General features: G+C 39.0%; 3 protein-coding genes across 3 annotated transcripts; 1 reads left to right on the top strand and 2 right to left on the bottom strand.

The window, feature by feature from the left end:
* Positions 1-41,454: 41,454 nt before the first annotated feature.
* On the top strand, positions 41,455-45,968 carry LOC104235877 (sulfite reductase 1 [ferredoxin], chloroplastic). Its single transcript, XM_009789708.2, has 8 exons — positions 41,455-41,761; positions 42,525-43,304; positions 43,390-43,686; positions 43,804-44,001; positions 44,665-44,799; positions 44,885-45,001; positions 45,126-45,284; positions 45,439-45,968. Exons 1-8 carry the CDS (start codon positions 41,576-41,578, stop codon positions 45,646-45,648), a joined length of 2,082 nt encoding a protein of 693 aa, XP_009788010.1. The 5' UTR covers positions 41,455-41,575; the 3' UTR covers positions 45,649-45,968.
* Positions 45,969-46,542: 574 nt separating this feature from the next.
* On the bottom strand, positions 46,543-46,860 carry LOC104235869 (photosystem II 5 kDa protein, chloroplastic-like). The gene has a single exon (XM_070162126.1). It carries the CDS (start codon positions 46,858-46,860, stop codon positions 46,543-46,545), a length of 318 nt encoding a protein of 105 aa, XP_070018227.1.
* An 886-nt stretch (positions 46,861-47,746) lies between these two features.
* LOC104235861 (photosystem II 5 kDa protein, chloroplastic) lies at positions 47,747-48,064 on the bottom strand. The gene has a single exon (XM_009789694.2). It carries the CDS (start codon positions 48,062-48,064, stop codon positions 47,747-47,749), a length of 318 nt encoding a protein of 105 aa, XP_009787996.1.
* Positions 48,065-72,089: the final 24,025 nt, after the last annotated feature.

Genomic DNA, 72,089 nt, shown 5'->3' with positions numbered 1-72,089 from the left:
GATGTTTGGGGACCCTATAAAGTATGTACTTACAATGGCTTTAAATACTGTTACACCCCTTAAGTTTAACAATCTTGATACCGTTATATATATATTTGATATGGTATTTTGAGTGGAACATTTTTTGTAAAGAAAAAAAATGGTTTGAAAAATATAATTTCATATAGTTATTAATATTACTACTTTCGAATATGTTTTTGTGATGACACTTGTTTTAAAAGTAAATTCTGTATTCCAAGGCCTTAAAAACCTCTTTCGGTATCACCTCCATTTGTGTGCGCAGTCCGGGCTCGTAGCCGGAAAGTCAATATGTAAAAATCTGCGGAAAATAATAAATTTTGCCTTTAAAATGAGTTTAAGTTTACTCCGGTCAACATTTTGGGTAAACGGACCCGTGATTTGACTATCCCGGAGGGTCCATAGGAAAATATAGGATTTAGGCGTGTGTCCGAAATCGAATTCCGAGGTCCCAAGCCCGAGAAATGAATTTTTGAAAGAAATTGTTTTGCTGAATTAATTATGAAGTAAAGCAAAGAATTTGTATTTGAAACCCTTGGTATCGGGCCCGTATTTTAGTTCTGGATCCCGGTACAGGTTTTATATATGATTTGAGTCGAACTTGTGAAATTTGGTAAAAACGGACTTGAAATGACGTGAATCGGACCTTATTTGAGAAAAATTGGAAAATTGAAGTTCTTAAGAAATTCCATGATTTTGATACTAAATTCATAGTTGTTGATGTTATTTGAGTGATTTGAATACACGAACAAGTCTGTATGATGTTTTTAGGTTGGTGTGCATGTTTGGTTTGGATCCCGAGGGCTCGGGTGAGTTTTGGATAGGCCACAGAGTGAAAATTTTACTTAGGAATTTGCTGGTATGTTGAAGGCCTGTAGGCTTCGCATTGCGAAGGCACAATGCGAGAAGTGACCTGGGCTGCCTTATTCGCAAATGCGACATCGCAAATGCGAAGGCACAGTCGCAAATGCGAAGAGGCCTGGTTTTCCTCAGGGTTCGCACATGTTCGCAAATGTGAAACCATATTCGCAAATGCGAAGGTAACAGACTTTTGGGTTCGCAATTGCGGCATCTGCAACCTGCAATTTTATAACTTAGCCGAAAATCTTTCATTTTTAACACTCTTTCAAGACCAAAACACTCTTGGACGATTTTTCAAAGACAACTCTTCTTCCAAATCGATTGTAAGTCAATTTTAACTCGTTTTCTTCAATCATTAACATCTTTTCACGTAATTTAAACTCAAAATCAATGATTTTCATGGGCGAAATCAGGTATTTTAGGTAGAACCTAGGTTTTTCAAAAATTGGGGATTTGGACCTCGATTTGGGGTCCGATTTCAAAACAAATAATATATTTGAGTTTGTGGGGGAATGGGTAATCGGGTTTTGGTTCGAACCTTGGGTTTTGACATGTGGACCCGGGGCCGATTTTTGGCTTTTTGGGTAAAACTTTAGAAAACTCATTTTCATGCATTAGAATTGATTCATCTAGCATTTATTGATGTAATTAAGTAACTTGTGGCTAGATATGAGTGAATTGGTGGTGGAATCAAGAGGTAAAGCGACAGTAGAGACTTGAATTGTGTTCGTGGCATCAAGGTAAGTATTTGGTCTAACCTTAGCTTGAGAGATTAAGAGTCGAGTCCTATTTTCTATGTGGTATTTGTCGAGTACGACGTATAGGCATGGTGACGAGTATCTATATGTTAGTGTCAATCATGCCTATGAGTCTTATATTGTAGTTATTATGACTTTGTTGTATAACTCAAGCTTTGGTGACGATTTTTATTGTTGGGCAATGTTTGTGGACGTAATTGTGACGTTTGAATATTGAGGAGCGTTGGCTCAAGTTGTATAATAAAATGTGAAAGTATAAGTGGTAATTGACCCCTTTTAGAGCGTTGGCTCAAGTTGTGAAGTGGGTTGAGAAGTAAAAGTGAAAAAGAGAAGGGAATCACTATATTATCTCCCTTACCGGGAATTTGTTGCTTTTAATGTTATCTCTCTAGCCAGGATGTTGGTGCTTCTTATAATATTGTTCCCTTGCCGGGACTTGATTATTGAACTATTGTTCCCTTGCCGGGATTCTTATTGTAATTTCATTTATTCCCTTGCCCTATTATTTGTGATTGTTATTTGGGTAAGGAAGAGTGTTAAAGCACGAAGGGTGATGCCGTGTATTGTTTTGGTGAGAGAGTGTTAAAGCACGAAGGGTGATACCGTGTGTGATTTGCGAGGAAAGAGTGTAAAGCACGAAGGGTAATGTCGTGCCGTACGATGTACCATTTCGTACCGATTATATTGATTATATGGTGAGGATGAGAGCAAAAGTACGAAGGGTGATGCCGTGCACATTTTCGTTACTTGATTGCTTTGGTGAGGACGAGAGTAAAAGCACGAAGGGTGATGCCGTGCACTTATTGATTTCTGATTCTTTGTTGATATTTGAGATATGTTGTTTCTTTCAATTACCTATTGTCTTTCTATTCTAAATTGATAGTTCCCCCGCACCATGTTACCCCTCCCATACTTAACTGTATATTATTGTTCTTCTTTTCCGCTGTATATAGTTAAATTACACAGGTTTATTTGGTAGTTTAGTCCTAGCCTCGTTACTACTTCGCTGAGGTTAGGCTAGCCACTTACCAGCACATGGGGTCGGTTGTGCTGATAATACACTCTGCACTATGTGCAGATCCCGGAGCATCAACTTTTGGACTGTATATTGGGTGACTGCCTTCAGTCCACGCGGAGATCTAAGGTAGTCCTGCAGGCGTCCGCAGGCCCTGGCATCTCCCTTTATCCCTTTAATCCTGTTTCATTTACTTAGTTCAAAAATAGTATATCTTTTATCTTTCAGACTTTGTATGTAGTATTCTTAGATCGTTTGTGAAACTGTGACACCAGTTATGGGTGGTCGAGGCTCAAACAGTTGTAGTAGATACATATTTCAGATAGTTTACTGTATTTCTTCCGCTTATTGTAATTTCCGTTGTCTACACGTTATTGCTTTTATAATTGTTAAAGAATATAAAATTGGTAAAAAGGAAATTTGTTCAAACAGTCCGCTTGCCTAGCTTACATTAGTAGGCGCCATCACGACTCCCGAGGGTAGGAAATCCGGGTCGTGACAAGTTGGTATCAGAGCTCTAGGTTACATGGGTCTCACAGTTCACAGACAAGCTTAGTAGAGTCTGAGGGATCGGTACGGAGACGTCTGTATTTATCCCCCAGAGGGTACAGAGTTAAGAAAAGCTTCACATTTATTCTTTCTTGTCGTGCGGTCTGGTTTCTCAAAGCTTCACATTTATTCTTTCTTGTCGTGCGGTCTGGTTTCTCAAAGCTTCACATTTATTCTTTCTTGTTGTGCGGTTTGGTTTCTCAAAGCTAATTGAATTTCTACTTTGTTCTTTCGCAGATGGCAAGAACACGCACTTCCTCATTCACTAACCAGCAGCCCGAGCCCCCAGCAGTAGCTCCCACGAGGGGCAGAGGGCGAGGCCGAGGTAGGGGCAAAGCTCAGCCCAGAGCAGCAGCACCAGCGGCGAAGCCTCATGTTGACTTTGATGATGAGGTTCCAGCCCACACAGTCCCGGTAGGCCCAGCTCAGGTCCCAAAGAGGTTTATTGCTACCCCGGTACTCCAGGATACTCTAGTCCGTCTAGTGGGCCTTATGGAGAATGTCACCCGGGCAAGCTTGTTTCCTGTAGCACCAGCCGTTTCTCAGGCTGGAGGAGTAGCCTAGACTCTTGTTACTCGCACTCCGGAGCAGGTAGCTCCCCAGTTCCAGACTCCAACAGTTCAGCCTGTTGGAGCAGTTCAGCCGGGTGTGGTAGCTCAGACCGGTGATGGATCAGCTATGTTTGCCGATGCTTTGTGGAGGTTGGATAGGTTCACCAAGCTCTTTACTACTACTTTCAGTGGTGCATCTTCTGAGGATCCCCAAGATTATCTCGACAATTGTCATGAAGTTCTCAGGAACATGGGGATAGTGGAGACTAATGGGGTCGATTTTGCTACTTTTCACTGTTTTGGATCCGCCAAGACTTGGTGGAGAGATTATCGCTTGGCTAGACCAGCCGGATCACCAGCTTTGACTTGGGAGCAGTTTACTCAACTACTTATAGAAAAATTTCTCCCCATCACTTAGAGAGAGATCTATCGGAGGCAGTTTGAGCGTCTCCAGCAGGGTTCTATGACTGTTACTCAGTATGAGACCAGATTCATCGACTTGGCTCGCCATGCTCTTATCATACTTCCCACTGAGAGAGATAGAGGGTGAGGAGGTTCATTGAGGGACTTATCTAGCCTATTCGGCTTCAGATGGACAAAGAGACAAGGAGTGAGATTTTTTTCCAGAAGGCGCCCAATGTGGCCAGGAGAGTTGAGATAGTTCTATCGCTGGGAGGTGGTCAGGGGGATGACAAAAGGCCTCGTGGTTCAGGCCGATTTAGTGGTACATCGTCTGGAGGCAGAGATTTGTATGGTAGAGGCCATCCTCCTAGGTCTTTTCAGTCAGCACTTCAGGTTTCTCACGACTCTTCAGGTGGTTGTGGTCCCCATATGCAGTATTTTGATCAGTAGTCCTACAGTGCACCACCAACTCCTGTCAGTGCACTGCCACTTCAGCGTTTTCGGGGTGGTCATTCAGGTCGTCAGGTCAGCAGTCTCAGTAGCCGAGGGCTTGTTACACTTGTGGTGATATGGGTCACATTGCTAGGTTTTGCCCTCGAGCACCAAATAGCTCTCAGCATCAGGGTTCTCGTGCCATGGTTCAGGCACCGAGTGTTCCACAGCCCGCCCAGCCAGCTAGAGTTGGGGGTAGAGGTGCTAGAGGTGGAGGTAGAGGTATTAGAGGTGGAGATCAGGTCGCTAGAGGTGGAGGTCAGCCAGTAGTAGGCCGTCCCAGAGATGTAGTTCAAGGTGATGGGGCTCAGCCCCGATGTTATGCTCTTCCAACCATACCCGAGGTTGAGGCTTCTGATGCATTCATCACATGTACTGTTCTGGTTTGTAGCAGAGATGCTTCAGTTTTATTTGATCTGGGATCTACATACTCCTATGTGTCATCTTATTTTGCACCGTAGCTGGTCATGCCTAGTGATTCTATGAGTGCTCTTATTTATGTATCTATACCGTGGGTGATTCTATTTTGGTAGATCGAGTCCATCATTCATGTATAGTTGTGATTGGGGGTCTTAAGACTCGTGTAGATTTGCTTCTTCTAGACATGGTTAATTTCGATGTCATATTGAGGATGGACTGGTTATCACCTTATCACGCTATCTTGGACTGTCATGCCAAGACTATGACCTTAGCCTTGCCGGGTTTACCTCGTTTAGAGTGTAGAGGGACTCCTGGTTATTCTACCCATAGTGTTATATCATATATGAAAGCTCAGTGTATGGTCGAGAAGGGGTATTTGGCCTATTTGGCCTATGTTCGTGATTCTAGTGCTGAAGTTCCTTCTATTGATTCTATGCCCATTGTTCGTGAGTTTCCTGAGGTATTCCCTTCAAACCTACCGGGTATATCGCCCGACAGAGATATTGACTTTTGCATTGATTTGGCTCCGGGCACTCATCCCATTTCTATCCTACCGTATCGTATGGCCTCGCCTGAGTTGAAAGAGTTAAAGGAGCAGTTGCAAGACTTGCTTGAGAAAGGTTTCATTAGACCGAGTTTTTTTGCCTTGGGGTACACTAGTGTTGTTTGTTAAGAAGATGATGGATCGATGAGGATGTGTATTGATTACCGGTAGTTGAACAAGGTTACAATCAAGAATAAGTATCCATTACTGAGGATTGATGATTTGTTTGATCAGCTTCAAGGTACCAAGGTATTTTCAAAGATTAACTTGAGATCTGGCTACCATCAGTTGAAGATTAGGGCATCCGATGTCTCTAAAACAGCTTTCCACACTCGGTACGGGCATTATGAGTTCTTGGTGATGTCATTCGAGTTGACAAATGCCCCAACAACTTTTATGGATTTGATGAACCGAGTGTTCAGACCTTACTTGGATTCGTTCGTAATAGTCTTCATTGATGATATTTTGATCTATTCCCACAGCCGGGAGGAGCAACATCTTAGAGTGGTTCTTCAAACCTTGAAGGATAGTCAGTTGTATACCAAGTTTTCAAAGTGTGAGTTCTAGTTGAGTTCAGTGGCATTCCTGGGTCATGTTGTATCAGCAGAGGTTATTCAGGTTGATCCGAAGAAGATTGAGGCAGTTAAGAACTGGCCTAGACCAGCATCAGCTACAGAGATCCGGAGTTTCTTGGGATTGGTAGGCTACTATCATCTATTTGTGGAGGGGTTTTCATCTATCACAACCCCGATGAGCAGGTTGACCCAGAAGGGTGCCCAGTTCAGATGGTCGGACGAGTGTGAGGCGAGCTTTCAAAAGCTCAAGACAGCTCTGACTAAGGCACTGATGTTGGTTTTGCCCACAGGTTTAGGGCTTTATACAGTTTATTGTGATGCATCTCGTATTGGACTTGGTGTGGTGTTGATGTAGGATGGCAAGGTCATTTCCTATGCTTCACGGCAGTTGAAGATTCATGAGAAGAACTATCCGGTTCATGATTTGGAGTTAGCAGCCATTGTTCATGCATTAAAGATTTGGAGGCATTATCTGTATGGCGTGGCATGTGAGGTGTTCACGGATCACAAGAGTCTGCAGTATTTGTTCAAGTAGAAGGAGCTAAATTTGAGGCAGAGAAGGTGGTTGGAGATATTAAAGGACTATGATATTATCATCTTATATCACTCGAGAAGGGCAAATATGGTGGTCGATGCTTTGAGTAGGAAGTTAGCCAATATGGGTAGTCTTGCTTATATTCTAGTCGGTGAGAGATTGATTGCTTTGGATGTTAAGGCTTGGGCAAACCAGTTCATGAGGTTGGATGTTTATGAGCCCAGCCGGGTGTTAGCTTGCACAATCGCTTGTTCTTCCTTATTGGAGCGTATCCGAGATCGGCAGTATGATGATCCTCATTTGTGTGTCCTTAGAGACATGGTGCATCACGGAGGTGCCAAACAGGTTACCTTAGGAGATGATGGAGTTTTGAGATTGCAGGGTTGAGTTTGTGTGCCTAATGTGGATGGGATTCGAGAGTTGATTTTAGAGGAGGCCTATAGTTCCCGGTACTCTATTCATCTGGGTGCCGCGAAGATGTATGAGGATTTACAACATTATTGGTGGAGAAGAATGAAGAAGGACATTGTTGCATATGTGGCTCGGTGTTTGAATTGTCAGCAGGTTAAGTACGAGCATCAGAGACCTGGTGGTTTATTCCAGAAGATTGAGATTCCTGAGTGGAAGTGGGAGCGTATCACTATGGACTTCATTGTTGGACTCCCATGGACTTAGAGGAAGTTCGATGCAGTGTGGGTTATTGTTTATAGGCTGACCAAGTCAGCACATTTCATTCATGCGGCAGTCTCCTACTCTTCCGAGAGGTTAGCTGAGATCTATATCTGGGAGATTGTTCGTCTTCATGGTGTGCCCGAGTCTATCATTTCGAATCGAGGTACGCAGTTTACCTCACATTTCTGGAGAGTAGTCCAGCGAGAGTTGGGCACACGGGTTGAGTTGAGCACAATATTTTATGCTCATACGGACGGGCAGTCCGAGTGGACCATTCAGATTTTGGAGGATATGCTCCGAGCTTGTGTCATTGACTTTGGAGGCTCGTAGGATCAGTTTTTGCCTTTAGCGGAGTTTGCCTACAACAACAGCTACTAGTCGAGTATCCAAATGGCTCCTTATGAGGCTTTGTATCGTAAGCAGTGTCGGTCGCCAGTTGGATGGTTTGAGTTGGGGGAGGCTCGGTTGTTGGGTATGGATCTAGTACAGGATGCCTTGGACAAGGCCAGAATCATTCAAGATAGGCTTCGTATAGCTCAGTCCAGGCAAAAGAGTTATGCTGACCGCAAGGTTCGTGATTTGGCATTCATGGTCGGTGAGCGAATATTGCTTCAGGTGTCGCCTATGAAGGGCATGATGAGATTTGGGAAGAAGGGAAAGATTATCCCTAGGTTCATTGTCCTGTTTGAGATTCTTGATCGAGTGGGAGAGATGGCTTACAGACTTGCGTTGCTGCCGAGCTTATCAGCCGGGCATCCAGTGTTTCATGTGTCCATGCTTCGGAAATATCACGGCGATCATCCCACGTGTTAGATTTCAGCACTGTCCAGTTGGACAAGGACTTGTCTTATGAGGAAAAGCAAGTAGCTATTCTAGACCGATAGGATCGTCAATTGAGATCGAAGAGTTTTCTTTTTGTTCGTGTTCAGTGGAGAGGTCAGCCCGCTGAGGCATCGACCTGGGAGTCTGATCGAGGCCAACCCTGCACTACTATTGAGTAGCGAGAGAGGGTCGAAGCAGCTTTTACCCGATTAAAGTCGGGATCGATTTCCACAAGGAGTTAGAAATTGGTGTCATGTGTCTGTATAAAGTGGAGTTGTGTATGTGTTCCAAATTGCACTTCTTAACATTTTTGGGTTTTTGATTTACTTCTAATTTTATCAAACTACAATGCTAAATTAAACTAGAATAAGCTAAGAGTAAAATATTATGGGTTGTTCAAATGGTTAAAAAGGCACTAGGGTAGTGACCTTCACCTAGGTGGTTAATTGACGGGTACTTGAGTTTAAGGCATGATCGACATATTTGGGGAGTATGATATAACCGTTGCATGATTTTACCCACTCTACACCTCTCCATGGTTCGAGTGATTTTATCCGAATTGACTTTCTCAAGACCAATTGGGGTATGCAAATTTGCACAAGCAATCAAGGTTCAAGTCGGGTATTATTCTCTCGTTTAGCCCTTTAATTGGGGCTATCAATCTCTTGAATACGCCCCAATTTCTTGTTGGACCAATTTCATAGACTTAGGCTCTCTTTCTCAAGAAGAGCTCAAGTCAACTAAACACAAACTAGTGTTTGCAACCACTAATTCAACAATTAAACATGCAATTAGCCCAAATATCAAACACCCATAGCCAATCTAGCCCTAAAACACAAGACTCATCAATTACCCACACTAGGGTTGAGCCACAACCCTAGGTTATGAGTCTATCTACTCATAATTAAAGAAGAAAAATAAGAAATAGATGAAGAAAAACTCATATTAATTAATTACTAAATGAAACAAGAAGATTCAATGCTGAAATATAGCTAAAATTACTCAAAATAGCTAAAACTATGAAGTCACGAGCGCAGCTCTGAAGAGAAAACTATTTGATGACCTAAAAATGGGAAAAGAATCTATTTATACTAAGCTAAAAAATCTGGACAAAAATACCCCTGTGGGGCTAGTGTGGACCGCACAAAATCACGTGCGGCCGCACTAAGGCTCTAAGCTTGAGAATCCAGCTCTCTGAACTCGGGCAATGCGGACTGCACAGAATGGACTGCGGCCGCGATGACTTCCTGTGCGGTCCACATGAAATGGAGCGCGGACAGCATTAACTTCTATCTCCAAAACTGGTACTCTCTGATCTTTGGTTCTGCGAACCGCACTAAATCAAGTGCGGCCGCAGTGACTTCAGTGTGGACCGCATTAAATCTCATGCGGCCGCATTGCCTGTTGGCCTGGAAATCACTTTCTCTAAACCTCACTTGTGCGGACCGCACAGAATGGTGTGCGGCCGCATTGGGCCTGCTTTGCCTAAGCTTTGTCTTGTCTTGGTGCTTGTGCAAGTTTCACTCCTTTTTGAGCTGATCTTTGACATCTTGTCACTTTGTTGATCAAACCTGCAATCAAGCACAACTTGTGAGCCTTTTGGGACTATTTTGTACAAGTTTCTAATCAAACATAAGCAAGAAGGAGTATAAAATGCATCAAAATCCCTAGTTATCAACTCCCCCAAACTTAAGCTTTTGCTTGTCCTCAAGCACACAAAATAAGACCCACCCCTTAAGGGAAAATCCAAAAAAATTCAGTTGTCCTAAAGTAACCTCATCTAGCATCAATTGAGACTAACAATTGCCCTCAAATGAATCATTAACAATATTTACTCTTTGAAACACCATGGATTAAGTGCGACACAAGAGCATCAAGAGTTGACTCAACACATCAAAGAACTCTTTCTATTACTTTGGTCACTGTGGAACCCAAACTCATACATCCTCAACTCTCTCTAAGCTAACCTCACCTTTAGAATAGTAGCACTCAGAATGAGGTTAATGAAAAATCACTCCTCTCTTCTCAAAGAAAAGTCACAAGTCCGGCTCTAAGTACCATATGCTTGCCCCTTATGTGAGTCACCACTAATGTAAGTTTCATTCAACTCAAGATCATATAGGGCTTTTGCGAAGACATAGTGAAGGCTTTTGGTTCAGGTAGGCAATGTATGGTCTAAGTAGGTTCCATCTTCCCTTAAGCACTTCTATTGTTTCATTTTGGCATACATTCACTTGACTTTTTGAGTCTTTTCACTTCTTTCTAAGGGGTTAGAGAGACACACTGTCACTCTTTATTATTCATTTCAAATCATTTCTCCTTTTTCAACCTTCCACACCTTTCATTCTTTGCTTTCTTGAATCCCTTTTTATTCTCTTACATAATGAACATTCTTTTTGTCTTTTTGCTTTTCTTTCTTTTTCATTGTCTTTCTTTTTCTCCATTTTTGTGCCTTTTTACCACTTTGTTGCAATCCTCGTTTCTCCCCCCAAACTTATACTTTTGTCATGTGCTAAAAAAAAGATTGGGTGCCAAGATAGGGTATCTTTTAGAATGGGTAAAGGCTTGTATCATAGTTCTTGAAGGAGAAAGGTCTAAGTCTCAAAAGGGTTGACTAGGGATCTTATCATTGGTAGGTTATGGAAGTGTTCAAACTTATCATTTGGACCAAGGAGAGCCTATAATCATGTCTCAAGTCAAAATTCACTTAGGATTTCGTCTCAACAAACATTCAGGGCAAGTTCTAAACCAATGGCTCGGAATTTGGACTTGCAATGCAATTTCTCACCACACCAGCTATGGGATTGCTAAAGACACAAAGTCGGGGGACCCATAACGACCTTAAATAAGATTTGAGCACACAATGGTACCGAAAAGCCACTTGATGATTATCGGTCAACACAAGAGTCTCAAGGTCACGACTTTCACCATCCTAAACACAACAATTTATTTTTGACCATGAGATTAAAGGCAAATGTGCTAGGTCCAAGTGAAACTTTGCTTGAGGTAACCTTACCACTAACTACTAAAAAGCAAAAAGAAAAACAGACTCAAACCCTTAAGAAGATTGTCACTCCATCCACCATTGGGAAGAGCCACCCGGTTCATACAAACTCCAACTTTGGAAAGAACCATGACATTAAGAAACCAAAGGCTTATTGCAAACGTTCGGAGCAAGAAGCTACGAACATAAATAAGAAGCTAAGAAAGAAAAATTGCGGAAAGTAAAATGAATATATACAATAGGGGATTTAATCGAATATACAATAGATGAGATGAATATGTATAATATAACATAACTTTATATACAGACCCAAAGTAAAATAAAAGTACGAGAAACAAAATGTTAAAATTATATACAAACCAAAGATGAAAAATAAAGAAAGCATAAAAACTGTCAAATATATACAATAATTCAAATCCATAAAAGTAGGGCCTACCCCCTCAAATGAAAGCTGGCATTGTCCACAATGCCAACTAAACCAAATATGCACCAAAAAGAAAAGGGGGAAAAGGATATAGAGACTCCCTATGGCCCGTCTGTATGCATGGGCTCCTGAGTGGTCCCTGGGTTCTCAATATGCTCAGGAACCTCAGACTGGTTCCCTATAGCCTGCTGCTCTGCTACTGGACCTGGGCCTGGACCCGGACAGGCTCCTGAGGTGCATCCTGTGGCTGACTGGATGAAGTCTCCGGTGGGTCTGCCAACTGGATGATTGCATCGCCTGCTCGGGGAATTATTCTCTTCCTCTTGAGAGGCCTATGGGACTTCTCAGGCTGGGGATGAGTTGCTGGTACCGGGTTTTGTAGCAATAAGTCCAAAGGCAGATGATCTGCCTTCATCTTGTCAACCTCATCCCTCAGCGCCTTTACGGACTCCTTAGAATCCCGTGTCTTCCTCAACTTCTTGTGCTCCTTAGCAAGCTCCTTGAGAGCCTTGCTGTGTAAATCAACAGTATCCGTGAGCACTTTCTAGGTGTCAAGGATTTTCTTCTGGTTGGCTAAAATCTCCTTGAGGGCATCCTCGATAGACTGCAAGACCTGCGTAGGGGGAGGTGCCGACTAAACTTCCATAGTAGTAGTGATGATAGACAACTTGGATGAAGTTGTCTGCATCCAGTTGTTGATGCTGAAAAGAGCCTGGCTCAGTTGGTGTGCAGTCACTGGGTAGGCTCGGGAAAAGGTTATCTTGGGATCTACTGAAGTGGATGGACCAGGAGGAATGTCTGCGGAGGTGGAGGCAGGCTGAGTAGGAGCTACTACCACAACTAGCTCTTTAGACTGGCCAGTTAGAGCAGTAGCTGTTCCCTTGAAGTTCTTGCTCGTTGGGTTGTCATCACCCTGCATACTGTACCATGAGAATGGGGCCTTCTCTTTTACCTTTATATCGAATGGCCTCTTTTCAACTTTGAGATCCATAAAGTACATAGTCAAGAAGCTGGGAAGGGGGTAGTTTCTGTCACCCTCACTGACTACCTGCGTAATTACCCGAGACATTACCTTCCCGACATTAATCGGGTACCCCGCCATAATCGATGCTACCAAAACTGCCTGATGAAGAGGGAGGGAGTTGTCATGAGTAGTGGGGTCCAATCTGTTGCACACAAATTTTTCCCACCCCTTGGCTTCGAAATTCAGACTTCTTCTCAAAATTTTCACTCCCGCATTTAGCCAATCGGCGGTGGTACCTGGGATTGCCAGATACTGTGTCAACCAAGGATGGACCTCCTCTCCCAATTCCATCTTTGCCATATACAGTTCCTCATCCTTCTCACCAAAGCCGAGGTAATCATTTATTGTTTTCCCGTCAAAAAGCACCTTCAGATTTCGCACATTGGTCACTTTTGTGCCCTTTTTAATGTGGGCAACATTGGTATAGAATTCCTTGACCAGGTGCTCATTTTTATCCTTACAGTTGTTCAAGAAATACTCTCAGCCAACTCTCTCTCTAAACTGCCTCTTCTCATTGGGATTGTGAGGTAATAAGTCTCTATCAACAAAGCTCATCTCCGGGATCAACTTCCTCACCTGCCACCATTCCCTAAATTTGTGATAAGCTACCTCGCTCACAAACCGGTCTTGCCACACCTCCGGGTTTCTAGTTCGTTCTACCCCGTCAACCTAGGGCTCACCCCCTTCTCCTACTACCTCTTCTCCTACTGCACCCTCTCCGGATAATGAAGCTGTGGGAGAGGTGGAGTATTCATCCCCACTGCCTTCAGCTGAGCCCTTAGACGACCCAGAAGATATATTTACTGACCCTTGGGTAGCGGGGGAAGTGGGAGGAGTGTCTCCTAGTCTGTTGCTCTCTGGCCAGTCAGGGATGTACTCTGGGATTGAGTCTGAAGATATCTCTCGGGAGGGATCGTACTCACTCATAGACATGTCAATGGCCCTATCAGTAGCTTTAATCATCTTCCTCATATTTTTAATCTTTTGCCGGGCTTGAGCAGTCAATCTTACCATTTTCTGTTTCCCTCCCCGGGAGGATTCACCTCGACCAGCTTGTTTAGAACCCTTGCCTCTTTGTTTCACCATTGTCAGATGTGAGATGAAATGAAGATTAACAATTCCAAGCAATTAATTATGAGCAACAAGACAGATGAACAGTGATTTAAGAGTTATAAGAGTCAAGGGATCGAAAAGTGTAACAGGAGGTCTTCAGGCCCTATTTATAGAAAAGGGCCTAGGGCCCAGTCTTACCAACCCAATACGGACCGCACAAAATGGACTGCGGTTCGCACTACAGCTTGTTTCAAGTTTGAGAAGGCAACCCACTGCGGTCCGCACAAAATGCCATGCGGCCGCAGTGGTCCACCGCGAACCGCACAAAATGTAATGCAGCCACGGTGGCAAACTTCAGAGAGTTGGACATTTCATCCTTCATCAGTGCGGTCCGCACTAAATGTAGTGCGTCCACATTGAAAATTTCAGAGATCTGACACTTTTTCCACTATGTCCTGCACTGCATCAACACAATCCTGTAGCATCTCACAACCATTTAGCCCAAAAATAAATCCTATACTACCATGAAAATCAAAGAAAAATAAAAAGAAAAACACACGGGTTGCCTCCCAAGAAGCGCCTGATTTAACGTCGCGGCACGACGCAGGTTACCATCAAATCATTTGAGATGAAGAAGTTCCACCACGTGGCTGTCATCAATTTTTCTGAAGTAGTACTTGACCCTATGCCCATTCACTCTAAAAACTTTCCCATTTTTGTTCTTTAAATCAAGAGCACCAAACGGGGTCACACACACCACTTCAAAAGGTCCACTCCATTTTGACTTGAGCTTTCCCGAAAACAGACGTAATTGAGAGTTGAACAAGAGAACCAAATCACTCACTTTGAACTCCTTGCTACGAGCATATTTATCATGAAGGTATTTCATCTTGTCCTTGTACAAGGACGAACTAGAGTAGGCATGAAATCGGAATTCATCAAGTTCATTAAGCTGCTCCACACGAAGATTTGCTGCAATATCCCATTCAAGATTTATCTTCCTCAAAGCCCACATGGCCTTGTGCTCTAATTCGATCGGTAGATGGCAAGCTTTCCCAAACACCAACCAATACAGAGACATACCAATCGGAGTCTTGTAAGCAGTCTTATAAGCCCATAGAGCGTCATCCAACTTCTCTGACCAATCAGTCCTATTTGCATTGACTGTCTTTGACAATATTCTTTTGATTTTCCTGTTGGAGACTCCAACTTGACCACTTGCTTGAGGATGATAGGGAATAGAAACTTTGTGATTGACTTTGAAAGCAAAGTGTCAAAAGCTTTATTGCAAAAATGAGACCCCCATCACTTATGATTGCACGAGGAGTACCAAACCTTGTAAAGATGCTCTTCTTGAGAAATGCAACAACACTCCGGGCCTCATTGTTGGGCAAAGCCACGGCTTCAACCCACTTTGAAACATAGTCCACCGCCACAAGAATGTATGTGTACCCATACGAGCTAACAAACGGGCCCATAAAATCAATGCCCCACACATCAAAAATATCAACCTCAAGAATGGTATTGAGAGGCATCTCATCTTTCTTCGAAATTCCACCCGCTCTTTGACATTCATCACACCTCTTCACAAGTTCACTTGCATCTTTGTACAAAGTTGGCCAATAAAACCCGCAACTAAAAACTTTGGAAGCCGTCCTCGCCCCGCCATGATGACCACCATAGGGAGAGGAATGACGAGCCTCCAAGATACTCAATTGATCTTCCTCCGGGACACACATTCGGATCACACCATCCGTGCAAATCTTGAACAAGTATGGCTCATCCCAATAGAAATCCAAACTATCTCACTTGAGCTTCTTCCTTTGGTTAGAAGAGAGCTCACACCGGATTATACCAGTCACAAGGAAATTAGCAATATCGGCAAACCATGGCATATCATTTATCGACACCAAAAGGAGTTGTTCGTCGGGAAATAAATCATTGATCTCTAGGCCATCACGAGGCCCCCCCTCCTCCTCCAAGCGGGACAAGTGGTCCGCCACTTGGTTCTCACTACCCTTCCGGTCCACAATCTCCAAATCAAACTTTTGAAGTAACAAGACTCATCGCATCAGTCTAGCTTTGGAATCCTTATTCGTCATCAAATATCGGAGTACGACATGGTCGGTATGAATAATAACCTTAGCACCCATAAGATACGGCCGGAAATTTTCATTGCGAACACAATAGCCAAAAGTTCTTTCTCAGTCACTGTGTAGTTCACTTGAGCGTCATTCATTGTCTTGCTCGCATAGTACACCAGATGAAACATTTTCTTCACTCTTTGACCCAAAACCGCCCCAACCGCAACATCACTCACATCACACATGAGCTCAAAGGGCAAGCTCCAATTAGGTGCGGTAATGATAGGAGTGATGGTCTACTTATGCTTGAGAAGTTCAAAGGCTTGCATACATTTTTCATCAAACACGAACTTAGCATCTTTTTCCAACAACTTGAACTAGGGATTCACCACATTCGAAAAGTCTTTGATAAATCTCCGGTAGAACCCCGCATGCCCAAGAAAACTTTGAACTCCCTTGACAGATGTAGGGGGAGGGAGCTTTGAAATTACATCGATCTTTGCTTTATCTACCTCAATGCCATGCTTCGAAATTTTATGCCCAAGAATTATTCCTTCTTTCACCATAAAGTGGCATTTCTCCCAATTAAGTACAAGATTGGTTTCTTCACAACGGGCCAAAACTCTATTAAGATTCTTCAAGCATTCATCAAATGAATCCCCCATAACACTAAAGTCGTTTATGAACACCTCCAAAATGTCTTCCACCATATCGGTGAAAATGGCAATCACCGCTGAAATGTAGTTGGTGCATTACACAACCCAAAAGGCATCCTCAAAAAGGCAAAGGTGCTATATGGACAAGTGAATGTGGTCTTCTCCTGATCTTCTGGAGCAATTAAGATTTGGTTGTACCCAGAATACGCATCCAAGAAACAGTAGAAGGCACGTCCAGTAAGTCGATCTAACATCTGATCAAGAAAAGGCAATGGGAAGTGATCCTTGCGGGTCACTTTATTCAACTTGCGTTAATCCATGCATACCCTCCAACCGGTGACGGTTCTGGTAGAAATCAACTCATTTTGTGAATTTGCAACCACGGTCATGCCACCCTTTTTCAGTACACATTGCACTGGTGAAGTCCAAAAGCTATCAGAGATAGGGTACACAACCCCGACATCCAACCACTTGATCACCTCCTTTGATGCTCCAAGGAGGGCTTTGCATCATCTTCCAGAATAATCTTGTGCATACAGAATGCAGGGCTTATCCCTCGAATATCAGCTAAAGTCCATCCAATTGCCTTTTTCCGCTTTTGAAGCACCACTAATGTGGCATCAACATGCATGTTAGTAAGACAAGAGGAAAGAATCACTAGCAAAGTAGAATTTGAGCCTAAGAACTCATACCTGAGTTGTGGAGGTAGTGGTTTCAACTCCAACATCGGAGGCTCCTCAATTGAAGGTTTAGTTGGTGGAGTCTTTCTATTCTCGAGGTCCAAAGACAATTTCCTAGGCTCATAGGAGTAAGATCACATTCCATGTAAAGCATTCACGCACTCCACTCGGCCCACATCATCATATACATCAAGATTCAACAATATGGCCTCCAAAGGGTCCTCCACATTGATCATTGTACTGGTTTCATCAATTATCACTACTGTGACGAGGTCCACAAAATAGCATACCTTGGTACTATTGGGCTGCTTCATCGATTTGCAAACATGAAAGACCACTTTTTCGTCACCCACCTGGAAGGTGAGTTCCCCTGCTTCTACATCAACTAAGCATTCCCTATAGCAAGAAAAGGTCTCCCCAAAATGATAGGAACTTCATAATCTACCTCACAATCCAAGATCACAAAGTCAGCTGGCAAGATAAATTTGTCCACCCATACAAGCACATCATCAATAATACCCAATGGTCTCTTCATCGTTCTATCTGCCATTTGTAATCTCATGGAATTCGGCCTCAGCTGCCCAATACCCAAAGTCTTGAAAATGGAATAGGGCATCAAATTGATACTAGCCCCCAAATCATATAGAGCTTTAGCAAAATCCGCACTCCCAATGGTGCAAGGAATGGTGAAAGCACCAGGATCTTCAAGCTTCGGGGCCATTGAATGCACTATTACACTAACTTGGTGAGTCATCTTTATAGTTTCACAATCCATAGACCGCTTCTTTGTTACCAAGTCCTTCATGAATTTAGCATAGCCCGGTATTTGTTCAAGAGCCTTCACTAAAGGCACATTGATGGATAATCTCTTCATTATGTCAATGAACTTTTTGAACTGATTCTCATTTTTCTGCTTAGCAAGCCTTTGAGGATAAGGTGGAGGTGGCTTTGGCAAAGAGGTCTTGGCTTTAGGCACAACCGGCTCTGGCATGTTTATTATGTATTCCCTAGATGGGTTCACATCATTTTTGGTTTCCACCTCGACATCTTGAATATCAATCCTCACTTCTTCACTCATATTTTCATCAGTCACATTTTCAACCACCAAAAGAACTTCATCTTCTTGCAACTCAACATCATCATCCACAATTTGCTTTTGTTTGGAGGCATGCACATCACCGCCTCTCCCACTTCTTGTTGTTACCGCCATAACATGATTGTTCCTACCCTCCGGGTTCACTACCGTATCACTTGGTAGCGCACCCTAGGGCGAGTATCTATAGACTGTGAGATTTGGCTTAACTGCACCTCCAAGTTTCTGATAGAGGTATTGTAGGAAGCCAACTGAGCATCCGAGTTCGCATTCTTCTTCATCATCTGTTCGAACATCATTTCAATTCTACCCATATCATTTCTAGAAGAACTAGGACCTTGAGATGGAAATGGGGGTTGCTTGTTCGGTTGTTGGTACATTGGGGGACTTTGAAAGCCTTGCCCCCGGTTTCCTTGGTTTCCATTGTTCCATCCACTTTGATTGTTATTACTACCCCAATTGTTGTTATTACCATTCCAATTTCCTTGGTTGTTTTGATTGTTGTTCTGATTGCCCCAGTTGTTGTTTTGATTGTTGTTCCCCCAATTATCATTGTCTTGTTGTTGATTGCCCCAATTGCCTTGGGGTCTCCTTTGTTGTTGGTTGGAAGAATTGCCTCTTTGGCCTTGATAATTATTCACGTATTGCACCTCTTCACTTTGTTCATCATAACCATCATTTTGAAATCCACCACAATCATTGTCAAATTGCTCCGAATTCCCTTGGTTTTGTTGCCCTCTTTGTCTTTTATTGTTGACAAGCATGTTAACACCCTCTATGGCATTCACTTGGCGAGGATTTTGAACTTGTTGCAACTGTGCCTTCGCTAGTTGGTTCATCGTGGTTGTCAACTCAGCTATAGCCTGCCCATGATCATGTAATTCCTTGTGCAAATGATTAACCGTGGGGTCACCCTGGGGCACATTGGCTCTACTTTGCCAAGCGGAAGAAGTGTTAGCCATCTCGTTAAGAATATCACAAGCCTCATCATACGACAACTTCATGAAGTTGCCCCTAACAAGTTGGTTCAATATGCATTGATTTGTTGTATTAATGCTCCGGTAGAAGGTTTGTTGGATAATCGCCTCAGTCATATCATTGTTGGGGCATTCCTTCACCATTGTTCTATAACGCTCCCAAATCTCATGCAAACGCCAAGATCTCATCTCTCAATGCATCCATATGCCACGGTGAGAAAAATTTTGCAATGAACTTATCCGCCAACTCATCCCAAGTAGTGATGGAATGGTTGGGAAGTCGCTCGAGCCAATCCAATGGCTTCCCTCTAAGTGAGAATGGGAAGAGTCTCAACCTAAGAGCATCCCCGGACACATTAGTTATCTTGCTCCCCTAACATGTATCCACGAACCCCTTGAGATGTTTGTAAGCATTTTAATTTGCAATGCCCGTGAAGTACCCACATTACTTTAGTAAGGTCAACATCACATTGGTTATTTGAAAATTTCCCGCCCGGATTCGGGGTGGGACAATAGCACTTGCATAGCCTTGGTTCAGAAGCACTCTAGGAGCCAATCTTGGAGGTGGCGGGGGAGGGTCTGGGATATTGTCATTAGCATTAGCATTAGCCTGGAGGCCTCTACATTGTCATTGAGGTACAAGAGGCACCTCATCATCTCCGACATCATCTACCTCCTCCCCCGCAATCACATTTCCAAGAGGGTCATTGCGTTGTTCGCTGCCATTTGGTACCTGAGTTGTGACACAAACAAAATTAGTAATAAAGAAGGAAATAAGAACAATACACAAAACTATTTAGATAGATAGCCAAAACCGTTAGCTCCCCGGCAACGATGCTAAAAAGTGATCGAGGCCAACCCTACACTACTATTGAGTAGCGAGAGAGGGTCGAACCAGCTTTTGCCCGATTAAGGTAGGGATCGATTTCCACAAGGAGCTAGAAATTAGTGTTAGGTGTCTGTATAAAGTGGAGTTGTGTATGTGTTCCGAATTGCACTTCTTAACATTTTTGGGTTTTTGATTTACTTCTAATTTTATCAAACTACAATGCTAAATTAAACTAGAATAAGCTAAGAGTAAAATATTATGGGTTGTTCAAATGGTTAAAACGGCACTAGGGTAGTGACCTTCACCTAGGTGGTCAATTGACAGGTACTTGAGTTTAAGGCATGATCGACATATTTGGGGAGTATGATATAACTGTTGCACGATTTTACCCACTTTACACCTCTCCATGGTTCAAGTGATTTTGCCCGAATTGACTTTCTCAAGACCAATTGGTGTATGCAAATTTGCACAAGCAATCAAGGTTCAAGTCGGGTATTATTCTCTCGTTTAACCCTTTAATTAGGGCTATCAATCTCTTGAATACGCCCCAATTTCTTGTTGGACCAATTTCATAGACTTAGGCTCTCTTTTTCAAGAAGAGCTCAAGTCAACTAAACACAAACTAGTGTTTGCAACCACTAATTCAGCAATTAAACATGAAATTAGCCCAAATATCAAACACCCAAAGTCAATCTAGCCCTAAAACACAAGACCCATCAATTACTCACACTAGGGTTGAGCCACAACCCTAGGTTATGGATCTATCTACTCATAATTAAAGAAGAAAAACAAGAAATAGATGAAGAAAAACTCATATTAATTAATTACTAAATGAAACAAGAAGATTCAATGCTGAAATGTAGCTAAAATTACTCAAAACAGCTAAAACTATGAAGTCACGAGCGCAACTCTGAAGAGAAAACTATCTGATCACCTAAAAATGGGAAAAGAAGCTATTTATTCTAAGCTGAAAAATCTGGACAAAAATACTCCTGCAGGGCTAGTGCGGACCACAAAAAATCACGTGCGGCCACACTAAGGCTCTAGGCTTGAGAATCCAGCTCTTTGAACTCAGGCAATGTGGAATACACAGAATGGACTACTGCCGCGATGGCTTCCTGTGCGGTCCACATGAAATGGAGCGCATACCGCATTGACTTCAATTTCCAAAACTGGCACTCTCTGATCTTTGGTTCTGCAGACCGCACTAAATCAAGTGAGGTCGCAGTGACTTTAGTGTGGACCGCATTAAATCTCATGCGGCCGCATTGCCTGTTGGCCTGGAAATCACCTTCTCTGAACCTCACTTGTTCGGACCGCACAGAATGGTGTGCGGCCGCATTGGGCCTTTTTTGCCTGAGCTTTTTCTTGTCTTGGTACTTGTGCAAGTTTCACTCCTTTTTGAGCTGATCATTGACATCTTGTCACTTTGTTGATCAAACCTGCAATCAAGCACAACTTGTGAGCCTTTTGGGACTATTTTGTACAAGTTTCTAATCAAACATAAGCAATAAAGAGTATAAAATGCATCAAAATCCTTAGTTATCAGAGTCCGAGTCCGATATGCGGAGCCGTTATCCCCATTTTTTCCCTGACTCAGGTACTTCCTTCTTATGTCCGTTCGAGGACGAACAGTTGTTTTAGAAGTGGAGAATGTGATCACTTGTTTTAAAAGTAAATTCTTCATTTCGAGGCCTTAAAAACTTCTTTCGGTATTACCTCAATTTGTGTGCACAGTCCGGATACGTAACCGGAAAGTCATTATGTGAAAATCTGTAAAATGATGAATTTTGCCTTTAAAATGAGTTTAAGTTGACTTCGGTCAATATTTGGGGTAAACGGACTCGGACCCGTGATTTGACGGTCCCGGAGGGTTCGTAAAAAATATGGGACTTAGGCGTGTGACCGGAATCGAATTCTGAGGTCCCAAGCCCGAGAAATGAATTTTTGAAAGAAATTATTTTGCTGAATTAATTATGAAGTAAAAATAGAATTTGTGTTTGAAACCATTGGTATCGGGTCTGTATTTTGGTTCCGGAGCGCAGTAGGTCTTATATATGATTTGAGTCGAACCTGTGAAATTTGGTAAGAAACGGACTTGAAATGACGTGAATCGGATCTTATTTGAGAAAAATTGGGAAATTGAAGTTCTTAAGAAATTCCATGGTTTTGATACTATATTCATAGTTGTTGATGTTATTTGAATGCACGAGCAAGTCCGTATGATGTTTTTAGATTGGTGTACATGTTTGGTTTGGAGCCCCGAGGGCTCGGGTGAGTTTTGGATAGGCCACAGAGTGAAAATTTCACTTAGGAATTTGCTGGTATGTTGCAGGCATGCAGGCTTCGCATTGGCTCGCAAATGCGAGCATTGTATCGCAAATGTGAGCATTGTATAGCAAATGTGAGAAGTAGTCTGGGCTGCCTTATTCGCAAATGCGAAGAAATTGTCGAAAATGCGACATCGCAAATACGAAGGCACAGTCGCAAATGCGAAGAGGCCTGATTTTCCTCAGGGTTCGCAAATGCAAAGGTAACAGACTTCTGAGTTCGCATTGCGAACCCTGGTCGCAATTGCGACATCTACAACCTACAATTTTATAACTTAGCCGAAAATCTTTCATTTTTTACACTCTTTCAAAACCAAAACACTTTTGGGCGATTTTTCAAAGGCAAATCTTCTTCCAAATCGATTGTAAATCAATTTTAACTCGTTTTCTTCAATCATTAACATCTTTTCACATGATTTCAACTCAAAATCAATGATTTTTATGGGGGGAATTGGGTGCTTTGGGTAGAACCTGGGTTTTTCAAAAAATTGGGGATTTGGACCTCGATTTGGGGTCCGATTTCAAAACAAATTATATATTTGAGTTCGTGGGGGAACGGGTAATCGGGTTTTGGTTCGAACCTCGGGTTTTGACCATGTGGCCCCGGGAGTGATTTTTGACTTTTTAGATAAAACTTTAGAAAACTCATTTTCATGCATTGGAATTGATTCATTTAGCATTTATTGATGTAATTAAGTAACTTGTGTCTAGATACGAGCGAATTGGTGATGGAATAAAGAGGTAAAACGATAGTAGAGACTTGAATTGTGTTCGTGGCATTGAGGTAAGTGTTTGGTGTAACCTTAGCTTGAGTGATTAGGAGTCGAGTCCTATTTGCTATGTGGTATTTGTCGAGTACGACGTATAGGCATGGTGACGAGTATCTATACGTTGGTATCAAGCATGCCTGTGAGTCTTATATTGTGGTTATTATGACTTCGTTGTATAATTCATGTTTTGGTGACAATTTCTATTATTGGGCAATGTTTGTGGAAGTAATTGTGATTTTTGAATATTAAAGAGAGTTGGCTCAAGTTGTATAATGAAATGTGAAAGTATAAGTGGTAATTGACCAATTTTAGCGCATTGGCTCAAGTTGTGAAGTGAGTTGAGAAGTAAAAGTGAAAAAGAGAAGGAAATCATTACATTATCTTTTTTTGCGGGAATTTGTTGCTTTTAATGTTATCTCCCTAGCCGGAATGTTGATGCTTCTTATGATGTTGTTCCCTTGTCGGGACATGATTATTGAAGTATTGTTCCCTTGCGAGGATTCTTATTGTAATTTCATTTATTCCCTTGTCCTATTGTTTGTGATTGTTGTTTGGGTGAGGAAGAGTGTTAAAGCACGAAAGGTGATGCCATGTATTGTTTTGGTGAGAGAGTGTTAAAGCACGAATGGTGATGCCGTGTATGATTTGTGAGGAAAGAGTGTAAAGCACGAAGGGTGATGTCGTGCCGCACGATGTACTATTCCGTGCAGATTATATTGATTATATGGTGAGGACGAGAGTAAAAGCACGAAGGGTGATGCCGTGCATATTTTCGTTACTTGATTGCTTTGGTGAGGACGAGAGTAAAAGCACGAAGGGTGATGTCGTGCACTTATTGACTTCTGATTCTTTGTTGATATGTGAGATATGTTGTTTCTTTCAATTACCTGTTGTCTTTCTATTCTAAATTGATAGTTCCCTCGCAGCATGTTACCCCTTCCATACTTGATTGTATATTACTGTTCTTCTTTTCCGCTGTATATAGTTAAATTGCACAGGTTTATTTAGTAGTCTGGTCCTAGCCTTGTCACTACTTCGCCGAGGTTAGGCTAGACACTTACCAGCACATGAGGTCGGTTGTGCTGATACTACACTCTGCACTCTGTGCAGATCCCGGAGCAGTAGCTTTTGGACCATAGATTGGGTGGCTGCCTTCAGTCCACACGGAGATCCAAGGTAGTCCTGCAGGCGTTCGCATGCCCTGGCGTCTCCCTCTAGCCCTTTACTCCTGTTTCATTTACTTAGTTCAGAAATAGTGTATCTTTTATCTTTCAGACTTTGTATGTAGTATTCTTAGATCGTATGTGAAACTGTGACACCAGTTATGGGTGGTCGAGGCTCAAACAGTTGTATTAGATACATATTTCAGATAGTTTACTGCATTTCTTCCGCTTATTGTAATTTTCGCTGTCTACACGTTATTGCTTTATAATTGTTAAAGAATATAAAATTGGTAAAAAGGAAATTTGTTCAAATAGTCGGCTTGCCTAGCTCACATTAGTAGGCGCCATCACGACTCCCGATAGTGAAAAATCCGGGTCGTGACAGTTTTAAATTATACTCATAATATGAGAAAAGTTTATGAGATTTTCTTTATCGTAAAGATATGAATTATTTGTCACAAGAAAAGAAGGTTATCTTTTTTTTTTTTTTTACTATTTTAAGAATTAAGTGTACGGAAATTTTTACTCTTTATTAGATTAGGAAAATGAGAGGTTGAGAAAATATGTGCTCTTTTTTTTTATATGGATATTAATGAAATAATAGTATATATATATTTTTTATATGGTACCACATGACCAGGATAGTAAGTTATATAAAGTGTGTTAAAAGTGAGCAGTATTTTAAGTAAGTTGAGATAATCTATATCATACTATATTATAAGTGGGAAGACCAAAAATGAAAGTTGAATTACTATATTACCCCGTCAAAACTAAGTAACAGTTTTACCCTTCTCTTAAACAATATTTTCATAATAATTTTATATCAAAAAGTAAATTCACGCTACAAAATGATAAATTTGTTTTACCCTTCCAAAGTATTCATGTAATGTTAATACATGAAAAGTAACCAGCACTAAATCAAGAATTTGAAGAGTTACAATTAATCGTATAATATGAACGAAATTCTCTTAAATGGAAATTGTATCTCAATGGTCTTTCTTTGTACAAAAACGTACTCTACATATATGTCTCTTCAATTGCTATTTGTAATCTTTTAAGTTTAACTGATACTCCCTCCGGTTCAAAATAAGTAATTTTTTGCCTTTTTTTTTGTGGTTCAAAATAAGTAGTTTTTCGGATTTTAAGAGTGAATTAATTATTTTTTCCCTACATTGCCCTTGGAGTAATTAATGTTGGAGTATGTGTTAGGAGTGTTTATGTGAAGAGATAGTAAAGGTTAATATGGTCAATTTCATTTCTAATTAATGTTGAAAGGTGAATTTCTTAATATGTGTAAAAATAACTAAAAAATTACTTATTTTGAACCGGAAGGAGTATGAATTTCAATATCATCTTGGTTAACTAAATCGGAGAGCAAATGAAAGGACAGTAATCCCATTACTTGTGTTGATATAATAATTAATACATTCATGAATTAACATCTTTTACATTCCCTATGTTGCATGCTCAATTTATCTCTCTCATTTCACTTTGTCTTTTTTGATAAGACTATTTATTTAAAGATTTCATTAGAAAAGCCACGTTGTAAGATTATGTCTTCAGAATTCGTGGCAATAACAAAGACGAAAAGATTAACATTCGACCACGTCTGATAGAATTTTTAATTTCACTACTTTCAAGAACGAGTAATATCAAGGTTATATGATGCCATGCTTTTGGTGCAAACCTAATCTGCTGGGAAATGAAAGTGAGTTTTCTATTTTCTGACCAAATATTCTATTCACATAATTCAAAATTAGTTGCTTTTATTGATTTAAATTGAATTATTCCTGTCTCTTTGGATATATTATTGTTAACCTTTTTTATAATATAATTTTATTTATTTTCAACAAATACAGTACAAATATAGATATTATGTAAGGAGTGGGCGATAAATTCACTTAATTTTTTCCATTTCCGACGAGAATGAACTTTTTAATATCGTTTGAGTTCCTTAATTCTTTTCTGGACTACGTAATGAGGATATATTGAGTCCAATTATTGCTTTTGGGTGATTTTTGTTTAGATAGCAAAGAACGATTGTTCTTCTCGTGCATGTTCTTTTCAATTTTCTTCATTTTTGTTTCCTGCTTCTTACTTATCGTGTAAATAATGTTAGTTTAAGAGTTTTCGCTAGCACATGAATTTAATTGGTAGAGGTTTTTTTTTCATCAAGTTTTTGGTTATGAGATTTTTGTTTCCGAAGAAAATTTGGTTAGCGTGATGCTTTTGTAGACAATTGAACAGACATCTCGGGGCTAGCTTTACTGCGATGTGCATCGATACAAATGAGGTGTGCGTCTTTCTAACTTGAATTTTTATTTTTTGGCTTGGCTATTGAAATTCTTTTTTCTAGATAATTTCTTATTTGATTGTGTAGTTGGTATTGTAAAAAGATCTTGTCATATACATCTGACTATCTTATGGTTAATTCGGTATCAATGGTATTTGTTAAATTCAAATCTCTTGTCATTATAACTCTCTCATGTATGGTCTTTCTGGTTGAAGTTTGTGGAACATACACGTGGCGAGTTTCAATAAGTTGGGCACAACGTAGAACTTTGTGCAATATTGTACTTTTAGAAGTGTATTTTTGATTCGTCGATGACTAATTTATATAATTTATATTTTGCTTTAGTTTTCTTGGTTCCGAGATAAAAACATAATCTTATGACCAACTTTTTTTCTCAAATACACCCGTAAAAGAAACTAAAACGGTCATTAAATGGGACGGAGAATAACAAATGAGCAATTTGATATTGTAGCTACGCAATAATGTAAAAACCCAACCAAAATAATGTAATCGAATATACACGAAGAATATTGTATGTGAGGAAATGTTAGGTAAGTCAAGACCAAGTGATATATTTTTACCTCATAAACTAAACTAATGTGATTATAAATAATAATAAGTCAATATAATGGTTCATCCTTTTTCATATAGAAAAGTTTTTCAATTAAAATTTGAATTACTTTGAATTTGAGATATGGTCACTTAAGTAGCATGTATTCTCACTCAAATGAGCTAAAACTATTAATATGTATAATTTGTAATAGTATATCAAAAATACTCTTTGAACAATACGTATGTAATTTAAATTTATATATTTTATCTAACTTTTATAAAAATAATTTGGGATACACGTGCAGTGCACATGTCTAGAAATTAGTTATATTAAAAGCATGAACCCTTAAACTTAAAAGTCAAATTATACATTTACCCTTTACTTAAAAAAACAAAGGAAGACACAATTGCTTGAACATGTGTTTCGAAATAATGAAATGGTGGCAGCTCTTGGTTGTGAAGAAAGCATCTCTGCTTGGAAGCCTGAAACGTCTCCACGCTACAAACCTTGGAATAAAACTTGTTTGGAAAACTAACTCGAAGTCGTCTCTTGAAAGTAATTCCACAATAATTAATATCAGTGAGATATGGCTCCATGTTCGGAATATACCACTTCATTGGATCTCCTATGAGGTTGGTAACAAAATAAGACATGCTTTGGGAGGGACATCTAACGTTTCAATTCCAGAAAATGATAGCAAAGGTGGTAAGTACTTATGTTTTTTAAGGTTGTAATGAACATTTGTAAGTCGTTGCTCCGTGGAAATTTTCCGACGGGAATGGAAGAAAGAGGGGTGGAATTGTGCTACGAAAATTCTACTATATTTGTCACTACTGTTATGTGTTCCGGAATAATGCCCAAAAATTATTTTATGTGACAAGAGGATGCGCACAATAGTAATTGTAAAAGAGATTAGTTTGGTACGTGGATGGAAGACTAAGAATTATGTGTTTGATGTGATTGTCATTTTTGAACTAAGAAAAAAATACTCTCGAGGGAAGCGAATTATAGAACTGGTTAAGGAAATTTGTAATGTTCTTGAATAAAGATCAAAATTAAATGAAGTGCAGATTAATGGTAAGTTTCATTGATTACTCAATGAGTTACACTCTGAAAGAATTAAAGAGTAAGTTGGCAAACAACGTAATGCTGCCTAGCTATATTAATGGGATTCTGATCGTGCCAAACTAGAAGATAGTTTAGGAAATAGGAGGGGACTCAATTAGGCTTTTACAAGACTTGGTTCACATACCTGAGTTTAAAGCCATATGGAAAGACTTGTTATTGAATCCAAGACAGTTTATGGCAGACGGATTTGACGATATCTCACTAGTTCATGTGGCTCATGTCTCAATTGCTTAAGGGGTCCGGGTGTGTTAAGGTTATCCCTTCTTTCTTTTTGTCGTGAATCAAATAATACAAATGAAGCGGGCAAAATACACAATTTTCATAAATGACTCTACTCATATAAATACTAGGGGTGTCTATATTTTTTATTCCCCATGTGAATTATTATTATATCTTTTGTTCATGGGTCTTATAAAAGTACATATTTGATAAAGTTTAGCCGAAATGTATATTGATTTTTATGGCATTCCGAGAAAATTTATTAACGTATTTCTCATGCATTTCATGCATTTATACATGTACATTGACCCATAACCAGATGACGTTATATATGTGTATATATGTATATTATATGGATATGGGATATGAGAAAAAGGTTATGGCGTTATATACGCACCACCACCTGATCAATTGATATACGTTGATGATTTACCTACAGTGGCCGAAATGATATGATGGGATTCCCTTAGAGGCCTGATGATATTATGAAATATGTACCTATGCACGACATGACATTCATACGCATATACATGACACTATAAGTATTTCATGATTTACATAACTATCTAGACTTACAGGTTGAGTCAGTTACTCTATATTCCTTCCATGTCTGTTATGTACTTATTTATGTGTCTTACATACTCAGTATATTATTCGCACTGACGTCCCTTTTTCTTGGGGACAATGTGTTTCATGCTCGCACGTATAAACAATCAGTTTGATGATCCCTCATAGTAGACGAAATTGGCATTCAGCGAAGGATCGACTCCACCTTATTCGGAGTGCAACCGAGTCTATGAGTCATCGTGTCAGAGTTTTGCTACAGATTTAGGGATAGGCCGGTACCCTGTCCCATTTGATGTCAGTTAATCTTAGAGGCTTTGTAGATGGAGGTTCATTTTATACAGTATGTCAGAGGCCTTGATGGCCCATATGTATTTATGTTTTAAGAAAAATAGTTCAGTGATACAGTGTTTTCCACTTATAGTTATACATTATGAGTTGTGACCATGTGGGCCCATGATAGCTATGAAAGGAATAAGTTCATCTAACTCGACCTATGTATGTTCTAGTTTTGGTCGAATGGCCATGGGTTACAAAGTGGTTCGCTCGGACCAATGCGGCATCGAGTGCCAACCATACCTCCCCAGGTTCGGGGCGTGACAAATACTTTCGAACTCTTGTTGATGACTATCTAGAATGACATGGACTTTTCTCTTGAGACTTAAAAGTGATGTGTATGTTGTTCTAAAAGATTTCCTTCAACAATTAGAATATCAATTTAGTACTACTGTCAAATGTGTCAAGTCAGACAATAGACATGAAATTTTTAACACTTTGTTTCAATCTTTTCAAGTCCAAAGGAATAATTCATCAAGGCAGTTGTGTGCACACTCCACAACATAATGGGGTTGTAGAGAAACACATACATGTTCTTGAAATAGGAAGAGCCTTAAGATTTCAAGTCAACATACCTCTAAAATTCTCGGGTGATTGCATTCTAACAGGAATTTATATCATAAATAGACTTCCTAGTTCTGTTTTACAAGAAAAATCTCCTTATGAGATGTTCCATGAAAAACCTCATTCTTTTGATCATATGCGAACAATGGGATGCCTTTGTTATGTCACAAAAACTGATTTCCATGATAAGTTCAACTCTAAATCTACTCATGGAGTCTTCATGGGATGTGCATCAACACAAAAAGGATATAAAGTATATGATATTGCTGCTAATAAATTTATGGTTAGCATGGATATTGTCTTCAATGAAGGGATCTTTCCTTTCAAATATCCTAAATACAGGTTCTTAGTTATCTCTGATCCAAATTCTAGTCACCTTGTCCCAGATATATTTCCTTCTTCCAATACTGCACCAAAATCTTCTAACAATGTTGAACCAGAATTCACTATTCTTGACCCTTCAAATGATTCAGTAGATTCACCTGCTCCTTTCTCTAATTCTCCTGTTAACCCTCCTTCTATTCCTACTCATTCCTCCTGACACTCATGATATACCCCCAAAATCAAGTGCTACCCAAGTTACCAATCCCACACAAGTTAGGAAGTCAGGTAGGGTCTCTAAGCCTCTTATCTGGCTGACTGACTATATGCATCCCTCCATGCCTTCTACTTTTGCCTCCACTTTATCTCTCTATCATATACATCAATTTTTTTCATATTCTCATCTCTCTCATACTTTTCAATCCTACCTAGCCTCTTTTTCTTCTGACAATGAACCAACATCTTTTTCTCAAGCTGTCAAAGATAACAGGTGGATCAAGGCAATGAAACTTGAGATTGAGACATTAGAACAGAACAACACTTGGGAAGTACTGAATTTGCCTCCTAGAAAAGTCCCCATAGGATGTAAATGGGTATACAAAATTAAGTACAATGCTGATGGAACAATGGAAAGGTTTAGGGTCAGACTAGTAGCAAACGGTCATACTCAGCAGGAAAGGATTGACTTTCATGACACCTTCTCACTCGTGGCCAAAATGACCACAGTGAGAACTGTTATAGCAGTTGATGCACTCATAAAATGGACAATCTATCAAATGGATGTACATAATGCTTTTTTTGAATGGTGACTTACATGAAGAAGTCTACATGAATATGCCTCAGAGATTTGGTAGCCAGGGGAGCATAGGGTATGTAGACTACTCAAATCCTTATATGGTTTGAAGCAAGCCTCTAGACAATAGAATTAGAAGCTAACACAAGCACTTCTCAAATCTGGTTTTCATCAAATTTGTTTACTAAAACAACTAATGGAAAATTTGTTCTCATACTTGTCTATGTAGATGACTTACTTATTACATGTAATGATCAAGAGGAGATTAACATATCAAAAGCATCTTTGCACCAGAACTTCAAGCTGAAAGATCTTGTAGAGTTGAGATACTTTCTAGGAATTGATCTGCATAAGACATCTTTATGTCTCACAGGAAGTATGCTTTGGAGATGATCTCAGAGGTAGGACTCTCAGGATCAAAGCCCAAGAAGACCCAAATGGAACAAAAGTTAAAACTTACAAGCACATAGTTTGACAAGATAGTGAATGAGAATACTCGTGACAGTATCTTGGAGAATAGAAGTCTTTTTCAAAGACTAGTTAAAAAGCTTCTCTATTTGACAATCACAAAACCTGACATTGCATATGTTGTGCAAAGTCTAAGCCAATTTATGCATGCTCCAAAGAAGTCTCATTATGAGGTTGCATTACATGTTGTGAGATATATCAAGGATCAGCCTGGACTTGGACTTCTCATGTCTAGCAATAGAGTAGAAAGAGTTCAAGGATTCTGTGATTTAGATTGGGGATCATGTCCCATGTACATGAAGTCAGGTATATAGTTCTATATTAAATTGGGGAGTTCTCTCATTTCATGGAAGGCAAAAAAGCAGACCACCATCTCGAGGAGCTCAGCTGAAGCTGAGTATAGAAGCATGGCACATACAATGGCTGAGTTGATATGGCTAAATAGTTTGCTGAAGGAACCAAAAGTAGACATTAAAGAGCCTATGTAGTTATATTGTGATAACAAAGCTTCCTTACAAATTGCTGCAAATCCCATCTACCATGAAAAAATAAAACACATAGAAATTGATTGTCATTTCATAAGGGAGAAGATTCAAGAGAGCTTAATCAAGATTGCGCACATAGGAAGTAATGAGCAACCAACTGATATCTTGACAAAGGCTTTGGGACACCAACAACATAAAGTTCTGGTATCCAAGTTGGGAATGAAAAATATTTTCCATTCTCAACTTGAGGGGGAGTGCAGAAATCATTAGTTTAATATAGTTGTACTTAAGGTTGTTTAAGGGGTATTATCTAGAAGTTGTATAAGTGTAGTTAGAGTTAGTTAGGTCGGTTAGTTGTTATATATGTACAATACATTTCATTTCTTTTAGTTAGTTAAGAAAATGAGCAGAGTTCTCTCTATATCTCCTCTCTTATCCTTCCTTCTTCATCTCTGATGTCAATGTTCATGAAGAGTTCAACAATGGCAGATCTAGGGCTTAATTTTGACACAATCGATTACCGACTCAACCTCCTTGTAGATAGAGGCAACAAAGATCACCCAATTCCTAACTAAAAGATAGCAAATGCCATTGGCAACCGCATGTCATTCAAAATAAGACCTTGACTAAAGATTAATTTGTTGGCTAAGTCATCAACTATCAAATTAGTCTCTTTGTAGTAGAGGTGACAAAATAGTTCAAATAAAACAGTTATCCACCCATATTATTCATCAAAACATGTGTTGGATAATGCACCATTTAAAAATGGGTCGAATATGGATAAAGAACCATATTATCCACCTAGAAAAATGGTTAACCAAATGGATAATCAATGGATAACTAATGTGTTTAACTTTTATATTTGTAAAGCCTCAAATTGGAGTTCCTCAAGTTTGGAAGACTAGGAATTCTCTCATAAGTGATCATATTTTAAGAAGCCATAGATAATATGGATATCCATATTATCCGCCGGATAAATCCGTTTTTTATCCGTCTCAAATATGGGTCAGCCCGGTTAATTTATCCGTTTTTTAAATTACCCGTTTTGACCCGCTCACATCCGAACCGACTCGCTCATTTGCCACCCCTACTTTGTGGATATAAAAAAGGAAGTCTGGTGCATTAAGTTTCTGTTATGCACGTGGTTCAGAAAAAGGCCGGACCATAAGGATCTATTGTACACAACATTATCCTGTATTTCTGCAAGAGACTATTTTCACGACTCAAATACGTGATATCGACAATTTTATCAGTTACGCCAAAGCTCCCCAAATCTCCTTGCTCTAGATCGGTGAACATTTTTTTGGGCTCTTTTTTATGACGGTTGTTTTCAACTAAAGGTGTGTCTTGGACATTGGCCCTTTTATCACACGAAAAGACCATAAGTTCTCCGCCTTTTGAATTTTTTTTACATGGAATCCAAATGAATGGCTTTGGTCCCCCGGTCCGTTTTTTGATCAATGGTCCCACTCTTTAGATTAATATTCGATCTTGTTTTGCTGATCTAAGTGATGTCGTCAAACTAAAAATAAATAAATAACTTAAATACTTACACTAATTTGTTCTCTCTTAGATAATATTTACATAAAGCTGAATAAAATGTCAAATAAAGAAAAGTAACTTGCAGATTATACCTTGGGGTTTTGTAAAAGACTTATTATTCGTAAGTATAACTTTTGCCATCCTTAAACACGATGAGATGAGGATGTACAAGATTCTTTGAAAAAAAATGGTGTAAATTTTTCGCATTTTTCTTTATTTTACGTCAAACACATTTATAGCATGATTGTTTGTTTGTTTTGATTTACTTTTTATTGCTATAGTAAACTAAGTATGTTATAAAGAACATATAGTTCTAAAGAAATTACACACTTATAATGAAATAATATTATAGAGAACGACTGTTATAAAAATATCTGAGTTTATTTGTTTTTTCTATACTCCTTTAGCATAGCCTAAGAGAAAAGGAATAAGGGTAAAACTTTTTGTTCATTTTCAACCAAAGAAACAAAATTAATTACTTAAATCACATTCAATTTTTCTAGATAATCAGAAGGAGAAAAAAGAGGCGGCTCTTACTAGTGTAATTAAATTGATATTTTATTGTTAACATTGCAGTTTTGCATCTGCATATTTCAAAAAGCACTTGTTAGATTCGTTTAATTCCAAGCACTTTTGTCCAGATTCAATGTATTTATCAGTCGATAGCCATAGTCCAAATTATTTGCTAAACATATATTTAAAAAATAAAAAAAGAACAAGAGTCCAATTTCAGTTTTTGCCCTTTGACTGTTTGCTACTCCACTCGCACTCATTACGCGCTCCCACGCTCCTTTTCAAATACAAGTATACAATCAACCGAAAAAACTACAGTATTTGTTAAACTAGATTTTCCTCTTCTTCTTTTTTTCATTAGTTAGTAACCAATGGCTTCCACTTTTAGATCAAAATTATTCCACCAATTTTATTTTATGTGAAGGTGCTTGCTTGCTTGAGTTGTACACAAAATTTAATGTTAATTAAATTTATATATATGTGTTAATGCTAGAGAAAAATACTAAAGCAACCATTAAGAAATTGTTTGATAGAGAAAAATTTAATGTTCAAAATAGTTTAATAAATCTAGGTTCTTAAAAGTTTTATATACATGAAATGACGTAAAATATTGTATTAGGTCCCAAAAAGAAAAAAAGGGAACAAAAAGGTGTTACTTTCACTTTTAAAAATACAATAATGTAAATCTTTATTGGAATGTTATACAATAGGAAAGCGATAATAGTTTAGGTTTTAAACGAGTTGTTAACATTTATCATATCTCGTAAAAGTGAATATACCGTATAAATATAACGAAATTAAGGAGTTATATTCCTTGATATAAGTTAAACTTGTCAAACAGGCCGGGCTGGCCCTATTCCAGACCGGCCCTGTTCGGTTTTAGATCAGACCGGTGTTAACGGGGCCAAATAGGGCGGGTTTGGACGTGAACCGATCTATGCCGGAGAAGATTTCACTACCACATAACTGAATCAGTCCAACCCGATAAGGTCTTGTCATTCTTGAACTGGTTAACCGGATCGGTTCAACGACTAGTTTAATTTTTTTTTTAATACACTTGACCGTTGGCAACGTCAGTTGCCATTTTGACCGTTGCCCAACGGCTAATTTACAAGAATAGCCCTTTTGGGCATTTTTTTTCAAAAATAACACTTTCATTATTTACTATTTTAGCTCTTTAAAAAACTATAAATAAACCTCCCCCCCCCCATTTCTTCATTCATCTTTCAACTATCAAACCCAAATTTTCAATCAGGTTAAATCATACCCCCGTGTTTCTAGAGTGAGCTCACATGTTTGGGAACACTTTGAGGTGATAGAAGAAAACGAAGAAGTTTGCAAAGTATAGTGCAAAAACTGTGGTCGAGTCTTTAATGTTCGTCGAAAGTGGGAGGGCACAACTGGGTTAAGGAGGCATATGAAGGATTGTCTTGAGCGTTCTCTAGAAATTCGTGTTTAAGTTGATTTGAGACAATTTGTGTTATTTTGAATTTATTAGACTTATTTAAGCTAAATTTAGTTTATTAGATAAGTTAATTTGAAGTATTATTATGCAATGAAAATATGAAATGAAAGCTTTTGAAGTTTGATCCATACATATTGGTCTTATTAAATAATTTTATGTAGTCACTTAATTTCAATTTTTAAATTTTAAAATTCAAATTTCAACACTCCAGAAGATGGCAAAGAAGTTAATATTGATTATGAAAAACTTACTAGGGCAATGCAAAACCTTTGCAGTTTGAAGATTATGATTAATAATTCAAATTTGAATTTACACTTTTTTCTTTAATTTAGTTGTTGTAAAATGTAAACTTTAATTTGCAAATTAAATTAAAAAAAGAACTTGCAAATTATAAGTTAACTTTTTTTTTTCATGTTCATTGTACTATCTTAAATTCGTAATGAAAATTTCAAATATAAGGCTTTTAAAGCCTTTGAAATTTTTTCAAACATTATTTTTATAAGTTAGTTTTTAGTATTTTATATTTTTACTTATCTTAATATAAATTACGATTGTTTTATAAAATACGGGAAAAAATAACTAAGCCCGGCTCATTAGACCCGGAACCATTCCGGTCTAATTTCCCGCTGGCTAAGCCCGGAACCAGTAAGACCGGTAAATTGTAACCGGTAACCGGACCGGTACTAAGACCGGCCTTTTTCCCTAGTCCGGCCGGCCCGACACGACCCCTTAACACCCTTACTATCTATATCTATATTATTATAAAAGCATGAATACAATGTCGGTTTGCAAAAATAACCTTATAACATTAAGCATAATAACTCACAATAAAAGGACATAATTGAAATTCTAGACATTAGCCTTGTAATCCTATTTGTTTTATGACATAATTCTTCATGGTAGGAATCCTGTTAGTATAATTACTTTCCACGTTAAAAATTTCTATTACTAATTGAATTTGAAAATATATTATATTATGCAAATCTATTTAGAAAAAGGGGAGTCTATATTATTACAAAAGCACATTTATCATATTGATAGAAAAATAATCCTAAATATTAAATAGAAGAACTCATAAGTAAAGGATATAATAAGATAACCTATTTTTTGGACTGCAAGACCTTCTATGTTATTTTTTTAATATTTAAGATTTTAAAATTAATAAATTTTTTGTCTATTAAATTCTTATTAAAAGTATGTAAAAATTAAATTAATTTTATAAGAATCCTCCATATTGATAGTACATTACCACTCCATAACATCCAATACCAAGAAAAAATAAAAGTACTATTAAATGGAATGCATAAAGCGTTGAAATTGAGAAAAAAATATATCTCAGTATTATATTTTTATATTATATTTGAACTGTTTTTCTACTCAAATAATAAATTTTTAATTGGTTTTTCGTGTAATATCAACAACTAAAAAAATATTTAAGAATATAAATGTGGGATAAAGAGAAAGAAAAATGGTTGGCAAAAGTCAATATCACTAATGATTCTACAAACATAAAGATCTAAAAGTGAAATTTCAGATCATCCTCTTACTCTTTGAAAATAAAATTTATGGTAGATAAATTATAATTAAGATTAAATCTTCAACTAATAGTAAGAATCTAATCAAAATAAAAAAAATATTTTTTATGTTAAGACCAAACAATAAAATCTTTCAATTAATTATTTAGTAAGAGAATCTAATTTAATTATTTATTAAATTCATCATATAAGAAAAAATATTTTTTAAATTAAAAAAAAAGATCTTAAGGTATTTAAATTTATTCCATAAAAAAGCGTTATAGATTAAAAAGTTAGTATAGTATTGAGAATCAAACGGTCATACAATTGTCTATTGAAGCACAATCAAACTTAAATCTTGAACAAGAACAAGCTTTCAAGACTACATTATAAAGAATCGACTCTGATATAGCTGAGATTATCTTTTGTAGATGTCTCCGACAAAATAGAAATAATATTTCTATGTCATGCAGTACTTGCAAATGTCAATCAAAAGGCATAATACTGTTAACAATAATAACAAATGGTGTACCAGCAACGATTTTATTATGAGGCTACTCACTTTAGATTATCCAATATTCGGTGACTTCTTGCTTCGTGTCGGAAACGAAGGAGAACATTTAATAAAAGATGTTTCGAATTAATAGTGCATTTAATAAGGGAAATATTTCTATCATTATATTAAAACGCAATTTGTGGAAATTGCATGATAGAAATTAAAAGGCTATCTTAGCTAGCATAAATGAATATATTGATCAACTAAATAAAAGTTTGATTGCGAAATTTTATGGTAAAAATAAAATATTTTTCAGTTCTTGACTCAACAGAAGATGATACCATTAATTACTACCAAGAAAAATACTTAAATGCTTTAATACCAAATGACCTTCTACCACACAGGTTTGTTGTCAAGTTTATTAATTCTTACATATGTGAGTGTCACCATACATATAATATACTAAGTTAAAATTGATCTTCCATTGCATATATATATACCCGTCATGCTACTGAAAAACTTAGATCCGAAAGAATAACTTATGTAATAGCACGTAGATGGTATATAGAAGTTTTGACAATAATGTCATACATGGAAAATTATGATACTGGTCAATGTATTTTTAAGTATATTTTTATCCCTGAATTCAACTTTCGTCTTCCGAGACTAAAGAATATCCTTTTAAATTTATGTGAAAATAATTTTAGGTATGTTTATATTTTGCAATTATAATAAATAAAGCACAAGGACAAATATCCTAAATATTAGATATTTATTGCAATATATTTTCTTGCACGAACAACTATATGTTGCACTCTCAAGAGGAATATCAATACCGACAACAAGAGTTCTGGGGTTACGGGAGAGCAACCAAAGCATTAGAAAGAAATTAACATACACAAAAAAACATCATTTACAAAGAAGTGTTCGGTAAGATACCATCACATCAAATGCTTTTAAATTATAATACGTAACTATCTAACTAACATGCCTAAATTGATCATTTGTGTAAGTTCTAATAATATCATTTCATTTTTGAATTCATGTATTATGCTAATGTAATAATATTTTCTCGTATTTTAGATGATTTAAATGTTTAAACCATTACATGTTATTATTAACGTGCAACGCACATTCATAGATACTAGTAAGTTAAAATATCATAACTTAATATAAGGTGAAATACGACAACGCTCACTTCGTATATTTAAGTTGAATCATTGATAGTTACAGCTTGTTTGGACGGTTGTTACATGTCGTTTCATAATGTATCGTATTATATTGTATTGAACTGTACTGTATCGTTTAATAAATACAATGTTTAGATAGATTGTATTGTTTGCCATTGTTTCATTATATCATGTACCAGTAATATGAAGAATAAATTTGCAATATTATAAAGAAAAATTATACGGGGTAAATTTATACTATAAAAAGGTAGGGTAAATGATAAAATAAAATAATTTAGAGGGTGTTTGGCTAAGCTTATACGCTGGTCAAACTGGCTTATAAACACTTTTTAACTTATCTACGCGTTTGGCAAAATTAAAAGTGCTTATAAGCCAAAAATAAGCCAAAAGTCATAAGTTGGTCCCTCCCAACTTATCAAATTTCAGCTTATAAACACTTTAGGTTTGACCAAAATATTTACTATTCTATCTCTAAAATACTTATTTTTAAAACAAAACTCTTCGTATACCCAGTTCTTCAGCTGATTATTATTAATTTCAGCATTTTTATTCAAACACGTAACTGCTTATTTTTAAATCAGTTTCAACACTTAAAAGTGCTTTTCAGCACCTAATGCTTATCAGCTACTCTAAATTAGCTAAGCCAAACAGGCTTTTAATAATAGTGAAGGGTGAGATGAGAGAAAAAGACAAGATAACGATGCAACCCACACCAAATCGGTCGTTACATAAAGTACCACATTAATTTCGTCGTTACGTAACGACGAATTTAACGATACGATACAATAAAATTTAAATAACAATCAAAATCATATTTAAATTAACAATACGATACAATAGAAAACGACAATCCAAACAAGCTGTTAAAAGAAAAGACGGGTCATTGATAAATAATCGATTCCCACACTATAATCTTAGCAAATGCAAGGCCTCCATTTTTCTCGATCCTAAAGTCATTATAACGAACATCTGGTTTAGGCGTATACTTTAAATTTAAATAAATAACTGCATATCAAAATGAAGTGCAAACCGTAACAACGTATGATCTTGTAATAGCCAGTGGCGGACGTTGCATTGCAGCTATGAGTTCGATTGAATTCATAACTTTCGATGCGGAGTATAAGTTTATGTATAAAAATTTATTAAATTATAAAAAATATTTAAATATGAGCCTACAACTTTTAAAATATAACGAGTCTAATGCTAAGATTAACCTCAAATATTGAATGAAAAATTACCAGTTATGTCCATTTATAAGTAGCTCATTAAAAAAATTGATCAATTCATAAAATATTACTAATATTAGCCAATTAGCTATTTGTAGCAAAAAAAAAATTAATTTTTTGCTTTCTTTTGAGTGAGTGTATTAGAATAGATTGGGTACATCTTAAGGAGCTTAAATCTTAGTTTTGGGATGATTTGGTAAAGTTTTGAGGTGGTTTGAAATTCGAAGTAAAAAATGAACATGAAAAAAATAATATGTGTATCACACTGTGCATCATTTGTGTATCGTATATGTATCATATTTGTATTAATATGTATATCCATGTATACGTGTGCGTGAGATCATGCGTGATACATGTATCGCAGAAAATTTTTTTGAACTCGATTTAATTACGAATTTTGATACAAAACCAATCCAAATCATCTCGAATTTTCCTCAAATTTTGTATATTGACTTATCTGTATGTTTTCAATGAATTTCAACTATACCCATTGAAAAAGTTTCTTTTTAGCATAGATTTTTGGAATATTATATATATATATATATATATATATATATATATATATATATATATATATTTGTATTTCATCACCCTATTGCTACCTCATTCATGAAATTTCCTTTCCGTCTTGCATCTAATATTGTTAATCACGCTTGAAAATAAGGAAAGTGATTTTTGCATGTGATTCTTTGAGAGAAAGAACTTTATTTATTTAGTTTTTCAATTTTTATATGTACTTGATTAGTTTTGGTAAGTCTATGACTAATGACTAGATGTTGGTAAGTTGACACTTATTTGAAATATTTGTGTAAGTTTTCCATATTGAATTCGCCTGTGCTAATAGCCAAACTCACAATTAAGATATTTGGTTTATATATCTATGAGTTACTTTCAAATATCTACTACATATAAGCCAAGTTTCATTAAATAATTTAAAGACAAATTAGCACAATCATTTAAGATGCAATCACAAAATCACCAAGTTAAATATGACAACTAAGATAAATATTTTAATTGTTGACGAGTCGAGACTCGAGCACAATTTTTTTTATTTATAAAATCACATTATTCCATACTATAAAAGCTTATCAATTCATGTCAATATTAAAAAATAAAAAACGTACAAATTATCTTTGTACTATTTAAAATGCTCAATCTTAATTTTATTACATTTTTAAGTTCATTTATAATCTTGTCATTATCAAATCTTGTTATTAGTATTTTTTTTTCAAGATGTGCAGTTTAGCTGAATTTATTTTATTAGTGTGTAATTTTTGTGGGTAGGTATATGTGAAATATGATTTATATGCATTCTAAGTTGAGATAAATAACGGTTTGGGATGTAAGTGCAACTGTAGGTCGCATTAATTGAGACCAATTATCGGCGCGTGAAGAGGCAAAAGATACTGTCTCGTGCTAGGCACGTGACGAAGCACTAAAGAAAGCCATCAATCCTCCGCCCTCCTTCTTCACCACCCAAATATTCCCTTTCACCCACTCCCTCAAATATATCTGTAATACACTCTCTCCGCCATTTTCACAAATTTCTCTGTTCGTAAAAACCCTAGCTTTATTTATCTATTTGTTATTCGCTAGGGGTAAGGATGACGACGTCGTTTGGAGCAGCGATTAACATCGCCGTCGCCGATGACCCGAACCCCAAGCTCCAAATTCACAACTTCTCCGGGTTAAAAAGCACCTCCAATTCGCTGTTGCTTAGCAGGCGTCTTCACGTTTTTCAGTCCTTTTCCCCGTCGAATCCTAGTTCTATTGTCCGCGCCGTATCTACGGTATAAAAAAAGCTTACTTTTGTCCATTTTAATTTACTTTTCCTGATGCTTTAATTTAATTTTTAATGAAATGTTTTTTGTTGCCTATTGATTGAAGTGTCGATGTGTTTTTTTGGTGAATTTGTTTCGATTTTCGTATTCCATGCATTTTTTGAGTTTTTTTCTTTTTTAAAATCCAAGGTAATTTGACTATTGTCCTTGTCCCCTTAAATTTTTTAAATTTCAAGCAATTTCCGCCACCTTTTGTCAATTTTACTTTTAACCTTTTAGAAAATCATTTTGGTTCCTTTTTTTTTTTTGCAGCTCTATGTACGAACTGATTGAATTGCTGTGATTTGTTTTTCATGTTTCTTTTGTATATGCCATGATTTTTTTATTTTTTTATTTTTAACTAAGGTAGTTTGACAGTTTTCTGAGCTGGAATATAATTACATTGCTTTTTGCTAGTAAATTATACATATTCAAAAACTTTTTTTTTAAAATAAAAAGTAAAGTCTACATATTTTTTGCTAGTAAAGGCTCGACTTTTAATCATTCAAAAGGTAAAAAGTCTGGATATTCAAATTATTTCGTTTTGCCTTTTGCTTATTTTTAATTTTTTGTTTATTGATTGTGTCATAAGAAGGAAAAACCACAACTTTGTAAACCACTACTGCAATTTATGTTTCATAAGCCTAATGCTGGAGAAATTCTGTCATTTTTCATTTTACTGTGTGCATGGTTAATCTTTGTAAAGCCTAACACATCCGTTGATCTTTTGCAGCCAGCAAAGCCAGCTGCAGTGGAGCCCAAGCGTAGTAAGGTTGAAATATTCAAAGAACAGAGTAACTTCATAAGGTATCCTCTTAATGAGGAGATTCTAAATGATGCCCCCAACATCAATGAGGCTGCAACACAATTGATCAAGTTCCATGGAAGCTATATGCAATACGACAGAGATGAGCGTGGGGGAAGATCATACTCATTCATGCTTCGGACAAAGAACCCTGGTGGGGAGGTACCAAACAGACTCTACTTGGTCATGGATGATCTTGCTGACCAATTTGGGATTGGGACACTTCGTTTGACAACAAGACAGACCTTTCAGCTGCATGGGGTCTTGAAAAAAAATCTCAAGACAGTAATGAGTACAATCATCAAAAACATGGGTTCAACTCTTGGTGCATGTGGTGACCTCAATAGGAACGTTCTTGCTCCAGCTGCCCCATTTGCTAAAAAAGATTATATGTTTGCTAAACAAACAGCTGATAACATTGCAGCACTTTTAACTCCCCAGTCTGGATTTTACTATGACGTTTGGGTGGATGGGGAGAAAGTTATGACAGCAGAACCTCCTGAAGTTGTGAAAGCTCGAAATGATAACTCCCATGGAACAAACTTCCCTGACTCACCTGAACCCATTTATGGAACTCAGTTCTTGCCAAGGAAGTTCAAAATTGCAGTTACCGTGCCAACTGATAACTCGGTGGACATTTTCACAAATGATATAGGTGTTGTTGTTGTATCTAATGAGGATGGAGAGCCTCAGGGATTCAACATATATGTAAGAAGACAATCTAGGCTCTTTCTTCTTTCTCCCTTTGCTTGTTCTGGGGACTAATGTAAGTTATCCTTGACGTCTTTTGCAGGTTGGTGGTGGTATGGGGCGAACTCATAGGATGGAAACCACTTTTCCTCGATTGGCAGAGCCATTAGGTTATGTGCCTAAAGAGGATATACTCTATGCTGTTAAAGCCATTGTTGTTACTCAAAGAGAAAACGGCAGAAGAGATGATCGCAGATACAGCAGATTGAAATATTTACTCAGCTCATGGGGAATCGAGAAGTTTCGATCTGTCACTGAACAGTATTATGGAAAGAAGTTTCAACCTTGCCGTGAATTGCCTGAGTGGGAATTCAAGAGTTATTTGGGATGGCACGAAGCGGTAAGTCTGCAGTAGAAACTCATCAAACTTTCATTTCTGGCAATTAGTTCCATACTAGTGGTTATTGTGGTGTTTACCCTTGATATATCTGCTGTGTTCTTCAAATACTTTTGTCAGGGAGATGGTAGCTTGTTTTGTGGTCTACATGTTGACAATGGTCGTGTAAAAGGAGCGATGAAGAAGGCACTCAGGGAAGTTATTGAGAAGTATAATCTGAATGTGCGTCTCACACCAAACCAGAATATTATATTGTGCAATATTCGACAAGCGTGGAAGCGCCCCATCACCACAGTTCTTGCACAGGGTGGTTTGCTGGTAAGGAAGTATTCAGTTGATCCATATATGCTTTCCATGAATGAATTATTAGATTCTCAATAAGTAGACAGGTTTTGCATAGCAGTGTCTTTGAAGGTATGCATGATTATGGAATGCCATAATACACAAAATGGTTGTACGTCTAATTAAAAAAGTGCTTATGGAATGCAATATCTGAAATAGGTATAAACCTGTTAAAAGTGCTGGAGTTCCAATAAATCCTAGGAGTTGTCTGATAGTCTCCTCCCCCCAATTTTTGCATTTCACTTTTTACTACTACTTCCGACCCAAAAGAATGGTTGGGGTTCGGAGGACGAGTGTCAACTGAATGTTATTACTTTACGGTACACATACTACTGAAATTTTGCAAAGTTTGTACTTGCGGGTTTGTTACTCGCATATATTTACCTATACAGGAGTTTCGAAAATTTGAGCTGCTGTTTCTTAATGTGAATGAAGTGGCATATATGTTTTATTAGGAGGGCTAGGTGAACCAGGGAGCTGATGCGAATTTCCTCTAGTTTTCCTTAATAAAAACTTCTAGAATACAGAAAATAGAGAGTTGCTCACTTTTCCTGATGGTCCTATGCACTGAAGTTTTTGTTTTTGGCATTTCATTATGGTCTTCTTCTTGGGTAATCTTTATTATTTTTTCTTGAAAAGCAACCTAGGTATGTGGATCCACTCAATCTAACAGCAATGGCCTGCCCGGCTTTTCCTCTTTGTCCTCTTGCAATAACTGAAGCTGAGCGTGGAATACCTGACATCCTCAAGCGTGTTCGAGCTATTTTTGAAAGGGTATGAAGTATTGCCCTTTCTAAATTATTAGTTGTACAATCGGTTGCTGGTGTATATTGAATGAGATTGACCTTCGTGGTTCCAGGTTGGTCTGAAGTACAGTGAATCTGTTGTCATAAGGATAACAGGATGTCCTAATGGGTGTGCTCGACCATACATGGCTGAACTTGGCTTGGTTGGAGATGGTCCAAACAGCTATCAGGTAGTTGAAATTCAAACTTCGTTGAGATCTATTGTGTTGTTGCTGTAGTTTAGCATCTATGGTTATGGTGACCTAGATTGTCTAAACCCGAGCGCTAATGAAACTTATAATGTGTTTGTTTTAGATCTGGCTCGGTGGAACTCCCAATCAAACTTCATTGGCAAAAACTTTCAAGGATAAGCTTAAGGTTCAGGATCTTGAAAAAGTTCTGGAGCCTTTATTTTTCCATTGGAGAAGAAAGCGACAATCTAAAGAATCATTTGGCGACTTCACAAACCGCATGGTAAGGAACATTTCGTTTAGTAGATAACATTGTATTTGTAAAAAAGAAATCTGATCGAAACAGGAAACACCATTTTTCTTTCATTCTGTATTCTTTGAATGGGGAATCTGAATCATATAATATTCTTATCTTATGGATTATAATTTTATTCCAGGGATTTGAGAAACTTGGGGAGTTTGTTGAAAAATGGGAAGGCATCCCTGAGTCATCATCTCGATATAACTTGAAGCTATTTGCTGATAGAGAGACTTACGAAGCCATGGATGCACTTGCAAGCATCCAAGATAAAAATGCCCATCAATTAGCAATTGAAGTGGTGCGCAATTATGTTGCTTCCCAGCAAAATGGGAAAAGTATGGACTGACCATGTCTTTCCTGTTGCAAAATAGCAAGATTGAGCAAGGAGGTATAACTGGTGCCCATGTCTTTAGCCTGTTATCTATTGGTAACAGTTGAAACAAGTGGAGAATTTTGACGTATATTCTGCAAGCTTTGTAGTACTTCACTTGTAGACCAACAGTACCCTGCAGTTTCTTTTCCTTGTTCATTTTTCGTTTCTATTTGAAGAGTAAACAAGATCTTACAATGGTCTGTTTTTTCTCTTGATTTTTTTAGAGGATTGTCTTTTAAACCTCCTGTACATGTCCAAATTTGCTGTGTTTTTAAAGGTGTTGTTTCGAGTTAGTCTGTCTGCTCCTTGATTTATTCATGTTTGCTGTTTACATTAGGACCTTTTTGATGTGTCAAAACTGTTCTTCCCTGCCCCTGCTTTGGGGAATAAAGCACATAGGATTAGGATTTCCACTTAGTTTACTGATGCTGCCAGAGGGCCAGAGCAGTATTTCACCTCCCCACTCCCATACCACCTACCTCGTCCATTGTACTTTGCTTTGACACAATGGAATTGCTCTGAATGTATCAATTTTCATATGGTATATGCTTGTTTTTTTGAGATAGTTAGCTGGTTGTAAACGTAATGAATAGCTCTTTGTAACACATTACACTAGATTGAGCTCTTTTCTACAGATTTTGACATCATAGCACCTCTCATAAGAAAGAAAAAGACCAACTAAAGTGGTGGTGTTCGATTCTACTTTCTACTTTGACATGTACAGATTGCCAAGCACTTTTGTGGTCATGATGTGAACCTTGAAATTGGAAATTTCACATTTACATGATTGAAGCAATAGTGAAATAGTCACTCTTATTATTTATTTGTACTGCTAAGTTCTGCATACATCATAGCACATGAAAATTCTTACTTGTGGCATATTCTAGCTGTGGGCATTGTGACACAAATTGGGGCATACTTCTTCTTTGCCTCTGGTGTACCGCGCTTCGGCTCCTCCTCTGCCATGGCAATTCTTGCAAATGAACTTGCAGCAGCAGAAGCTAGCAACGCAAAAGCCAATTCTCTCCTGCCACTGCTAATCTCTTCCTTTCTGTTTATCTCAGTCTTCTCAATCTTAGAGGCTTTAACCATCACAATCTTTCCCCGAGTGGTCGCCGGAGGCGGGTTGGATATGGTGGTGGCTAAGTTGCCAAGGAATGAGGATGAACTTGGTAGAGAAGCCATTGTTGGAAGGTTTTAATTTTCTTTCAGAGATCCAAAGTTTGTCTTTTGGTTAAGATTTAAATGTGACGAGGGGTAATGCTATGAGGGTATCATCCAATTGGATCCAAAACCTTATCCACAAAATTTGTGGTGTCAAATGAACTTATGTTGCTTTGGTTCTTTGTTTTCTCCAGATGACTCTAGAGAATTAAATTGATAAAAATGTGGTCCTCTTCACCATTCAGTTGTTCATGATTGCATATTTGAGTGTGAATTGTCTCATTTTTTGCCAGTAGCATACTCAACTCGAGGTATTTTCCTAATAGGTAATATATTGACTGACTTGCTACTATCCAATTTCACACAGGACAAAGTTCAAACATCAATTTAACTCTAAAAAACGGATAACAATTAAGGTGGAGAGAGTGTATAGTTTGAGTAAATTGATTAGTTAAAAATATATCTTGCATAAGAAGTGTGGTCATCTTGTAAATCTTGCAAGACTAGTTAAATTAATGGCATACGCTAAAATGGAAAAGTCTATAATAAAACGGATTAGCCACGGATTTCAATCCATAATATCCTTGTACTTAAGGATTTAGCGACATAACTTTTTTTGGGTGCTAATAGGATCTAAATTCAATTCATAGCTTTTGTTTATTGTAATGATGTATTATGGCAAAAGATTAAAAAAGAACATCTGGTATGTTATTCAATTTGTCCAATTAATTAATGCCTGATCCTACGGATTTACCTTGTTACCTTATAAGTAACGTAATTTTGCAAATATTTTCTATGATCCGTGAAAAGTAAAATATTAAATCACATGAAAGAACAGGTTTTTACATCCATAATGTATTACAAAAGAACATGCATATTGTAATTTATAAACTTCCCTCTAACTTTATCAGTAGCGGCAAATTCTTGCAGTTGGATTTGTAACACAAACTGAAGAGTACTTCTTCTTGGCCTCCGCCGTTCCCCTCTTCGGCTCTTCCTCGTCGGCCATCGCCACCTTGGCGACGGAGCAAGCGGCGGCTGCCCCCACGGCGAAGAACAACTCCCTCCTCCCGCTTTTGTTGCTCTCTTCCTTCTTGTTCATCACTACATTATTTTCTGAGCTGGCCTTCACCATGACAACCCCGCCGCGGGTGGCGGCGGTGGCTTTGGCCCGGGCTACGACGGAGCCGCCCAAGAAAGAAGATGTCATTGTGATGGAAGCCATTGGAAAGGTTTATAGATTTCTTGTATGTGTGTTTGAGTAAGAACTTTGAACAAGAAATGTTTTATTTTTGTTAGTTAGAATGTTATATGTACAAGTGGAAAAGCAACAAAAAGAGCAAGAGAGATAGTGAATGTTCATTGGGTTGTCATCTATTTGCTTATCCAGATAAAAAATTTTAAGCCAATGGATATTTGTGACATTGGAATAGTCATTATCTTGGCAAGAGAATTTGTGGCTATAGAGCTTTAATAGTGAGCCCCATGCATCTTATGAATATAAATTAGGGGAAAATGACATTGTATATAGTGACTCTCAAAATAATAATCGATATATTTATATATATATATATATACTTTTGCAGCTATAAGATGTAAATACTTTTTTTTTTTCCGATCACCGGCTTCTTCTGGGACCACGTACCGTAAAGAAAATTATTACTAGATGAAACAACAGATTATGTGGAAAATATTTTGAGTTTAATAATGTCTTAGCCATTAGATATGTACGTGCATGGACCACCAAGAAGTACGATACGGTGGATTAGATTCCTCTAACCTAGGGTGGCTCAAAAAAAATGGTGGTCTAAAGCCACTATTTAATCAGGTGCCTTTCAGGAAAAAAAATTATCTATATATTTTAATTAAAATCTATTTTTCTAGCTTGTTAAGATGTAAAGTTGTTAATAATTTATTTTATAAATCATTTGATCTCTCCTAAGATATTGTTGATCTCAGGGGCGGAGCTACGTACTAAATTTAGGTGCTTCAGCACCCATTAAACTTTACATAGAATATGTATAATTATATAAGAAATTTGAGGCATCTGATATAAAAGGAAAAGAAAGCACCTACCAACCAAAAAATTAAGTAGTTACTACACATTAAGAAAAATTAAGCACTCACGAACATAAAATCCTAGATCCGCCACTGGTTGATCTTAGATAATAGAACCAGATTCAAGAATTTAATAACTTGATATCGAAATAATTTTCGATGCTCTAATATACTTGTTGTAAAGTTTGAAACTTGAAGGAAAAAGAGGAACAAAAAAAAAAGAATGCACAATATGGTTTTATTCAACACTACTCTTCAACTATTGTTTTTTATAGAAAAAAATAACACTCTTTTCTTTGAGAACAATATAACTTATCGAAACTTAATTTTTTTTTTGAGAAACCAAGAAAGAGAATATAAGAATGTAGTACCCGTTTTCTGATGAGAATGATAAAAAATAAGACTTGAACTATTGAAGATAACAACAAATGGATTCTAAATGTTTATTACACGTTTTTAGTGAGAAATGTAAAAGGAGAAAAATAATATAGGTACATCACTAATGATGTCAATCGTAAAATTTAAATAATAAAATTTTTTATATTCATGACAAGGGTTTAGGGGGAGTGATTCTCTTTTTTCAATTTGTGCTCAAACGGTTACATCAATACTAAATTAAAAGTTATCTTTACCTTTTATAAAATATTTTACTTTCTTATTTTAAAGTAACTATTATATTAGACCTTATCTTTAAAGATTGTTGTGAGATGTATATGACCCAACTTACCTTAAATTAGATATATTGGGTTCGAGCCATGTGGTTAAAAAACTACTCCTCTTAAAATATATTTTCTCTTTTATTAGGCCTTATGCGATACGAATTCAGAGGGTCTCAATACAAATACAAATAAAAAAATAAAATAAAATTTGGGGCCCCTAAAATTTGGGGGCCTAAAGCCCGTGCTTTAGTGGCTTGACCCTTGGACAGCCCCTGCTCTAACCCTTAATTAGACACGTTGGAACTTTAAGAATAGAGAAATCGCAACTGATAGAGAGCTCTTCCCCTTAAATGGGATATATACGACGCGAATTTAAATTAATCGGATTAGTGAATTTCAGATATCCGATGATTATAAGAAGAAAATTGTGCGGTTGCTTCTTGGCAAATTGAACTTGTCCATTCCATCTTAAACCTTACTTCTTGGTCTTTTTCATGATAATTAAGACGGGCGTCCCTTTGATAACAATAAGTAATTTAATTTATGTGACAAGTGTTATAAATATGTATATTATGGATGTTTATTTAGTACTCCGTTGTAAATAACGGGACTCCGTCGTAAATATGTTTATCTATTTAGTATTTTATTGGAAATAAGCCTCGTGAAAAAGCTTATACTTTCGGTAGAAGCTTATCCTTTCGGTACTCCATTATAGATAAACATTACCCTCGGTAGAAGATTATTTATATCTGTACAATAGCAGTTTACACAGCAGCTTGTAGTAACAGCTTACACAACAACTTTCTTTTTTCTATAAATAGAGTATATTTCAATTCATTATGTAGATTCATTTGAACTCGAATAATATATCAGTTTCTCTTTATATCTGTCTTTATTTTACAATCTTTATTTTATAACATGTTATCAAGTAAGTGAAAAGAATTGTTACGTGGCCCCAAAATTTCGGGAATTTGAAATTGGGTCTTCGTATTATATTGAAGAAATTCCAGAGAAACTTGAATTTCAAGAAAGTGAAAACGGGAAAAAGGCTGATGTATTAGTAGGGAAAGTATGACAAGGGGCTACTGTATTATTTGGATTTGAAGCCTGGAAAATTATCAAAAAAACCAAAGATGGCTTCCAACGATTCAACAACTGTAGATCGAATCAGTGAGTTGCCGGATTCTCTTTTCCATCACATTCTCTCTCTCTTGCCGACAGAGGAGGCATTCAGAACGCGTGCTTTCTCGAAAAGTGTTCATTTCTGATGTAATGCGACGCTGTTACGTTCGTGGTTAGATCTTGTTCATTCCAAATATTATAAGGCTGATTATATCTTTAAGATGATGCGTTTTTCTTCTTGATAGTAGTGATGTAAATATCACTTACATCTGGAGTGGTCAGATTTGCGTAATTTAATTTGAGCCTTTTGTTTATATTTTAATATTTTTTATCATCGCCTACTTGGTTATATGTTATGTATACAATACCTATTTTGGTATTTGTTTTCATTCTAATTATTTTAATATAGGATTACAAAGTGGATAACATTGTTAGATCCACTTAAACTCCAGTAGAGTAAGATATATACAACCACCAGAAATGGTTATGTTTCGTATATCTCATTGTAACTAAATTTTGTTAATCACCAGAAGTGTGTGATGACCTTTTCTTTAAATTAAATTCTGTATTTCCGAGGCCTTGAAAACCTTATTTAGAGTCACATCGATTTGCGTGCATAGTCCAGGCGCGTAGCCGGACAACTTAAATGGGTAAAATCTATGAAAAATGATAAACTTGACTGTAAAATAAATAAATTTGACTTCGATCAACGTTTTGGATAAACGGACCTGGACCCATGATTTGACGGTCCCGGAGGGTCCGTAGGAAAATATGGGACTTGGGCGTATGCCCGGAATCGAATTCTGAGGTCCCAAGCCCAACAAATTAATTTTTAAAGGAAATGATTTTCTGAAATTGTTTAAGAAAAATTGAAATTAAATTTGTTTAGAACATGATGGTATCAGACCCGTATTTTAGTTCCGGCGCCCGATACAGGTCTTATATATGATTTAAGACGTTTCTGTGGAATTTGGTAAAAAACGGATGTCATATGACGTGATCCGGACTTAAATCGCAAAGTTGATGTTTAAAGAAATTTTGAGGAAATTTCATTGATCTCGAGATTTAATTTGATGTTCATGATGTTATTTTGACGATTTGATTGCGCGAATAAGTCCGTAAAATATTTTTGAGGATTTTGTGTATATTTGGTTTGGAGCCCCGAGGGCTCGGGTGAGTTTTAGATAGATTCCGGGATGTCTTAGGCCTAAAAACACAGTTGTTGCAGGTTCAGAGAAGTTGCAGGTCTCTGAACCTGCCAGTGCGGTCCGCACAAAAACGTGTGCGACCGCGGAAGGGGGCTAGTGCGGTCCGCGGTCGGCTTTGTGCAGTGCACGGTGGAGGCCTGTGCGGCGCAGTCCATTTCGTGCGGTCCGCAAAGGGCACTGGACCGCAGTACCCTCAGGAAGGCCTGTGCGACCGCAGTCCATTTTGTGCTGTCCGCACAGGGGGTCTGAGAGGGGTATAAATAGACGGAATTTTCAGTTGTTTTTCATTTTTTAAAACCCCAAAAACATAAGAAGCGATTTTTCAAACAACCTTTCTTCTCCAAATCAATTGTAAGTCATTTTTAACTAGTTTTCTTCAATCATTAACATCTTTTAACATGATTTCAACTTCAAATCAATGATTTTCATGGGGGAAATTGGGTGTTTTGGGTAGAACCTAGGTTTTTCAAATTGGGATTTGGACCTCTATATAAGGTTCGATTTCAAAACAAATTATATATTTGAGTTCGTGGGGAATGGGTGAGCGGGTTTTGATTCGAACCTCAGGTTTTGACAATGTGGGCCCGGGGGACGATTTTGACTTTTGGAAAATCCATTTTCATGCATTCAAATTGATTCATTTAACATTTATTAATATAATTAATTGACGTGTGGCTAGATACGAGCGAGTTGGTGGTGGAATCAAGAGGTAAAGCGATAGTTGAGGCTTGAATTGCGTTCGTGACATCGAGGTAAGTGTCCGGTCTAACCTTAGCTTGAGGGATTAAGAGTTGAGTCCTATTTGCTATTTGCTTCTTGTTGAGTACGACGTATAGGCATGGTGAAGAGTATCTATACATTGGTGTCAAGCATGACCGTGAGTCTGAAATTGGTACTTGTTGTATTCTTGAATGTTACTATGGTTGAAATAGTGAGTAAATTCTTGATATTGAGCAAAGACTTAGTTGTTTATCGTGGAATCTACTTATGATTGAGAAATGGTGGTAATTGAGACGAGTAGGAGTTGAGATAAAATTGGTTATAGCTGATTCTCTCTTTCCGGGACGTATATACTTGTACTGCTGAGTTCCCTTGCCGGGATAGTGTAGTCTATTGTTGATCCCTTACCGGGATGGTTAATTATGATTATTGTTGACTGTATAGTTAGAACGGGTTGCACGCCGCAACAGATATTATATTGGATCGGATTGCACACCGCAACAGATATTATATTGGATCGGGTTGCACACCGCAACAGATATTATATTGGAACGGGTTGAACGCCACAATAGATATTATATTGGAATGGGTTGCACGCCGCAACAGATATTATATTGGATCGGGTTGCATGCCGCAACAGATATTATATTGGATCGGGTTGCACGCCGCAACAGATATTATATTGGAACGGGTTGCACGTTGCAACAGATATTATATTGGATCGGGTAGCACGCCGCAACAGATATTCTATTGGATCGAGCTGCACGCCGCGACGGATATTATATTGGATCCGGTTGCACGCCGTAATGGATATTATATTGGATCGAGTTGTACGCCGCAACAGATATTATATTTGATCGGGTTGCACGTCGCTACAACTATATATATGTGGATCGGGTTGCACGCCGCAACAATGTTAAATGATAAGGGATCGGGTTGCACGCTGCAACAGCTATATATATGTGGATCGGGTTGCACGCCGCAACAATATTAAATGATAAGGGATCGGGTTGCGCGCCGCAACAGCTATATATATGTGGATCGGGTTGCACGCCGCAACAATGTTAAGTAATAAGGGATCGGGTTGCGCGCCGCAACAGCTATATATATGTGGATCGGGTTGCACGCCGCAACAATGTTAAATGATAAGGGATCGGGTTGCGCGCCGCAACAACTATATATATGTGGATCGGGTTGCACGCCGCAACAATGTTAAATGATAAGGGATCGGGTTGCGCGCCGCAACAGTATTGTTATTGTATTGTTGTAGATATCGAGCTATCCTTTCATATTTTATTAAGTTTCTGTTGGTCTTGATATGTTTCCCCCAAGCATGTACCCCTTCCCATTTTAAAATGCTTATTCCTGTTTATTTTCCGCCATATATTATATAACTGCACAGGTTTACCTGGAGTTTGGTCCTAGCCTCATCACTACCTCGCCGGGTTAGGCCAGACACTTACCATCACATGGGGTCGGTTGTGCTGATACTACACTCTACACTCTGTGCAGATACCGGAGTGACACTTGATCAGCAGCAGTAGGGGAGCCAGCCTTCAGTCCACCGAGACACCGAGGTAGCCTTACAGGCATCCGCAGGACCGACGACTCCTCTATCTTTTATTATGTTCTGTTATCTCATGTATCCGAGACAAACAATGTTATTTTTCCTTCAAACTGTTGTATGTAGTACTCTTAGTAGTCCGTGGAAATTGTGACACTAGTTTCTGGGTAGAGGCATGTGTTGACTTTCGAAACATTTTGGTTTTATATTTATTTAAGACTTCCGCTTAAATCTCATATTCCGATGTCATTTAGATGTTTATCACTTATTAATATAAGTTGTAAAAAAAGATTAAAACAGAAGAGTTAAAGATTTCTAAGTTCGTGGCTTGCCTAGCTTCTACGAATAGGTGCCATCACGACTTTCGAGGGTGGGAATTCCGGATCGTGACAAGTTGGTATCAGAGCTCTAGGTTGCATAGGTCTCATAATTCGCGGACAAGCTCAGTAGAGTCTGAGGTAACGGTACGAAAACGTCTGTATTTATCCCCCAGAGGCTACAGAGTTAGGAAAACTTCACATTTGTTCTTCATGTTGTGCGGTTTTGTTTCTCAATGCTAATTGAATCTCTACTCTGTTCTTTATATGGCGAGAACATGTGCTTCCTCATCTACCGCTCAGCAGCCCGAGCCCCTTGCAACAGCTCTCACGATGGGTAGAGGGCGAGGCCGAGGCCGGGCTAGAGGCCGAGGTAGGGGTAGAGCTCAGCCCCGAGCAGCAGCCCTAGTAGCAGAGCCTCAGGTTGACTTTGATGACGAGGTTCTGGCCCAGTAGCTCTGGTAGGCTCAGCTCAGGTCCCAGAGGAGTTTATTGCTACCCCAGTCCTTCAGGATGCTCTTGTCCGATTAGTGGGCCTCATAGAGAGTGTCACCCGAGCGGGCTTGCTTTCTGTAGCACCAACCGTCTCTCAGGCTGGAGGAGGGGCCCAAACTCCTACTACTTGCACTCCGGAGTAGGTAACTCCCCTAATTCAGACTCTAGCGGTTCAGCCAGTTGGAGCAGTTCAGCCGGGTGTGGTAGCTCAGACCGGCAATGGAGCAGCTATGTCTGCCGATGCTTTGTGGAGGCTGGATAAGTTCACCAATATCTTCACTTCTACTTTCAGCGGTGCATCTACTAAGGATCCCCAGGATTATCTAGACAACTGCCACGAGGTTCTCAGGAACATGGGTATTTTTGAGACCAATGGGGTCGATTTTGCTACATTTCGCTTGTCTGGATCCGCCAAGACTTGGTGGAGAGATTATTGCTTGGCCAGGCCAGCCGGTTCGCCAACCTTGACTTGGGAGCAGTTCACACAGCTATTTCTGGAGAAGTTTCTCCCCATTACCCAGCGAGAGGCTTATCGGAGGCAGTTTGTGCGCCTCTAGCAGGGTTCCATGACGGTTACCCAGTATGAGACCAGATTCATCGACTTAGCTCGCCATGCTCTTGTCATACTTCCTACCGATAGAGAGAGAGAGAGAGAGAGAGAGAGAGAGAGGGTGAGGAGGTTTATTGATGGTCTTATTCAGCTGATTTGTCTTCAGAGGACTAGGGAGGCTGGGACTGAGATTACTTTTTAGGAGGCGACCAATGTGGCCAGGAGAGTGGAGATGGTTCTGTCGCAGGGAGGTGGTCATGGGTCGGATAAGAGGCCCTATCATTCGGGTAGATTCAGTGGTGCCTCGTCGGGAGGCAGAGATTCATATGGTAGAGGTCATCCTCCTAGGCCCTTTCAGTTAGCTCTTCAGGTTTCTCATGGTGCTTCAGGTAGCCGTGGTCTGTAGATGCAGTATTCTGATCAGTAGTGCTACAGTGCACCACTAGCTCCTATCAGTGCACCGCTGCTCCAGAGTTTTCGGGGTGGTCATTCGGGTCACCACGGTCAGTCTCAGTTTCTCAGCCACAACACTCAGGTGGATGTTTTGAGTGTGGTGAGTATGGTCATATCAGGAGGACTTGTCCGAGGTTAGTGGGTACTCAGTCGCAGCAACAGGGTTCCCGCGCTATGATTCAGGCACCAGGAGTTCCACAGACCGCCCATCCAGCTAGAGGTGGGGGTAGAGGTGCTAGAAGTGGAGGTAGAGGTGCTAGAGGTGGAGCTTAGGCCGCTAAAGATGGAGGCCAACCAGCTGCAGGCCGTCCCAGAGATGTAGTTCAAGGTGGTGGGGCCTAGCCTCGATGTTATGCTCTTCCAGCCAGGCCCGAGGTTGAGACTTCAGATGCAGTTATTATAGGTACGGTTCTGGTTTGTGATAGAGATGCTTCAGTGTTGTTTGATCCAGGGTCTACATACTCGTATGTGTCATCTTATTTGCACCATATTTGATCATGCCTAGTGATTCATTGAGTGTTCCTATTTATGTATCTACACCGGTAGGTGATTCTATTGTGGTCGATCGAGTCCATCGTTCTTGTGTTGTGGTGATTGGGGGTCTTGAGACTCGTGTAGATTTATTGCTTTTAGACATGGTCTATTTCGATGTTATATTAAGGATGGACTGGTTATCACCTTACCACGCTATCTTGGACTGTCATGCCATGCCTCGTTTAGAGTGGAGAGGGACTCCTGGTCATTTTACCCGCAATGTTATCTCGTATGTGAAGGCTCGACGTATTGCCGAGAAGGGGTGTTTAGCCTATTTGGAATATGTTTGCGATTCCAGTGCTGAGGTTTCATCTATTGATTCTGTGCCAGTTGTTCGTGAGTTCCCTGAGGTATTCCCTTCAGACCTGCCGGGTATGCCACTCGATAGGGATATTGATATTTGCATTGATTTGGCTCCGGGCACTCAGCCCATTTCTATCCCACCGTATCGTATGGCCTCGCCTGAGTTGAAAGAGTTGAAGGAACATTTGCAAGACTTGCTTGAGAAAGGTTTCATTAGACCTAGTGTTTCCCCTTGGGGTGCACCAGTGTTGTTTGTTAAGAAGAAGGACAGATCGATGAGAATGTGTATTGATTACTGACAGTTTGATAATTTAGGATTTTAACATGTTTTATGCCCCTACATGCCTATGCTTTGATCATATATTGTTACAAAATAGTCCTAAAAGGCTTACAAGTTGTGCTTGATTGCAGGTTTTATCGACAAAGTGACGAAATATCAAAGATTGGCTCAAAAAGGAGTGAAACCTGCTCAAGTATCAAAGACCAAGGAATCTAAGAAAAGAAGGCCTAGTGCAGACCGCACAAAATGGAATGCATCCGCACTAGGTGGTTCAAAGAGTTGGTGATTCAGGTTAGAAGAAGTGAGGCCGCGGTACACATCTTGCGGTCCGCGGTGAAGGCTCCACGGCCGCACTACTCTTTTGTACGGTCCGCGGTCATGAGATTCAGAGAGATGAAGTTTTCAAAGCCAAAGCCATGCGGTCCGCGGTTGTGAGTGCGCAGACCATACCAGCTCCCTCTGCGGCCGCGGTCCATTCTACGCGGTCCGCGGAGTCCAAGTTCAGAGAAGCAAAAGTGAACCCAGTGCGGCCGCGGTCCATTTAATGCTGCCCGCACTGACCCCGCAGGGGTATTTTTGTCCAGTTTTTCCAGCCTAGCATAAATAGAACATTTTACCATTTTAGGTATTAAGATAGATCTGTTGATAGCTGCGCTCGTGAGACCGACTTTTGTAGCCATTTTTGGCACTTTTGCTTTACATTTACAACAGATTCTTGTAGATTAATTTTAGCAATTAATTAACATGCTTAGTTCTTCATCTATTTCTTCAATTTCTTTATCTAGCATGAGTAGCTAAACCCATTAGCTAGGGTTGTGGCTCAACCCTAGTATGGGTAATTGATGAGTGTTGATATCTAGTGTGAGATTGACTATGGGTGTTTGCTATTTGGGTTGGTTTTATATTTTAATCTAGAATTGGTGGTTGCAAACACTGATTCAAGCCTTGTGGGTTTAATTCTTCTTGAGAAAGAGAATCTATGACCCCAAAATTAACCCAACAAGAAATTGGGATGGACTCATGAGAAATGATAGTCCCAATTAATGGGTTAAACCTCGAGAGAGTAATTACCCTACTTGAACCCTAGTTGCTTGGTCTAATTTGCCTACCCATTTGGTCTCGAGAGAGTCAATTAGGCAAAATCACTCTCTCTATCGAGAGGTGTGAGAGTGGGTAAAATTGTGCAATAGTTATAGTATAAGCCTTAATTATGTCAATCGAACTTTAGTAACATCTACCCGTCAATTAGCCACCTAGGTAGTGTCACGACCCTAGTGCCCTTCTTCCCATTAGATACAACTTAGCACTATGTTACTCAATAGTTTTATAAAATTAGTTATAATTCGAAAACTCAAAAATGTTTGAAGTGACATTAGGAGTACAAACACATCTCTAGGATAGACAGACAATCCAACTCAACTTCTAGCTCCTTGAGGAAATCGATCCCGACCCTCATATCGGGTAAAAGCTATTGCGACCCGCTCTTCCTACCTTAGTGTAGCGTCGATTTGGCTGCGATCACTTTTTGGCACCGTTGCCGGGGAGCTTACGGTGTTGACTATCTGTTTATTTAGTTTTGTATTTTGCTTCTCTTTTCTTCTTGTTTACTAATTTTGTTTGTGTCGATCAATCAGGTACAAATGACTCTTAATGCAAATGTCCCTCTCAGCAATGTGATAGTGGGGGAGGAGGTAGAGGATCTAGAATAATATGAGGTCTTATCTCAAGTTCCACGGAGAGGTCGAAATGCCAATGTAAATACAAATGAGAACAACAATATTCCAGACCCTCCTCCGGCACCGCCGAGAGTGGCTCCTAGAGTTTTACCAAATCAAGGATACACCAGTGCTATTGTTCCTCCCCAAATCCGGGCGGGGAACTTTCAAATCACAAATGTTATGTTGACCTTGCTCGAGCAAAGAGGGTATTTTACGGGTGCCTCCAATCAAAATGCCTACAAGCACTTGAGGGGGTTCATGGATACATGCTGGGGTAGCAAGCAGACAAACGTGTCCGAGGATGCATTGAGATTGAGGCTTTTCCCGTTTTCTCTTCGGGGTAAAGCATTGGATTGGTTAGAAAGGTTCCCCAATCATTCTATTACAACATGGGATGAATTGGCGGACCAATTTATTGCCAAGTTCTTTTCTCCAAGTCATATGGCAGCTCTTCGGGATGAAATTCTAGATTTTAAGAAAGAGCCAACGGAACCTTTGCACGAGATATGAAAGATATAGAACAATGGTGAAAGAGTGCTCTAATAACGACCGAGGCTATGATTCAACAAACCTTTTATTGGGGCATCAACACCACGAATCAATGCATTGTGAACCAATTGGCTGGAAGGAACTTTATGAAACTTTCTTACCAAGAGGCATGTGATGTACTTGATGAAATGGCTGACACCTCTTCGGCATGGCAAAGCCGAGCAAATGTTCCCCAAGGTGACCCCACAGTAATCCATTTGCACAAGGAATTGCACGATCATGGCCAAGCCATCGCCGAGCTTACAACAACTATGAATCAATTGGCAAAGGCGCAATTGCAACAAGTCCAAAACCCGCACCAAGTCAATGCAATGGAAGGTGTTTCTATGTTGAAAAGGAGGCAAAGAGGACAACACCCTCAAGGTAATTGTGAATAATATGACAACAACAATGATGGTGGTGGTTATTCAAAAGAGTGCTATGATGATCAACGCGAAGAGGTCCAATATGTCAATAACTACCAAGGGAATAGAGGAAACTCTTCGAATCAACAATGGCATCCTCAAGGAAATTAGGGCAATCAACAACAAGTCGGAGGTAATTGGAATAACAACAATCAGCAACAAGGCAGAGGTAATTGGAATAACAACAACCAAAACAATAATTGGGGTAATCAAAGCAACCAAGGGAATTGGAGTGGTAATAACAATAATTAGGGCAACAACAACAATCAAGGAGGGTGGAACAATAGTGGGAACCAAGGTAACCAGGGGCAAGGCTTTCAAAGGCCCCCCATGTACCAACAACTGAACAATTCACCCCCTTTCCTTCTCAAGGTCCGAGTTCTTCCGGAAGTGATATGGGGAGAATTGAAAGCATGTTCGAGCAAAATATTAAAAAGAACCAAGATTCCGAGGCCCAATTAGCATCTCATAACACATTTATCCGGAACTTAGAGGTACAATTAGGCAAAATCTCTCAAGCATTGAATACTCGTCCCAATGGTGCTCTACCAAGTGATACAGTGGTGAACCCGAAGGGTGGGAATAATAATCATGTGATGGTGGTTACAACAAGAAGTGGGAGAGGCAGTGATGTGAATGCCTCAATGCAAAAGCAAGTTATGGATGGAGATGTTGAGTTGCGGGATGATGATGTACCTTTGATTGTTGATGATGTGGTTAATCAAAATATGAACAATGATGTGCGGATTGATATTGATGATGAAGCTGAGATAGAGACTCAAGATGCCGTGAACCTGTCTAGGGAACACGTGATTGACATGCCCAAGCCAATTGTACAAAAGGCCAAGGCACCTTTTCCTAGGCCACCTCCACCTTATCCTCAACGTTTAGCAAAGCAAAAGAGTGACAATCAATTCAAAAAATTCATTGACATGATGAAGAGCCTCACAATCAATGTTCCTTTGGTGGAGGCACTTGAGCAAATGCCGGGGTACGCTAAGTTCATGAAAGATTTGGTTACAAAGAAAAGGTCAATAGAGTGCGAAACAATTAAAATGAATCATCAAGTGAGTGCCGTAGTGCATTCAATGGCACCGAAGCTTGAGGACCCCGGAGCTTTTACTATCCCTTGTACTATCGGAAGTGCGGATTTTGCCAAGGCCCTTTGTGACTTGGGAGCTAGCATAAATTTGATGCCTTACTCGGTCTTCAAGACTTTGAGAATTGAACAACCTCGACCTACCTCAATGAGACTTCAAATGGCGGATCGATCGATGAAGCGACCATTAGGAATTAGTGATGATGTGCTTGTCCGGGTGGATAAGTTTATATTGCCGGCCGACTTTGTCATATTGGATTGTAAGGTGGACTTTGAAGTGCCGATTATTCTTGGTAGGCCTTTCCTAGCTATGGGGAAGGCATTGGTTGATATTGAAGCGGGTGAGTTGACTTTTCGAGTGGGGGATAAGAAGGTGGTATTCCATGTTTGCAAATCAATGAGACAACCCAATAGCAAAGAGGTGTGTTAATTTATGGACATTGTCACAGCTGTGATAGTGGATGACACAAGTTCCATGATCCATGTTGAAGATCCCCTTGAGGTCGTGCTTCTTAATATGGATGTCAATGATGATGCTAGTAGAGTGGAGTGCGTGAATGCATTGCATGGTATGGGTTCATATTCATATGAGCCTAGGAGGCTATCCTTGGATCTTGAAAACCGCAAAACTCCACCAACAAAGCCATCGATTGAGGAGCCACCGGTGTTGGAGTTGAAGCCACTTCCTCCACACCTCAGGTGTAAATTCTTGGGTTCAAATTCTACTTTACCTGTTATTCTTTCTTCTTGCCTTACTAACATGCAGGTTGAAGCCACCTTGGCGGTTCTTCAAAAGCGTAAAAGGGCAATCAGATGGACATTAGCTGATATTCGGGGAATAAGCCCCGTATTTTGCATGCAAAAAATCATCTTGGAGGAGGATGCAAAGCCTTCCTTGGAGCATCAAAGAAGATTAAATGAGTCGATGCAAGAGGTGGTGAAGAAAGAGGTTATCAAGTGGCTAGATGCTAGGGTGGTTTATCCTATTTCTGACAGTTCGTGGACTTCTCCGGTGCAGTGTGTGCCAAAGAAGGGTGGTATGACCGTGGTGACCAATGACAACAATGAGCTCATTCTCAATAGAACGGTCACTGGGTGGAGAGTTTGTATGGATTACCGGAAGCTGAACAAGGTGACTAGAAAAGATCACTTCCCATTGCCATTCCTTGACCAAATGCTTGATCGTCTTGCGGGCCGGGCTTTTTATTGCTTTCTGGATGGTTACTCGGGGTATAATCAAATTCTAATTGCCCCTGAGGACCAAAAGAAGATCACCTTTACATGTCCTTATGGCACATTCACTTTCTCTAGAATGCCATTTGGATTGTGTAACGCTCCGGCGACTTTCCAATATTACATGATGGCTATTTTCACCGACATGGTGGAGGATATCTTAGAGGTCTTCATGGATGATTTCAGCGTGGTGGGGGATTCTTTTGAGGAGTGCTTGGTAAACTTGGATAGAGTGTTGGCCTGATGTGAAGATACCAACCTTGTTCTCAATTGGAAAAAATGTCATTTTATGGTAGAAGAAGGTATAGTGTTGGGTCACAAGATCTTGAAGCGAGGAATTGAAGTTGATAAGGCCAAGATTGAGGTTATTTCGAGGCTCCCCCTACTTCTATCAAAGGGGCGAGGAGTTTTCTTGGTCACGCGGGTTTCTACCGGAGGTTCATAAAGGATTTTTCTAAAGTGGTACATCCATTGTGCAAGTTGCTTGAGAAAGATGCAAAGTTCTTGTTCGATGAGAGTTGTATGCAATCATTCGAGCTTCTCAAGCTCAAGTTGACTTCTACCCCTATCATTACCGCACCAAATTGGAGCTTGCCTTTTGAGCTCATGTGTGATGCTAGTGACGTTGCGGTTGGGGCTGTTCTGGGACAAATAATCAACAAAATATTTTATCCGGTGTACTACGCAAGCAAAACCATGAATGAGGCTCAAAGAAATTATACAGTCACCGAGAAAGAATTGTTGGCTATTATGTTTGCTATGGAAAAGTTTTGACCTTACCTTATGGGGGCCAAAGTTATAGTGCATACCGATCATGCCGCCCTTAGGTATTTGATGACTAAGAAAGACTCCAAGGCAAGATTGATCAGATGGATGTTACTTCTTCAAGAGTTTGATTTAAAAATTGTTGACCGAAAGGGTAGTGAGAATCAAGTGGCAGACCACTTGTCCCGCTTGGAGGAGGGGAGGCCATGTGACGACCTTGAGATCAATGATTCATTTCCCGACGAACAACTCCTTGCGGTGTCAATGAAGGATATGCCATGGTTTGCCGATGTTGCCAATTACCTTGTGACCGGAATAATCCCGTGTGAGCTCTCTTCTAACCAAAGGAAAAAGATCAAGCGGGATAGTTTGGATTTCTATTGGGATGAGCCATACTTGTTCAAGATTTGCACGGATGGTGTGATTCGTAGATGTGTCCCGGAGGAAGAACAATTGAGTGTCCTTGAGGCTTGCCATTCTTCACCCTATGGTGGCCATCATGGCAGGGTGAGAATGGCTTCTAAAGTGCTTAGTTGCGGATATTATTGGCCCACCCTGTTCAAATATGCGGGTGAATTGGTGAAGAGATGTGATGAGTGCCAAAGAGCCTGCGGAATTTCAAAAAGGGATGAGATGCCCCTCAATACAATTCTCGAAGTGGATATTTTTTATGTTTGGGGCATCGATTTCATGGGTCCTTTTGTGAGCTCTTGCGGGAACACTTACATTCTCATGGCGGTGGACTATGTCTCAAAATGGGTTGAAGTTATGGCTTTGCCCAACAATAAAGCCTGGAGTGTTGTGGCATTTTTGAAAAAGAGTATTTTCACAAGGTTTGGCACTCCTCGTGCTATCATTAGTGATGAGGGGTCTCACTTTTGCAACAAGGCTTTCGACACGTTGCTTTCTAAGTACGATGTCAATCATAAGGTTTCGACCCCCTATCATCCAGCTAGTGTCCAAGTGGAAGTCTCTAATAGAGAAATTAAGAGTATCTTGTCTAAAACGGTCAATGCTAATAGGACCGATTGGTCGAAAAAGTTAGATGATGCTCTTTGGGCTTATCGGATGGCCTACAAAACTCCGATTGGTATGTCACCGTGTCGGTTTGTGTTTGGAAAAGCTTGTCACCTTCCGGTGGAATTAGAGCACAAGGACATGTGGGCTTTGAGGAAGTTGAACTTAGAATGGGATGTTGCGGCAAATCTGCGGGTTGAACAACTTAATGAGCTTGATGAGTTTAGATTCCATGCCTACTCCAGCTCGTCCTTGTACAAGGACAAAATGAAATACCTTCACGACAAATATGCTCGGGGTAAGGAGTTCAAGGTTGGAGATATGGTTCTCTTGTTCAATTCCCGGTTACGTCTGTTTCTGGGTAAGCTCAAGTCAAAGTGGAGTGGGCTGCTTGAAGTTGTGTTCGTGACCCCATTTGGTGCTCTTGATCTAAGGAACAAGAATGGTAAAGTATTAAGAGTCAATGGACATCGGGTCAAGTATTATCTTAGGAAATTTGATGATGGCCACGTGGTGGCACTTCTCCATCTAAAGTGATGTGCTGGTAACATACGTCGTGCCGCGATGTTAAATCAGGCGCTGCTTGGGAGGCAACCCATGTCTTTTTCTTATTGTTGTTCTCTGTGTTTTCTTGATAGTGTAGGTTTGGTTTTTGAGCTAACTGATTGTGAGATGTTGCAGGGATTGAGTTGATGCAATGCAAAATAGTTTGAAAAAAGTTAACAGTCTCTAAAGATTGCCAGTGCGACCGCGGTTGCTTTTGTGCAGTCCGCACTGGTGATGGTGAAAAGTGGTGCCCTCTGAAGTTTGCCACCGCAGTCGCATTCCATTTAGTGCAGTACACGGTGGACCTCCGTGGCCGCGGTCTATTTTGTGCGGTCCGCGGAGGTTGCCTACTCAAGCTTCATTTGAACAAACCCAGCGCGGACCGCGGTCGGTTTTGGCTCAAAAAGGAGTGAAACCTTTCATGCGGACCGCACAAAACCTTTCATGAAATGTCAAAAATTGGCTCAAAAAGGAGTGAAACCTGCTCGAGTATCAAAGACCAAGGAATCTAAGAAAAGAAGGCCTAGTGCGGACCGCGCAAAATGGAATGCAGCAGCACTAGGTGGTTTAGAGAGTTGGTGATTCAGGCTAGAAGAAGCGCGGCCGCGGTACATATCTCGCGGTCCGCGGTGAAGGCTCCGCGGCCGCACTACTCTTTCATGCGGTCCGCGGCCATGAGATTCAAAGGGATGAAGTTTTCAAAGCCAAAGCCATGCGGTCCGCGGTCGTGAGTGCGTGAACTGCACCAGCTCCCTCTGCGGCCGCGGTCCATTCTACGCGGTCCGCGGAGTCCAAGTTCAGAGAAGAAAAAGTGAACCCAGTGCGGCTGCGGTCCATTTAATGCGGCCCGCACTGACCCCGCAGTGGTATTTTTGTCCAGTTTTTCCAGCCTAGAATAAATAAAACATTTTACCATGTTTTAGGTATTAAGATAGACCAGTTGATAGCTGCGCTCGTGAGACTGACTTTTGTAGCCATTTTTGGCACTTTTGCTTTACATTTACAATAGATTCTTGTAGATTAATTTTAGCAATTAATTAATATGCTTAGTTCTTCATCTATTTCTTCAATTTCTTTATCTAGCATGAGTAGTTAAACCCATTAACTAGGGTTGTGGCTCAACCCTAGTGTGGGTAATTGATGGGTGTTTCTATCTAGTGTGAGATTGACTATGTGTGTTTGCTATTTGGGTTGGTTTTATGTTTTAATCTAGAATTGGTGGTTGCAAATACTGATTCAAGCCTTGTGGGCTTAATTCTTCTTGAGAAAGAGAATCTATGACCCCAAAAATTAACCCAACAAGAAATTGGGATGGACTCATGAGAAATGATAGTCCCAATTAACGGGTTAAACCTTGTCGACGCCCTCTTTTCTGTACGTGGGTCGAAATCGGGTATACGACATTGGGAGGACAACTCTATTCCTTTTCGAGAATTGGGTCTTAGAAGTTGAAGAGTCGCCACCTAATGATTATAGTGCATTAGGACACTTTTAAGAAAGGTTTGAGTTGGAAAACCAGAGTTCGGGTAAGGGCTAAAAATTATCTCGAGGAGAAGGTCCCGTCCATGTTACAATTGTGACTTTACAAGTAAACAATCAAGGCTCAAATAAGGACTCGCATATAACATTGCAATTAGGTTGAAAACTTTTGAAAGCAAGTAGAGAGGGCAAAAATTTATGAAAAAGGATTTGAATAGTTTTACAAGAAGAGATGAAAGCAAATAAAGGGAAGTGGGGGTCCTAGGTTTACGATTAATATGGATCACTTCAATGCAATATCCAACAATCACTCCTCAGAAGAGGGGTCGCACGTGATATTAGCGCACCGGTCATCATATCCATATTTTATCCTTCCCACCCTGTTAAAGTATTAAAGTGCGGAATGGTATCGTTACTTATTGCATGCTATTACCCGCCCCAATCCTATCAGTCTCGGAGGCATTGAGACTACTAATCCTACAGGGTAAGGAGTAGGCTGAACCCTCAGGTTTAAAAGATAAAATGCTAAGCGACATACATAACAAATAGGACCGCACATAAGGGAGCATACAAAGACAAATAAAGGCTCACAGATCCCTCCACAAGTGAACATGTAATCAGCACGTCTCAAACGCATTTAAGGTCTCAAAGACGGGAGTTTTCAGAAAACAGGAATAGATAACAGCAGTTGAGTTTAGCTACAGATAAAAAAAATCGTTAAAGCATGGTTTTTGAAAATCAAGTAGTGACAATAGCTTAACGAGGTGCTGGACAAGTATTTAAAATAGCACGATTCTGGGCAGAGAATGGTAACCCAGTAGTTTGAAAACATAATAGAACAAGAATCAGAAAATCAGTGAGAGTAAATAGATGCACAATTTCAAGATTTTGTTTCCAGATAGAGCGGGAGTTTTTTTATAAAAAAAACAGAGTGAACTTCAGCAAGAATGGGAGCAGCAGAGTTCAAAATATTAGGCCTAAAGTTTGTCTAGGCATCGTATGCGTTGCCTAATTATCTTAAACGGTGAACATGCATATTGATTTTTTAGTTGTAAGAGGGATAAATAAACAGTTAACCACACTTGTATTATTAGATTAAGCATGCTAATAAGGCATTTAACAATTGCTACTCAAACAAGTATAAAACCCTAAGCAACAGGATGTCTAATGCACATAGGAGTTCCTAAAAAATGATTTCTAAATGCGAATGATTATGAGACTGTAGCAGTAGCCATTATAACAGTTGTTTGCCTATTATTAACTGATCATAGTTACTAAATGAATATAACAACAAGCTAAAAGTAAAGAACCTAGAACATGATTTCTAATGTGTGAGATGCATGTCCTATACAGGTTATCTATTGCGCAGATAAATAAATAGAGTCCTATAAGCATGTTTTCTACCCATTACTTAAACTAAGCATGCATAACCCCCTCCCATATTCACTATTCAACCCCAATCATTCATTTACAAATTATTACAAACCAATGATAGTCGAATTACAGTAATAAAGAATAAAATAAGAAGTTATTCTATAGGAAGCTTTCAATCAGGCCCATTCTTCCAACCTCACTCCTTTCAAGTTTCACAGCCTTGACATGGTCAGGGTGCGACAAAGCTCCCTAGGGCCCCCATTGGGTCCCTGGCCAATACCAGCACCCAAACATTTACCAGAATGTTGGACATGTGTAGTGTGGAATTACCATCCTTGTGTGTCAAAGTTCAGTGAGTACTCAGGGGTACTCAAAGCAATACTCACACGAAGGGGGTGGGACCTAATTTCTAAGAGTAGTGTGAAGTGCATGAAGGAGAAGAAAATTCGTAGTTCAAAGAGTTTTTCCAAAAATTGGAGAGTTGCATACAAGGATAATGGGCAAAGGGGACAAATAGATCACATAATATTACCAAGAGATGCAGAGACTTTTGCAAATTCAATAGCATGAGTACACAAAATCAAAGAGTTTTAAAGGACCTAGAAATGGTCGAATTTAGGCATAATAGTAAGTAGTAACAAAATACAGTCATAACAGGCAAGATTAGGAGCAAACAGTGGTCATGAGTATGCAAGTATCAACAGGAAATCAAGGGGTCAATTACATATTGCACAACAGAAGCATAGATAGAAAACACTTAGGAATATAACACACTAAAGTAGTAATAACCACATTGGTTTGGAACTTTGAAACTAATCAGGACATACCAGTAATAAGAGAGCACACCAGAATGCAAGAACCAAATATGAGCACAATGTTAGCCTTGGCTTTCCAGCCGGCTAATAATAGTCAGGAGTAGGGAACAACAACAGAGCAAGAGAGAGAAGTAGCACAAGAGAGAGAGAGAGCAATGTGTATTGCTGTGTGAGTTTGTGATATGCAATGTGTTAGTGAGTGTCATGCAAAAGAGAATGGGGGTACTTATAGTACTGAAGACGAGTAAACAAACAAGGTAGAAATTTATATTTAAGGAACTGGGTATCAATCATAATCAAATCAGTATAAGGACTCCCCTTTAATTAAGGAATCAAAGTCAAACAGTAATAAGCAGTTGTTTAAAAGGAAAGAAATCATAAAGCATAGTATGATCACATAAGGAAACAAAATAGCATAAGGTATACAATAAAGACTAGGTACATGATACTTAATTAGGGAAATATGTCAGACAAATCAATCAACATATTTGTGCACACATATAGGGCAGAATACTACCTTAATTCTGGAAAATAGTCTCAAAAAGAATGAACGAGATTGAAAAGCTAGGAGATCAGTATTAATTAAGGAAGGTATCCCATAAATTAAGGAAGCAATTTGAAATCAGTACCAAACTATAAGGAAAATACGCAAAATCACAATTTTTAAGGCAAGTATCACAGTCTTAAAGGGAGCTTGTAAGAATCAGTATAAAATCACCACGTAAACAATCAGAGAAATCTTAAGCAAAGAACACAGAAAGGTAGGGGAATGAAACACTAGCGGCAAAATTAAAGCAAAGAGCACGGAACTCAAAGAAGAATCCAGAAGAACACACAAACAAGCAAACACGACAATAATACAAATATAAACCCTAAAGCTAGGGTTTCATCAGACTTAAGCAAAATGTTTAGAAATAGTGCTGAGAATCATGACTTAGTACTCAAATCGGAAGATAAAGTATTTTCGAAAAGGGGTTAAGAAACCCTAGTTTCCAAAGGGAACAAAAATGTTTAAAATTGGAATAATCGTAAAGATCGAGTAGAGAATAGTGCAAAACATGAAGGTATGAGTTGAAAATCATTAAAAAATACAGAGATTTAAGAGGTTTGGGTCGAGATTAGGGTTTCATAAGAAACCAGAGGGAGAAGTGAGAGAAACCTGGTTGTGAAACTTAGGAACAATGGTGTTTACAACACCATCGAACAAAAACCCATCGGAGAAAGGCTGGGAACAAACCCAGGCAAGGCTTTAGTGACCGTCTTGCATGGTGAAGACCCACGGAGTCTCATGAATGAAAGGAATCGATGAGGTAAGGCTTCAAGGCGGCTGGTGGTTGAAAGAGGCGAGGCTGGAGGTGGCCGGAGAGATGGTGAAGGCCATCGAAGAAGAAGAACCAGAAGGTTCTAGAAAAAAGGAGGAGAGGAAGAGACGGATAGATAGAGAGACCGGTTTCGAAAAGTGAGGGGTCAGGGGGGGTAGGTGAGAGTTTAATTAAGGAAAAGGGATCCTGGGTCGTTGATCTCATTTGATCAACGACTCAGATTAGTTCGGAGTTGGGTTGGGTTAGTTTAGAGCTGGGTTGGGGCGAATTTGGTTGGGTTTTGGGTTAAATTAAATCTGATGGGGGTGGGGTTAAATGGGGCTAAAATTAAAATAATAATGGGCTATGTGTTAAATAGCCAATTTCCCCCTTTAATTTTATATAAAATAGTTAAAATAATTTTAAAAACAAATTAAAAGCACTGAACTAATTAATAATATATAAATATTAATATAAAAATACTGAAAATGATTTTATAATTATAAAATATTGTTAATCGTAAAATAGGTTATAATTGCAATTATATGCAATTTAGCCTTAAAGATACCCAATAAATTTGTAAAAATATGCAAAAATCACCTTAATTATATTTGGTGTAAATATGAGAATGGAAATAAATTATTCACAAAAAAATAATAATTTTGAGAGCAATTACTAGATTTTGTACTGCTGAAATAGACAATAAACTAATTTTAAAATCTTAAAAATTAGGGAAAAATACCAAAACTCTTGGGCATGCTCATATATGCATACACATGTCATTTTAAAAGTATTTGAGTATATAAAAAATACCTAGGGAAAAATTGGGTATCAACAGCTGCCCCTCTTTACCCTAGAAGGATGAAAGAGTTGTCGGGTAAAGATATGATGGCCAATTTTGACCGAAAGAAATGATTTGAAACGTTTTGACCGAGCTCTGGTTCCTGAGCTGCCTACATATCCCCGGTCTTACAGGAATCAGGCCATGTGTGGTTTAGGATCCATTGACGGGATATGCCGATGGAGATTTTGAAAAGAACGGACACGATGTTTGATTGAGAAAAGTGGTTGAAGTTTGATAGGGTGCGGGAACTGGAGCGGTATCGCTCCCGCTGAGACGACCGTTGCTAGCCGGTTTACCTGCAAATGAGCAATACAAACATATATTGTGCATAAATTGAAACGTGATGCAAATTCCCATTTGACCATGAATGATGTCTTTGGACGGTTAGGATGACGTCCTTGGACCATGACGCCCCGGGCTATGAAGAGCGTAAATAAAAATTCGCAGGCCATGAAATGATATTCTCGAGCCATGTAGATGATGCCCTTGAATAATGATATGCAAAAGATAAAATGGGGTCCTCAGGCCATGGCATGGCGTTCTCGGGCTATGCAAATGGCGCCTCCGAACAATGACGCCTTTGGACAATTTGGCGATCTTTCAGCCCATGAAATGTAGGATTTGCCGATATTTCAGCCAATGCAAGACGTAAATAAAAGGTGGCGATATTTCAGCCATGCGAAAGAGATAAGGTGGCGATCTTTCAGCCGATGCAAGAAAATAAAGTGGCGATATTTTAGCCATGCAGGATGGAGACAAAGCTTAGTCTCGGAAGGCAAAAAGGTAGCCTTATGCAATGCAGGAAATGCAGATGGAGGTAGAGCTTAACCTCGGAAGGCATAAAGGTAGCCTTATGCAAAATGCAGATGGAGACAGAGCTTAGTCTCGAAAGGCAGAAAAGTAGCCTTATGGAGATGATGATGGAGGTAGAGCTTAACCTTGGAAGGCAGAAAAGTAGCCTTATGCAAAATGCAGATGGAGACAGGGCTTAGTCTCGAAAGGCAGATAAGGTAGCCTTATGAAATGCAAGGAAATGCAAGATGAAGACAATGCTTAGTCTCGGAAGGCAGAAAGGCAGCCTTATGCAATGTAAAGATATGCAGATGGAGGTAGAACTTAACCTCAGAAGGCAGAAAAGTAGCCTTATGCAGTGCAAGAATGTAAAAGGACGATTAGTAGTAAGATCTCTTAGCTGATAGCCGATTATGACAATATGACTGCTGGGGAGATTGTGTACGGATAACAATTGCGGGCACGTGATGGTTCTGAGAAGTTGCATTCTTGGGAAAGTGTGAGTGCATAAATATATCTAATGATATTGCGCATTGAGTGCCTGCATCCAAAGAAAAATCGTGAGTTCTATAAGGGGAAAAGGTTAGTTCGTCTTCCCCAGGCTCTTGACGTTGTGTGTCATTGGGGTAGCATCGCTAAACAACAGCAATCCGGATAATAGTTATGCATGATTTAGTAAATATAACGTAAGTATATAATTGAAAATAGTTTTCTTTAGATGAACTAATGACTGCGACGTGGTTCCAGACATTGCAACCTCTTTCGCTTCAGAATTTTGAGGGTCCTCCTCAAAATTCTGCCCCAGTTTGCTGAGCGGACATTTCTGACGGCTGTGCTGAATGACTAAAAAAATCATCTTCGGAATTTTGAGGGTCCTCCTCAAAATTCTGCCCCAGTTTACTGGGCTGGCGCTTCTAGCGATGTATGGACTAAAATCAACTTCGGAATTTTGAGGGTCCTCCTCAAAATTCTGCCCCAGTTCCAATAGCGGGGAAAAATGGAATTTTTATTAAATTGTGACCGAACCCATAGGGCTGCCTACGTATCCCCT

The sequence above is a fragment of the Nicotiana sylvestris genome, chromosome 11 (genome assembly GCF_000393655.2).
Source record: "Nicotiana sylvestris chromosome 11, ASM39365v2, whole genome shotgun sequence".
Classification (NCBI taxonomy): domain Eukaryota; kingdom Viridiplantae; phylum Streptophyta; class Magnoliopsida; order Solanales; family Solanaceae; genus Nicotiana; species Nicotiana sylvestris.
Note: the sequence above shows the minus strand (reverse complement) of the source record. Positions and strands in the feature narration are given on the sequence as shown.

What these genes read in the sequence shown, in the direction of transcription:
- LOC104235877 (XM_009789708.2), top strand. Translation starts at nt 41,576, where the DNA reads ATGACGACGTCGTTTGGAGCAGCGATTAACATCGCCGTCGCCGATGAC. An exon ending in ATGGTCCAAACAGCTATCAG is followed by an intron (nt 45,002 to 45,125) that starts GTAGTTGAAATT and finishes TGTTTGTTTTAG; the next exon opens with ATCTGGCTCGGTGGAACTCC. An exon ending in GCGACTTCACAAACCGCATG is followed by an intron (nt 45,285 to 45,438) that starts GTAAGGAACATT and finishes ATTTTATTCCAG; the next exon opens with GGATTTGAGAAACTTGGGGA.
- LOC104235869 (XM_070162126.1), bottom strand. Translation starts at nt 46,860, where the DNA reads ATGGCTTCTCTACCAAGTTCATCCTCATTCCTTGGCAACTTAGCCACC.
- LOC104235861 (XM_009789694.2), bottom strand. Translation starts at nt 48,064, where the DNA reads ATGGCTTCCATCACAATGACATCTTCTTTCTTGGGCGGCTCCGTCGTA.